The sequence below is a fragment of the Lepidothrix coronata genome, unplaced genomic scaffold (assembly GCF_001604755.1).
Source record: "Lepidothrix coronata isolate B3197 unplaced genomic scaffold, Lepidothrix_coronata-1.0 Scaffold12, whole genome shotgun sequence".
Classification (NCBI taxonomy): Eukaryota; Metazoa; Chordata; class Aves; order Passeriformes; family Pipridae; genus Lepidothrix; species Lepidothrix coronata.
In genome coordinates this window covers 516,312-587,747 of record NW_016690192.1, presented here as the reverse complement: position 1 = coordinate 587,747, position 71,436 = coordinate 516,312, and the positions used below count along the sequence as shown (strand labels likewise).

Below are 71,436 nucleotides of genomic sequence, written 5' to 3'. Positions count from 1 at the left end.
AGGGTTTTCTCTGTGCTTCAGTATCTGTATTCAGTGGTCTATAGCCACAGTTTAATAGCAGAGAGCAATTCCCTGGGTCACTGCAAGTCCAGGACTACAAGAAGATGTGCACTGATGGAGTTGCTGTAGCCAAGGCAGAGTATCTGTGTAAGGCACTGTACCCTGCACACCCCATTCAGAGGGGAGGATGGCCACAGCCTGCCCACTGCCTCCGTATCACCTGCAGGAGCAACCAGGTCATCTCCAGCCATGAGGGGCCAGAATTCCTGGATCCACACACTCCAGACCCAGCAAAGCTAACCCACCATCGTCTGATCCCTTCTCTGGAGGTAAGTGTGGTGTGGACTGGGCTTTTGTGGTATGAGAGGGGATTTCAGGACAGCTCAGATGCAATACATCCTCCTATAGTTCTGCCTGGGCACGGAGGAGCACCTCTCATTACTCATGTTCCTCCCCATCTGGTAGCTCTGAGCAGAGATCCAAGGGCACCTGACACGGACTGCACTGCAGCACCATGGCTGTCAGGGGCTGGTCAATATGGGAAGGTGTGATTTATTTCACATTTCATGCACCTCTCCGTGGCAGACCAGCACACATGGAAGGACAAGAAGTTTTTGAGAGAGTTTGGAGAGGTTTGAATCCTTCTGTGGAAGGAACACAGGGGAGACTGAGATGGGCACAGATGTAAAAGAACTTTGAAATCAGATTCCTTTTTCATTAAGTCCTTCATTTAAGAAGCTCTTTATCACTGAAAATGTTTTAAAGAATCCAACTTTACGAAGTAAAATAATGCTGCTTTTCCAGTAAGGCTTGAAATTTACTGTCTGTAAGCAGGGGGAACAGAAACCAACCAACTCTAACTTAAGCTGCAGTACCAATAGCCTGGGTATAGGAGCAAGTTATGCCATAGGGAGGTGAAGTCTTTCTCACAGTCATAAGGGAGTCAATATCCTACTGTGATTCCCATGTTACATGCACAAAATTACACTGAGTATAAAGAGCCCGCTGTTCATTTTGCACATTCAGGTTTGTTACCCCTGATACTTTCAGCCAAAGCAGCCTGAACAAATGCTGAGGATTTGTACTCCCCTCCCTTTGGTGCCAGGTTAAGGTGGAGTATTTTTTGGTGTTGCTCCATGTATGTACCACTAAGATTAATGAGGATTTTTCTATAGCATTTATGACCCATTTTAAGGCTGGATTAATAAATTTCTAGAGGTGTAATTTTTTTTAGGCCCTGAGCATTATCCATGTTGTGTGATGCCTTTTCTAGAGCCATGCTGCCATAAACACTAAATCCACTCACTGGTGTTGGTAAGGCTGAAGGCTGAGCCCTGCAGGGAGACAGCAGGCTCTTGGTGGGGATGTTGTTTTCTGGCAAATTCATGTTGTACTTAGCACTTAATAATTTCTGTGTCCCCTAAGGCAGATTTCTTTTCCCTCTCAGTTGGTCATAGTCCTGTCACACTCCCAAAGAGTCTGAGCAGCTGATCTTGAGTCATGAAGTGGGAAATACAGAGTATGTCTGAGGAGGCTTGACTAAGAAGTAGAAAGAAGAGGGGAGAAAAAAAGGTGAAGAAGCACAACTTAACTTTAATTCAGGAAGCTGGTTAAAGCATAGAGGTGCTCTTTAGGATGGGAGTCTTGAATCCCCCCACTCTTCTCCCTTTTCAGCATGGGAGCATAGGTCTAGCAGAGCTTGTCGTTCAGCATTGAGGGGTGGGTGAAAGAAACCTTTGGTCTTTTAGGTGAAGAAGCATTCTGTTATTAGTAATAAAGCCAGGACTTTATCCTGGAAAGCTTGACTGCAACTCTCAGTTCCTCTATGGATCAGATATTGCAAGATTTAGGATAAGGGGAGGAATATTTATTTCTGTGATTCATCTCTACCATCCAAACCCCCGTGACTTCTGCCTCACACTAATGTTGCTTTATATAATTTTTTTTCCATGTGAGGAAACACCCATTTCTCACATGGTGGCCTGAGACTCAAGTAGATGAAGTGAGATGAAGCAGGAGAGAAGTGGGTCACAGAGCCAACAAGGGAAGTGAATGAGACTCCATGGCTGAGCCACAGCAGCCAGCTGAGTGATGGCCATGGGTGCTTGGCTTAATCATCACAGATGCTCCCAAGGCAGTGTTGGCAGAGACTAAACAGTAATTAATAATGGCTGATAAATACCAACATTTCACACCTCTCAGCCTTGAAACACGGAAGAAGGATTTTTGCAAAATACTTCCTTTTCTGTCACTCTCACACTTCACGTTCAGTACGCCCCATTCCTGAACCTAGATGCTGTTCAGCCACACTGAGACTTCCCAAACTTTTCATCTGAGGATTTCTGCCTGACATGGCTGTAAACATCAGAGTCCCCAGGTCATCAGTTAGTTCTATGCCCATGATACAACTGGGAGATCTGTGAGATGAGAGAGGTTGTGTGGAAAGCAACACAGAGAAGAACCCTAGGAACACCCATGTGGAAACCCAGCCCTGTTCTGAGCTAGGTGCCATGCAGCCTGGGACATGCCAGGTTAAAAGAAGGGCACGTTCTGGGAAGGGGAATATATATTTTGAAATCACCAAGTCATCAGAGTAACTGGTGCTGTCCAGGGTAAATCTGCCTGAATTTTGTTCCAACCTCCTATTTCAGCATCCAGGTGTCTGCCCTTGCCTGCCCCAAAGCATTTTCTTGTGCCCTTCTGAAGATGGGAGTACTGTGTATTCCTAGAGAGGGGATTAATCAGGGGAGCTAAACACCACTAATCCCTTGTTACCACCTGCCACAAACAGAACCAAACCCAACAAGAAGAAGGAAGTGGTCCTTGGTGTAACCAACCTTGGTGTAACAGAAAGATGCTTCTGTGTTTTGGATGGTGGTCTGGTGTGTAACCCACAGGGATCATGCACCCGGGCAGGGACAGGGCTGCTCACTGTGAATCGGGAGTGTCCCATCTCATCTGGGCCAGTTAAGGCATCAGAAAATCAGTTCAGTCCCAAACCAAGGCACTGCTGCAGAACAGCAGGAAAGACTCTACCCCCATCTACTTTTAAATCATCAAGCTAATAAGTACCCTGGATGATAAGATGTAATCTTTTAAATGCAGTATGGATTTCTTCCCTGAATTATGCATGATAACATCTTTAGGCAGAAGGGGTTTTTTTTCCCCTGAAAGAGCAGTCTTGTGGTGGTGGTGGTGATAATCACTGTTAACAGCTCGACAGGCTGGCCTGGAAAAGGCTCCCTATTGCTTGGCAATCTCTGCTAACTTCCTAGGGGTGTTGGGTCCTAGGATGGTGCTAGAGCATCTCCAGGAGATGTGAGGCTGTTAACCCACTGGTTCAACAACCCGATAGTGGTCTCCAAGCAAAAGTAGGTAAATCTCACGTTGAGAAAGATCAAGAGGGAAAAAAGGGATGAAACTGGGATTTAAAAGGTGATCAGTCAAATTCAGATCACATCTGGTCATGTGCAGCCCCTGTCTGGGCCTTGCTGGTCCCTCAGGGGGGTGTGGGGACCACATGCTGCACAAGAGCCAATGGGCACAAATTAAAACAAATGCATGAAATTCCATCTGAACAGAAGAAAATACTTTTTAACTGTGAAGGTGTTCAGACACTGGAACCGTGTGCCGAGAGGGCCTGTGGAGTCTGCATTCCTGTAGATATTCAACACCCAGCCAGACATAGCCCTAAGCAATCTGCTGTAGGTGACTCAGCCTGAGCAGAAGGGATGGATGAGACGAACTCAAGACCCTTTCCAACATCATCCATTCTATGAATCTGTTTCCTGTTTCTTATACCTGATTTTGACAATTTTACTGGCCATTTTGCAGAAATTACACCATTTTGCAGTGTAGTAATATCAAAATTTAGCTCTCGTGCAGCATTTTTCCCTCCTTGATCTTCAGTGCTTTTAATGAGGGTTGTAGTTCATCATCCCTGTTTAACAGTTACGGGAACTGTGCCAGTCAGAAACCAAGGGATTTGCTCAAAGACATTCAGGATGGCAGGGGCAGAGGGACCAAATTTCCTAAGTGTCACCTCCCTTTCCTGGACCACTACTGCCACTGTACCACTTGTGCAAGTGGTATTTCAAGAGAGATGCCTGGTGCATGTAGCATCCCGTGACAGCAGAGACCAAAGGTGTTGGATGCAGCACTCTGTTCACAGATGCAGCCCTTGGACTGCAAATCACAGCAAAGGAAAGATGCTTCTGTGTTTTGCCAAGGAGACACTGGCGCAGGCAGCTCTGCTCTGCTGAGCTCAGCTGAACCAGGCAAGCTGGTGCTTTAATGGAGGCGTATTCACAGCTGGTAAAAACAGTCTTTACCCACCAGTACTTTGAGCTACAGGTCAGGTTTCTGTGTATCACATGATATTTTTTTCCCCCAGTGTTCTGGCCTCAGATTTGGCCAAGTTGCAACACATACCAACAAAAACATTCTTTCTTAATAGTACAATTATTACAAATGCTTAGAGACTGATGTTTCTAATATCATAAAAATTCCTTAGCTAAAGCTGATATTGCTGTGATTTTGCATCTCAGTTGATCTATTGACAAGCACACCTTTTTAAAAAAAACAATATTCTTATTTTTCTCATACATATTGAAAGCCAGCTAGAAGAGCAGATGTGCGTGCATGTCTACAGACACAGAAGCCCTTTAAGTACTTGCTTAAATCCCAGGTCCTAACAAATAGGAATGATCTTGTTACTCATTTGGTGAGCTGAAAAAATATGTGGACTGTGTTTGTATGGAGTAGAAGAAATGGGCAATGGCCATTTATGGACGATTAATCACAGCCATGTATTCTTTATTTCCTATTTATGGGTGATACTGTGGGCTGAATTCTAATCAGCTCTCACTATGGAGGGTTTTCATGTTTCTGCTTTCAGCAGTTAACACTTCTAGAGATATCTGAAATTAAATTAACAGAATAGCTATAGATTGGGATCACACTCTGGTCTTAGCAATGACTTTGCTTATTGCCTTTGGAGAAGGAACAAAATATTGTCTGATGAGTGTGGGCTCCTGGGAAGTTAAGTTGGAAACCAGGGCAGTTGATAACACCACATAACAGTCAGTAGAACAGTGATCAACTACAATCAGCTCTGAACCCAGATGTGCACTCTCTCTGTCTAACAGTTATTAAAACTAATGCAAAACATGGAACAAAATGCTACGACTGGCATGCAGGGAACATTCCTATCTGGAGGTGCTTTACAGCTGTTCAAGTGCAATAGAGTAAGCAAGTGAAAAGGGAAGCTCAGTCCTGTGCCCAAATGAGTCAGTGATTTCTCCCATATCAGGAATGTCTACAAATGAACATGGAGGTTTAATGTTTTCTGAACGTGTTACTTGGGAGACAAAACTGGCTTTTCTTAATGGTCAGAACTGGAAACTACCCCTGCCTGGAGAGGGAATGCTGCCTTCCCTGGCCTTTGATTCTGGTGCAGTTGTAACTTGAAAAATTGGCAGAGCAACCGCTGTAAGATTTCATGTAGAGTTCAGAAAGGCTCAGGATTATTGCAGGAATGGTTCTTCCACTCTTTCTTGATTTTTAACTTAAATATGCAGAACGTCAGAACGCTCTTCAGCAGAGGCACAGTCTTCACTCCTTTGTTCAAGGAGCGGAGAGAATAATTAACAGAGTCCTTACCTCTTCTCCTTGAATGATGCTCAGTTTGACCTTTCCAGCACTACAGTGGTATTAAGATAAGAATCATGTACTGTACCCTGACCTCAGTTACACCACGGTATGTCTGAATTTGGAGTCAGTCCACTAAAGTAATTAGAATTGACTGGAACCAAGACCAGTGCACACAGTATTTGATATTTCTGGCATTTATATTCAATATACTTATATTCAGTTGGCAGGATCCATTACATCACCCCACACCTGCCCTGCACGTGCCGGACACAATGTGTTTATTACACGTGGCACTAATCGCACAGCAGGCGATTAAATTGGAGAGTGCTTTAAAAGTCAAATAGGCCTTTTACATCACATAATTTGGGATGGGGGCCAGATTGCTCTGGGTGATTTAGATACCTAACTCAATCAATGAGCATGAGACACCGAAAATGCCTTTGGGAAAAAAAAAACCTGCAGTCCCTAATCTTTAAATTTCATCTTTAATTTTGGAGTGAAATTGGTGCTTAGAAAATATATCTCAGGGAGGGCAGGGAAAAAAGAGTCCAGTGAGCAAAACTGAAATCTCGCTGAGCCAGGGACTGTCATCAGCCAAAGAGGAGATGGGAAATTAGCACACGGCTCAGGCTGGCTCATTCACAGGAATACATTGACAAAATCCATTCAGGGAGATGACGCCATCCTGCCCCTAAAAACCTACGGTCCTTTAAAATGAGGGCCCTGGGTGACAGATACTTTTCCAGGCATTAAGTCCCTGGCCGGCCAACCAAAGTACAAGATCAAGAAAGTAAATTTGAAGGAGTTACTTTATTACAGATAGCACTGCCTTTTCCAGATAGCCACGCTTCAGTTAAACCCACTGAACCAAACACCACGTTGCAATTCAGTCGGGAAAAGCAGCTTGGCCTAAGAAATGATACAGGGCAAGCAAAATTAATAATTTTGAGATGTATCATTGTAGGAAAAATATGAGGAAATTTTTTATCTTCTTTTTATTGGGACTCTTGAGATCTCCTTTTGGGCTACTATTTAAGGCCCAATTTTGTTCGTGCTGTTTGGATCCAGTTTTCATAGCCTAGCATAAAAACAGGCCTCTGAAAAGAAAGCAGCATTACATTCTGCCATACACAGTAGACCAAGTGGAGAAGAGCCACTTCATCTGTGGTGTTACTCAACAATGGGAAGAATTTAAGTGATTTTCATGAAATGAGAATTTAGTCCACAAAGGGGCTTGGGGACATGGAGACTTGAAAGATTTGGAGGTGAAAGATTTGGAGGCAAAATAATAGAGCTTTGCTTCAAAGTCAGCTTGAGACTGCAGAAAACCACTCTGAAATTGCCCACTGGCTTCAGGTTAGCCCTGTGTTGGGAAGGGGATACTTCAGCTGTTTTTCTGGGCCTACTGACAGATCTCAGCCTTCAGAGCTGCCTGTATTCAGCACTTGAGGTAAGTTGTGTCAAATAAGATGGGATTTACAGAGGAAGAAGTGCTGTTCAAGTGCTGTGATGGAGGTAATAAATAGTTTCCTCCTGGACGCACAAATACTTTTAGGATTTCTTACTCACTTGACCAGTTTGAGAAGAGAACATTGCTCATTTGGGCACATCTGTCTGAGAGTATGTGCAAAACACACACGTGTGTGCATGGGCAGTCTGGGGTTAACATAAGATTTCTGTCCATTTCCAAGCACAACCAGTTTGTCCTCTGCTACCTAGAAAATGTGAACAGTGTGGAAATTAAGATCTACTCCTCCTGAGCAATAACTTAGCTCTTTTATGTAACATGCAGTAATGAAGATTATTAAAGCTGCCTACACAATTTCCAAGTCCAATTCTTTTTCATTTTACCAGGAATTAAACTTTCAGATCCCATGTGGCTTTAAAATCTCAGTTTGTAGGTCAAAAGCATCACAGAGATTTGTAACAACTTCCTCCTTGCCACAGGCTTTGTCCACAAACAGACACAGGTCAATGGAGCCGGACTCAAACAAGGGATGCAGGACAGTGACCAACACTTTGCCCCTTCCAAGCCCTGTGACCACAGCACAATGGATGTGGGAACCACAGCAGAGGATCCAGCTGGCAGAACATGCACAGGCCAGTCTTAATGCATGAAAGCTTCATCCAGTTCTTGTTTCCTTGTGTTACCATATTAGAGCAGTTACCTCCTCCCCTCCTCTTCCCCCTCCTCCCCTTCCCTCCCCTCCTCATGTTTATCTATATCAACATTCAAAGACATCAAAACTAGTTAAGAATAGACTAAAATTTGGGCTAGAATCCAAGCCAACAGGTCAACAAAGACACAAATCAAGATGGCAGCATTGTGGCCCGTGCCCACATCGACTGAAAATAAGTCAGAGAAGGGATTGTGCCTTCAATCTGCTGAGTATTGTGCTCCATCAGGCCTCTGCAAGTCACAGCAGTAAGTGTGGTCCCCAAACCCCAACAGTTTAGAAGAGAATGCTACTCCCAGGGTGTCTTTTTGGAAGCAGCAAAGTTGCAGCTTTAGACTGATGTTCTTTTTTTATTTTGTGATCATAGCTAATTAAAAAAAAATTAATAGAAACATAGACAGATCCAAAAGTTTATTAGAAAAGAAACATTGTAGTTTAATTATTCCACTATGTTGTGTATGACACAAAGCCCACTGAAATCTGAATACTTGATGATCTCTGGAATTTGACTAAGAGCTCTTCAGCCTTAGGGAGAAACTTGACAATTACTAATCTACATATGCTGACAATATCAGGGTCCCCATGAGGGTCTTTAATTGCTCTGTAAACTTCAAACTGGAGTGTTCTTCAGTAGGACAAAACAAGATGCTGCATTCAAGCTAAAGAGTGGTAGTTGACATGTTTATTAAATACCCCCAGGCCCCAAAGGATGGCAGGGTTGAAGGTTCTCTGGGTAGAAGAAGTTATAAATGCAGCATCAGACTTAGTCAAGACAGAACAATTATTCATGAACGCTCAGGTATAGCTATGGCATGATGGATCCAGGAAAACTTTCTGCTAAAGCATTTCTACAATTCAAAGCTGCATTTCTATTCTCTTGCTTCCACAGCCCTTTTTGCCACATATTCTTGAGCTTTGTGACTGTGCACACAAAATGTCTGCATGATGTGAATGGAAGTAGATGGTAGGTTTTATAAGGTGCTGACCTGAGCTTTTTCAAAAGCAAAATGTGTGATGTTTGCTTTACTGTTGTTTAATTGGAGGCAGTGAGTTTTGTCCATGTATCTGGCAGGAGAGGGGCTTTTGTCCTCCAAGATACCTTCAATACAGGACCTGAATATATGCCAGCAATTTTAGTAGGTCTGGCTCAAACTGCAGCTGCAGGAAAATGGATTGTTTCATAGGAGAAGTGATAGTTTCCTATTCTTTCCCTTTAATTTACAGTTTGACACAAGCCCACACTTCAGTGATGAAGGTTATGCGTATGTTATGGCCAGCACAGGTTATTCTGGCTTATTCTCCTGTTGTTGCAATGACTTGATGGTGTTGACTTTGATGTTTACCTTGTACATCATCAACATAATCACCAAGCAAATTCTGATTGCTTCATTTCTCATCTTATTTTTACATCAGGAATGTGTAGAGTTATCCTCCCACTGCTGTGAGAGTTCATTACCTTTGCTGAACTGGCCACAGCTCATGGAGAAGGAAATAACATTAACCCTTCCAGAAGCCTTCTAATACAGCAGCATTTGTCTTGGGAAGGGGTTTTACAAAGTGTTTTGTCATTTTTTGGGAGCAGAAGGAATAGACAGAGCTTGGATCACACCCCAATGGGATGTGCAGCACTCACCATCAGGACAACACCTTGCCTGGCAATGAAGTTGATCAGGAAATAATTGGATGGAATAAATCTGGAAACTCTCATTGCCAGCTTCATTCTGGGCTCCAACAACACAATCCAAACCTTTGAATTTGGGACAGGAAAGTGTTATCGGCGCAACACGTTAAACAACCTTAACTCCAGTGAGCAATGGCACCAGTATAACACTTGTTTATTAGCAAAATGCATCTGATCTCAAAGGCCTGCATGACAAGTTCATTGCATATCAATTTAATTAGCTGATTTACATTTAATTTACATTTCAATTAATGTCTTTAGCAACAAAACGTTGCCTTAATAGGGTAATTGCCTATTAGGCAATATGTAAAAGAATAAATAGTTGCATTCTGAGGAAGAATTCCTATTTTCAATTTTTTATTACCATAAATAACCGAAATAATTATTGCTCTTAAGGGGCCATGTCCCAGTTCCCTTCTGGGCCTAATTATAAAGACTTAGTACCTCATTAAGCAAAATGGTTTCAGAGTCACAGAAAAGCATTACTCTAATCGTGACTCATTAGTTTCAACAAAAGAGGGGAAAACTGCAAAAGTCGGCACATTTTGCCATATTATTCTTGTGGTTCATAAGCAGCGGCACATTTGAGAAGTGGCTGTTACAGCTGTGTAGGCGTTTCTGTCACAAAGCCCTATTTTCAGAGGGTAGTTTTTTTGTTTAGCTTTAGTCATTAAAAGAGAGTCACATCCGACTGGAAAAGCTGGCACGTGCATGGAGCAAGAAACTTGAGCAAACTTTTGGGTTTCTGTTCCCTGAGAGCTCATGTTTTCCCCTGGTTGCCACACACAGGGTGGTTTGGTTTGAGGTTGTAATGTAGGATTCATCGTCTACCATGCCAGACTTGCTTTCATCACCATAATATATCCCAGTGCATCGAAAATGGACATGACTTTTAGGGTTTTTTTTTTAATTCAGTGGTGTTTTATCACCTTGTAACTAGAGAGCAAAAATTGACTTCATGCTTGGGTGTGACCAGGCTGTGACTTTAGGACCCTTAGAGCTGGATCCAAACTACTGTGGCAATGTGATGTAAAGCACTGATCTCATATATGCTCATTCTGCTGGTTTAAATTTGATCAAAAAAACCATGGAAGGTTTGTCATGGTGCTGGCAGCTTTTATGCTATGTTAGGCATGGACTGACTCTCTGTGCTAGTCACTGGATCCAGCATCCTCTATCCTTTGGCAGCCAGTGCAAAGCCAACGTTAAGGCACTAAGCTGGCACAAACTCCATGTCAGGAGCTCTGGCTGGTTTGATGTACATGTCTGTGCTTTGTTTGGATGAAGTTTGTTCTGCTGGCGATTCAGTGGTGCAGAGATCCGGAACTGATGGCTGGAACTAAGACACTGACTGCAGTTGCTTAAAATTATGTCAGGTGAGGTGAGGAAATAAAGAGGGACTAGATAAGATTTTGTTTAGCAAATAATAAATTAATAATACTCTAGGAATACATAGAGCTTTTAAAAAGTAAATATTTAACTAGTGAGAAAACAACCTTCTCATATAGCATTAGTTTCCTCATTAAGCTTTAAGGATGATTCATATGTAAAAGAAACACAAACACAGAGGTACTCTTTCTTAGATTGCAGATAAAGCCAAAGCCAGAAATAGGATTGTTAATTATCCCATTGTACAGCCTCTAAGAACAGATAATCGGTGGAGTTTCTCTTTTTTCCTCTTTTTTTTTACCTTCTCTCTTTTTTTTTTTTTTTAGTGAATAAGTGTTACTGTCCTCATTTTACAGGTAGTTAAATTGGCAGCCTAGAAATATTAAGGGATATTTCATATCTCAGAGCTTTAAGGAGAACCCCTACTCTCACAGTCCAGCCATCCTACTCAAATGTTTATTAAATTCAGTGATGGCTTTGGTGGATTTTGGAACTCACCTTCACCCCCAACATCTTCAGACAACTCATGACTGTAATGCAAACACTGTCCCACACTGTGCCAGCTTCTTACTTGGTATGACTTATCCAACTTTGGAGGCAATTCTCCTGCACTATGTCCTTGTGCAAATTTATTGCCAGAGACTGGGCAAGTTCTAGTTCCTTAGTGCTTAATTTTCCTCTAACAAGGTTCTGTATGTATATCCCATTAGGACAGTGAAAAAGAAATCAGGTAGGAGTCCCTTTCTTATCATACTAAATGCACTCTTTCACTGGGATAAGGAAAATAGTGCTGGAGAGAGAAAGAGAGAGAGAGAAGAGATTCCACTTCCAAAAAATGTCTTATTACCTTCAGAAGTAGAAGTTAATTGCTCAGGACTCAGATGTATCTTCTGGTATTCTGCATTTTATTTCTGCTCCTACACTTGATGGATCTGGAATTCTCTTTCGAGCTGCTAATTCAAAAGCTCATTTAAAACCTTTCCTACTTTCCCATGTCTCTGATTAACACTAATCCACTCTATCCTTTCTTTTCCTACAGCTTCTTATGCTCACTCCTTGCTGCAGCCTGCAAGAATTCTAATTGGCATCTGCTCTTCATTTTGGGTTTCCATTTTTTTTCTTTCTTCCCGCTCCATTTTCTCTCTGTTGCTATCTGGGCTGCTCTATACCATCCTGTTATACTTTCTAGCCCAGATCTGCCTAGCGCTGTAAAGGATTTGATGATTTTCTATAGGAAAGACTCTATTAATAGCCACAATCCTGCCCCTTTACAAATCTTCTTACAATGAAAAAAAAAAATGTTCTGCCCTCTAAAGTGAATTTCATTGAAAACCAAAAGTTCTTGTCATTTAAAAAAAAAAAAAAAAGAATCCCTGTATGTTCCTGATGGATTGGAGAAATTTTAAAGGAGCAATGTTATAATTTATGGAGAATTTGAGTATAGATCTCAGGGCTCCCTGTTAGAAACTGTAACTTCAGTTATTAAAGAAAGCATTTCAGTTCTCTAATACAAAAAGTTAAAATTTATAACAAGAAAACAAGCCAGCCAGAAAGTCCTTGAGGTTCTCTAGTGACTTCACTGCAGTCAATCAAAATAATAGTGAAGATGCTCAAACACTGACACTTTAATGGGCAGAGGGACAAAATTCCTGACACACTGCAGAGGCTTTTGAAAAACAAGGGACTAGATGCCATCTGAGCTGGATGAGGCCAACAGAAGCCACAGTCTAGGACTCTATCTGGATGTGATGGATTTTGAGCTTTAACTGCCATTTCAGGCGGCCTATGCCAAAACTGTGATTTCTCAGTCCCTATCCAGCTGCTGCCTCATCCTGGCTGCCCAGAGGTGAAGCTTTTCCCCTGCAGACTCTGCCTGCCACTCGCTTGCTGCCGCACACAGAAGCAGCTCAGTTAAGACAACTCTGTCAAGCTCTGAGCTGCGTTGGGCCTTTGCTCTCCGGGCCTCAGAAGCCAACACTCCCTCCTGTCCTCCCAGCACCTCCTTTGGCAATGCCAGCTGCTGCAGTGCTCAAGCTCCAAGGCAAACTGTTCAGAGCCCTCTCCTCTCTTCTCTGCTCAGTAAGCAGTGCTTTACCATTATTTTTCAACATGCTTTACAGAGTCACAATGTTCACTGACAGAGCATACTGTTAGACCATCAGGTCAGCCTCCTGTACATCATGGACCATTAAATACCGTTGTCACTCTTCTTTTTGTTTGACTAAAATATGTTTTGTTTTGACAAAAACATTTCTTTAGTGAGCTCCTCATTTTCCTTTGGTATTGTCAGAAAATGGAGAACTCACTTTCCCTTTGATAGCCTGTTCCAGTGGTTACTCCCTTTCTCTGTTATAATATAATGCCAAATATCTGATTCAATTTTTTATAGCTTCAGCTTCCAGCCACTGCTTCTGGCTATGCCCTTCCCAGTTAAATTAAAGATCCATATAGTATCCTGCATTTTTGAACACAAACATTATCTTCTGTAATCAAGCCACAGATTCTGGCTTTCTGCTCAGGCCACTGTGTTCTTGCTGCTGCAGCCAGAGCCATTGTGGCTGACTTTCCAACAGCAGAGGTTCTCCAATGCAGAATATGGGTGCACTTCTGTACACTTCCAAGCCAGCTGCTCTGAACCACTGCAGGACAAGAGTTACTTTCTCTGGGATGGCAAAAGAATAGACAAAAATAGTTGGTAATTTTTGCTTCCTCCATGACCATCGTCTTGAGTTGCTTTGCCAAGCCAACAATATTCTTTTCTTTGCTTTTTAAATACAAAGCTGTACATACATAAGGAATAAAAAGCTCTAATTTATTCTGTGAAAGTGTTCATCAAATGAGAGACAGGACTCTGGGAAAAGATTAAGAGCTTACATTTTTCATTTGACTTATTTCACATAAAATTTCATAGAGGATAAAATGATGGGAGGCAAAGAAGCAATGATATTTCTGTTTTATCTCTTTCTAAGGACCATAAATCTTTCTGAAGTATCATTAATTATAGCAGCGCCATTCACAACGCTATTGTTAAGGGTCTATCAGCGGTCCCATTATAAAGCCCTATTTTCAGAGGTTTATAACTTGGTTAGAAGAATTTTGTTTCAGGCAAAAACTTTGCTAGGGCAATGTCTCCATCTAAGACAATTTATTTTAAATGTAAAGCACCAAGGAAAACGTTACCTCTTTTGAACCGAGTAAGGGAGAGCCTAGGAACTTTCTAGGGGTAGGGGTACAAAGCTAATGCTGTCTTGGCTGATTGAATCTGTGCCATTTCTGAATTCATAAGACTTTATTTAGAGAAGTTATCTCTTAGATGAATTTAGATTATTTCTTTACAACACAGGTTTCCAATTACTACAACTGAATTCAAGATCTGGAATATTCCTCTAGTGGCTGTAATCAAATCAGGTTTGATTTCTTTAGCTACAGCTAGTCAAGAAAGAATTTAGCAGACCTGGAAAACAGCTTACATGTTATGAAAACTTCCATGTCTTTAGATATCCTGCTTATTTTTTTGTTGCAGGCATGATATACATCAAGAATGAGCAAAGCTAATGGTCACATCCACCAAAGCGAGTACTGACTTAGCAGCAATATGGAGGAATTGCTCTGCAGTGGCTGAGTCATGGTGAAATATTAGAGAGGCCCTGAGTTTTTTCAGATATGTAATGAAAATGCTCTTCAACAGGCACTAGTGAGACTGGGAGGGCACAGGGAAGAAAGGTCACTGCCTTGCCTATGTAACTACATGAGTAGGTGGCCTTTTGCCTGTAGCAACCTGTAGATTCATCTAGGAAGCCAAGAGCTCTGCCCAGTTGTGTCTTTGCACTTCGAGAAAGAGCAAGATGCTCAATAAGACAGGATCGACAAAATCATTGTGGCCTTTTTCTAAAGCAATAGATATTAATGAATGCTAACTTCTGGGCAACTTTTTTTCCTGCTTTAAAGTAGAAAGATTAGATGAAAATGTATTTTGTGAAGAGTGTGCTGACACCCTCAGGTAATCTCCATCCTCTGTCTTCATCAATAATCTAACACACTACCTCCCCATTACATTACTGTCTGCAGTAATGCAATTCACTTCAGTCCCCTTAGATTCTATTAGAATCTCTCACATTACAAAATTTTTCCAGCTCTGCTCTATAGTGCTCTGGCATTGTTTAGTCTAAACTTCTGCTGGCTGTTTTCCTTGACTACAATCCTTTGCACAGGGAATGACTTTTGTGAATTGCACATTTAACCTAGCAGTGAGTCAGAAGATCAAAATAAGTAACACATGTGGGTGTCGTCCGGTGGGGTCCCGAAAGCACTGCAATTCTGCTTTGAACACTGTTGAATGTATCTTGTGGTAACGAGTTCCACTATCTAAAGCACTTTCTTCTATCAGTCTTGATTGTGTTGTCTTTTAATTTCATTGCCTGTGTCCTTTGAAAGGATAAATAGGCATAGGCAAACAGAAGTACCCATTTCTACATGTCATTCAATCCCTTATGTACCTCCTTTGTATTACATCTTATTTTTCTCCTCTCCAAAGTAAAATGTCTTAATGTTTTGTTTGTTTGCCTTTTTAACGTGGAAACCTTACCATATCTCATAATTTATTGCTGTTATTTGAGCAGATGTCTTCCTGGAATTCTCCACAGTTATTAATGACAAGTCAATCGTGCTTGGTGATGATATCTAAATAATGATCTCAATGTGCACTAAGACAGACATCTCCTCTAACTGCTCGGTCAACATCAGGGGCTTAAAGTAGGCCGAAATGGATCTCAGACAACACTCCTAAGAACTGCAGTAGAGGGTGGAAAAATGTGGAAAGCTCCTCTATTTCCTTCATTCTGATTGCCAGAATGATTGTGCAATACCACTTTGCACCCAGCGTAATGCTTCCTAAGTTTAAGGAAAAAACGTTCCTGGCTTCTTAGCTTAAAGTAAGCCTCTGACAAAACTGGTGATGTTAGACCTGCTTTCTGATCTCCAGCCTTATCTGATCCAATGCTGTCTAATCCCCAGTATTTTTTAGATTTTGAATTGTGGAATACCCACTGTTTGCAAACTTGACTCTTCCTGTTTTTCCCACTTTACTTATTTTGTAACATATTTCAGTGCACTGAAGCCTGACCATCATGAGCCCTGCAACAATATAGTATAAATCTTATGAGAATTATCTTAAACCAGTGTATCATCACTCTTCTGGCAGTTACTCCTAGTTTGTAATAGTAGAAATAAGAGCAAAATTGAACATTTTTGTGACATCACAGTTCTTCCATAGCAGCCATGTTGGAGGGCCCAGAGGACAGGAAAAGATGTTGCTTATAATTGGAGGAGATTACAAAAAAAATTAACACAATGCAGAACTGTCATTCTAGCTCTTTAATACACAGGACTAAGTATAAGCAGCGTTACAAGAAGATTTACTGCTGTAAAAGCAAAGGAATTCATGTGCTATCACAGCAGGGGAACTTTACCACAGTTAAAACCTCAGGTCTATTACACTAGCATGCACCTTTTTTGCTGCTTTGGCTATCAGTTTTCCTTACTGGGAATGGATTTTAACTGAAAGTCAGGGTTTTCCCTCATTGTCCCCCAGATTCCTGCGTTATTGTTCCTGCAGTGCAAATGTAAGCCTAAAACATGAATTTAACAAAAACAAGAAGATCCAGATGGGTCTCGCAGCACTGCAGAAAGGGCTGGACAGGAAAACACTGCAGCAGCTGCCTTTCTTCCCAAGGCCCAGAGAGGTGAAGTAGCAGAAACTCTGCAGACCAGAGGGTTTACCAGGGAAAAGCACTGAAATTCATCACTGCCTTAGCACTTCAGAGAAGCTTTTTGTCCTGCCTTGTGCTCCTTTTTCAAGGGCTATAAAGTACTTCTGTTCCAGGGCACTGCACATAGATATTAAATTCTCATCACAAATGTGATGCCATTTTTGATTTCAGCATTTATCTATCTTCTGTTCTTATATGGCCACACTTACCATAATATCTCATACTTCACAATCTTTAACACATTATTTATCCCTCCAAAAAGCATGTATATGAAAGGTAGCTGAAAATAAGCAATAAACCATTTTAATACTGCTACCATCTGAGGCTATGGATCTGTGAGAATTTTCTTCTCATTAACTCTGGAATGCTATTCATAACCTTGAGACTGATAATGCCTAGAAAATGATTTTATCCAAGTGTCAACTCCTCCTTAATATATGTACTAGAAGTCTACAGCTCAAAAATGAGGCTTTTCCAGGCCTTAAATACAAAATCCTTTGCTCAGACAAAAAAAACCCAAAACCACATAAAACCCAAAACCAATCAAAAAAAAAAAAAAAACCCTCACACCTGTTACAGAAGTCACATTACTGAAACCAAGGCCTGCATTTCCAGTAATTTATTTACTTTAAAAGGCTGATATCAAGTATTAGTAGTGATATTTAATCTATCTATAGATTTCATTTTTGTCTGCTGTGGCATATTATGTTCTTTGCAGTTTCCTTAAATAAAAAAAAAAAAAAAAAAAAAGAAATCAAAACACTTTGAGAATGCTGTTTCTTTCCAGATCACTTAGCATGATTTTTCTTTGAAATTGTAAAATTAAAATAAAGAAAGCTGAAGGACACATTTGAGCCACTGGTCTCTTTTGGAGGCAATTACAATTTCCTGCTCTACAACTGTACTTGTGAATTTGGAAAGAATATTTAAAGGCTTAAATCCCTTCACAGTCTGAGGCTGAAATGACTTGCAGTTGCCAAGACATAAAGTCAGACTATTTTGGTGTTGTACGTGATTGTAAATACTCTGAAAACAACTTAGCAGCAAAGACACCGGGGAATATCTTTGATATGATCAAAATGGTGATCAAGATCAGTGGCATAAATTTGACTTTGTGCAGTAATGAAAGCGGAAAGATGAGCATGAACAGACAGTTTCAGATATGAGCGTGCAGACAAGTCTCTGAACATGGGACCAGTCAGAATATACCATGTGCATCATGTCTCACCCACAGAGGACATTAAAACAGGATACTAGAATCAAAAGGGCCCAGATTCCTACAACAGGATGCAGGTGAATTGTGTTACAAGAAGAAAAAATAATAAAAAAAAAGAAATAAAAAAGAAATAAAGAAAACGTGACAACGTGGCAATTTAGTGCTTTTTAGCTATTCAGCCCTAGAACTGTACAAAACTTGGTTGTGACCCCTTTGTTGATGGGAAGGCTCTCTTGTCTCCTTTCTGCAGGAGGCCCAAGAAGCTGGATGGATCTGACACATCCTGAGCTTCACACTCCTCCTGGATGCCCCACGGCAGCGCCGTCCTCGTCTGTGACCCGTCTGGTGCCCTGCCCAGCGCTGGATGCTTCAGCTTTCACACCAGCTCTCCATCACCCAACACAGCACCCATCACTGTCACTGCCTGGCCCTTCAGAAGGCAGAGAAACTGGAAATTATATTTTATCTACTATTTATGCTTTCGATACACCCCAGCAGTTCCCCATCAGCACCACAGTCCCTGCGGACAGTGCCAGCACGGGCCCGCCCGCGAGGGGAAGGGATGGAGCAGGCAGGAGATTGTGGGATGAGTAGGGAAGAGGGACAGGACTAGCGACAGGACGGGAGGATATACTCTTAAACTGCACAAGGGGAGGTTTAGATTGGACATTCGGAGAAATTTCTTCACAGAAAAGGTGATTAAACATCGGAATGGGCTGCCCAGGGAGGTGGGGGAATCACTTTCCCAGGAGGTGTTTAAGGAAAGACTGGACGTGGCACTGAGTGCCATGGTCTGGTTGACATGGTGGCGCTCGGTCATAGGTTGGACTCGGCGAATTCAAAGAGGTCTTTTCCAAACAAACTGATTCCGTGATTCTGCGAGGGCAGGAGGCCCTGCCTGTGTACCGAGGGGCTACACGGCTGGGAGGGGACGGGGACAGGACGGAGCCGGGCACTGCGGGCAGGGTGTGTGCAGAGGGGCCTCCACCACCGCGCCCGGCAAGGCGGAAGCGATGGCGGCGGCGAGGGGCGGTGCGGGAAGGAGGGAGGTGCGGGAAGGAGGGAGGTGCGGGAAGGAGGCGAAGCCGCCCCCGGGGAGGGCGGAGCGGGATCCGGGCGCAGGGCGGAGCGGTGCCCGCGGGCCGGACGCGCCCCGGTTGCCGTGACAACGGCGTCGGCCGAGCCCCAGCGGCCCGGGCCCGGCGGGCCCCGCCGCCCGCCCGCCCATGCCGCGGAAAGCGCTGCGCTGTGTCCTGCAGCTGGAGCTGCGCTCGGTGAGTGCCTGGGCCGCGCCCCCGCCGCCCTCGGCCGGGCTCGGCGAGAGGACAAGCCGCGCTTTGCTCTTCCGGCGCCGCTTCCCGCCCCGCTTTCCTGTCCCGGCTGCCGCCCCGCTCTGCCGGCCCGAGGGGGCTTAAGGGAGGCTGTTCCGGGCCGTGCTGGCGAGCGGGGGCCGCCCTCCGTGTGTCACTGCAGCCCTTCTGTGTGTGCATCCCCCGACAGCCGGCCCCTGTGCCCCCCCCCGGTGTTGGCAGCGGCCGTGCCCCCTCCACAGTTCTCATTCTCTTGTGGAAAAGTTGGGTTTTTTTAAGAGACGCTCATTCGTGGGAAGCTGGGCGGTGTGGGAAAAGCACGCTTGAAAAAAAAACGGAGCAAAAGAAATCCCAGGAAGGAGCATTTGTGCTCTGAAGTGCAGCCCTGCGAGGGGCAGCATGTGGCACTGGGCAGCTCTGGGTGTTACACGGAGGGGGTCAGGTCGGTGGGTGTGAAAGTGGAAGGTTTTCACGTTAATCTTATTAGGACTGTGCCTTCTGCACTTTGCAAAGTTTTCTGCTTATATCCGGGTTGGGAGTACAAAATAAGAAGCTCTCATTCTGGTAACTTTTAAGAAGTGTGGTACGCTGTTACCCTGGAGTTGATGGCTTTGTGCGCCCTGGTCACTGTAATCCAGAGGTTTGGTTTCCTCACGGGACAAGTGCTGCCAGAATATTGCTGCTGAGAGGAAAACCCAAGGTTCCATCCACAAAATTCAAATGCAGGCCCAGGAAGTATATGGTGGGAACTTGACCGGGGGTTCCTGGTTGCTTAGCTGCCTTTTGTTACCAAACTTGAATGGCTGCTCTGGAGCTGAGCTGTGGTTTCCACTCATGGATAGTGAGGGTGTCACTCTCATGGTGTTGTTCTGCTGTCTCAACAGCTGACGTTTGTCTCCATAATGCCAAGGTCTGCTTGGCTCCTGGAAAGGACCAGATGTGCTTTCCTTTTCTGTTCCTACTGCTCTGAACTATTTTTGTGCCAAGAGAGAGTACAGGGGAGACATTTCCCCAGGGTCACGGTTCTTGAGTTGTGGGGTGTTTGTTATTCACCCTGCTCTCAAGGCTGCAAACAAGGGTGGAAAGGGACTACTCTTACACAAATGTCAACACTGGCCCTTCTCTTAGATAATTTTTAGTCTTCCATGGTTGCTCTCGGTGTATTCTTTGGGCAGCAATTCTTTTATTTCCCAATAGGTAAGTAGACCTGGTTCTTCTGGTGGTATTTTGTGGGATGGACTCACCAGTCTTCTCACCATCTTAGGGATGGGAACTACTCTTCTACTTTGAATTTGCACTGATCAGGATCAGAACTGAACTCTGCATTCCAAATGGGGTCTTGCTGTTGCCTTAGGTGAAGTAGGGAAAAAAAAGTTCAAGATTCATTGTATATGCCTTAATATTAGTCAGGGTCATTAAAAATGTTAAAAGACATGAATCCGAGTACATAGAGAGGAATTTTTAATAGTAACCTCAGCTTGATGCCTCCCAGTTTTTGCACATTATTGATGCTGTCCTTTGGCCAGTTCTGTACCACCTTTGATACTAAGTCCTATCTTTTGCATCATAAGTAATAATTTCTCATGTGGCATTAGATGATATCCTTTATTCAGAAACTAGACTTTTAAGAAAATGTAGGGTTTTGCTTGATTGATCTGTTTTTATGGAAAGTGCGCTGCTGGGCTTTCTTCTAGTTATGTCTTTATTTTTCCTCCATGTCTTTTTTTTCCTTCATGTCTTTATTTTTTACTTTTGCACATTTAAATATTCTGGTTGATGGGGTTATAATCTTTCAGATCTCTCTGCCTCATATGGGCCTTGAGTTTATTATTTTTCAGCAGATGGTACCACCCTTGTTTTTATTACATAGGTTTCAGTTATGTATAGATCCAGGAAATAAAATAACATTCTTTCACAACCTGGGCTGAATATGATTCTGCATCTCTGTGGCTTCTGGGCTAGGCCTAGTACGTAGTGGGTGACTTCCGTTTTCATCATTTAATTCTTTAAGTTTTCTTTTTGCTCCTGTGTTAAATGTCATTAAAACCAAGGCAAAATATTCCATTGTGTTTGGGACACAGATTTGTTAGTTTTCACATTTTGGTTGATTTACACTACATCCATTAATTTCCTCCATTTTCGCTTTATTTGTGACCTAAGTCTTGTCCAGATTTCTCATTCATTTTCCTGTTCTCTTACAGTGCTCTGCATATTCCTCGATGTTCTTTAAAACCTATCCACTTTTGTCAGAAGTTCTGTCCTCCTTGTTTTTCCCTTGCTTTAGGATACAGATGGATTGTGCTCCTTTTGACTTAATGAAATTCCAAGACCACCTCTGATCTGAGTCCACCAGCTCTTTGGTTTATCTCACTGCTAGTTTTCTTCTTTTCTGAGAGGCTGCTCTTCTGAAATGGAAAGCCTAACTTAAAAACTAAGGGGGATGTTTTGTTTGCTTTATCATGCCATTAATTGAAAATGAATAATTTATCATTGCTCAGAATGAGATTTCATTGTTATTTGTGGTTTTGAGACTAACTTTAGTGTCTACCTTTGCTGCTGGCATTTAGATTGTTCGTGTAGCAACAGAAAGAAATTCACATTATACTTTGTGTCATGACTACATGGAGAATTCACAAATGTGGCAGTGAAGGTAGGTAAATCTTTAAGCATAAAGATAAATTAATAGAATTGTGAATTACTTCCAGATAAGGAGACTAAAATGGAATTTCTTCACACTGAGAAGATTATTTTTGCAATTCTTGAGTCCAAAATGCTGGTGTGTCTGGAAGCTTACACTCAGCAGAAGCCAATACTGTCCATTGCCCTTCATAGAGAACTCCTCTTGTTTTGATGATAATGGGCAATTAAAGGGATTTTTCCAGGCCTACCTTATTCATTGGTCACATCTGCAGCTACAGTTTTAGGACTGCGTGTAATAAATGAAACAGAGGGTTGTGGATCAATAGAATTCTGTTCCTTTCCGTGAGATTAATTCAGTGAGTTCTTTATGGCTGTTTGTGATGTCCCAGCAATAGGGCTGGTACACATTTTCCATCATCCTGGGAACTTCCAGCAGAGAAGTCCAGGATAATGCCGTCCTAGACAGTTCTCATAGTCCTCCGGGTTGCTTGTAAGGTCAGTTAATTGCAGCATTGATATCCCTCTTCCTTAGCTGATCCATGGATAATACTATTACAGTCTTTAAAATAGTCTCTCATCCTGCCTGAACAGTTTGCAGTCAGATAAGAGCTTCAGTTTGTCTCCCAAGAGTTACGCTGCTCTGTGCATCGCATATGACAGAATAGGTGTCACCAACTGCAGATATACACGTGTCACTCTTTTTGGAACTGGTTTAAAGTTACATGGACATGCAGATTTGGTGCTGTTCCAGCCCAGGCAATGAACTGTGCAGTTTATCTCCAGGGCATTAGAATCACGGGTTTCCACAAGTGCTATATGGGCCCACATGCTCATTTGTAGGAACTTCTTTTCTTTTACAGGGTAGCAAGGAGAAAATGGCACCTGTTGTTTGCAGCTTTGCCCTCTCCAACGTCTTCAAATCTCTCACTTTTCACCTCAACAAATTGGCAAATATTGGTTGCCTTCTCTGAGGTGAAAGGCACAAAACTCCACTAAAAGTGTTTATAAGTTCTACAGAAATGTGGAGGAGAAAAGCGAGAACTAAAGCTACTATGACTTGTACTATGGAGTTTGGGGGCATCTTGCCTTGTATGAATGAAATCTGTCTCTCTCACTCCTATTCACACTTGCAACTGCTTGAGTGTCATACAAGCTGTTTAATGCTTGACAGGCTGTTTCAATTGGGTTATGTATTATTCTGGCACTTTTCTTGCAGATTTGAAGCCCTCATTTACACAGAGAAGAAACCTCTTTTTTCCTCCTTGGATATTTATTAGTAGAAACCCAATTTTTTTTAGTTAATAATTTATCACACATTATTTTCTATTATTTCTTTTACCTGAGGCTGTTTTTCTGCTGTTCATATGGTGTTCTTTTAAATCCAGTTAGAACTTCTCAAGTAAAACGTTCATTTGGGAGTAGGAGACTGTAACCAAACCACTTATTTTAATTCCTGTCACTCTCCTCCTTTGTCTTCCTACCTGACAATTGAAAATCTGAACACTTTCTCCAGCAACCTTATGTTGGAAGAGACTACCTCATATTTATAGTACTGAGACAAAAAGCGAACAGGAGACCTGAAGTGAAAGGTGTCAATTCTTTAGGCTGGGTGATAGAATGAAACCACACTGCTTGGAGAAAATAGCAAATAGTTTTGCAATGAGTTGTGTACATCCTTGCAATTAGAGCATAAGAAAAAATGTCTGATGTTCATCAGAGCTTTAGAAACATACCAACTTCTTACTTAAAGAATAAGAATTGTGCAGAGAAAGTTGAGAGATTAGTGGCAATATCTGGCATCTAATGAGAAGCCTTCCTGCCTTGATGGCCAAAGATGGCCAAACTTCCCAGAGAAATCGTATGTCTGGTAGTAATGGAACAACAATTGCTTTTTCTTGTTTACATATTAGAACACAAAGTTATTATAACATTTGCACATAAACTTACCCTTTCTGGTGGCTAAACAGAGTATGGATATCTAAGCATGTACATTTACCAGCTTCATTCCGTAGTTAGGCTAAAGTTTGGATGGGGTTTTGTGTGTTGGCACGACATAGACTTCATTCTACATGACTCTTCATATAGAAGATGACTCTCTTACATAGTCAGTGCATGCCTTTAACTGTATTAACCTGGCTATTAGGTTTCAGTTTTGGTTGAAGACAATGGAGTGTGTTTACTTAAGCAAGATGAATTTGGTCCTGGTTATTTTAAAATGGTGACTATTTTTCCTGATCATTCTGTACAAATAGAATTGCTTTAGAGAAGAATTTTTTTCACTCTAGTCTGTTATAATCTGACTCTTAGAAATCAACCATTTCAGTCCTGACTGTTTCATTTTTATCTTGAAAACAGCCATTACTTCTTTATCTGAAGTTCAGTTTGTTTAATGAGTGTGTTACTCTTACAGATAACTTGTCCTGGAGTGCTGCTGAAAGACAAAGAGGAACTTTATCTCAGCGTCTTTGTACTTGGGCAGTGTAAAAAAACTCAGTGTGTCCCTGCGGTGTTTCCACTCTTCTTTCAAGAAAAACTAGTATTTGAAAAGGTAAGATATGTCAAGAGCTAGTACAACTCAAATAAACCCCATCCCAAATTCCACAAAAACCGTCAAGCAATCACACTGAGGATGGCACAGTATTTTAACTACTGCTTCCCTTCAGCACAAAGGAGATGTGTGCCTGTATTATCCACATGCATACTAAAGATTATAATGTATGATGAGACTTTTTAGGTGTTTGTTCCTTCTTTTGTGAACTGTCCTTTCTCAGCATCTGTTTTGCTAGTTTCGAAGGAACTGCATGTTGCTGTTCTAAAAATTATGGCAAGGTGAAGAACAAAGACCATATAATATAGGAGACTCAATTTAATAGAAGGATAGAATAGCAGCTCAAGCCTTTTTGGTGACATCTTACTCCCTTTGAGATACTTTTTTCATGGTTTGTCACCAGAATTCCCAGATTGGTACTCTGGCCCTATAATTTATAGTTGTTTATCACATATTTGAGTCCCTACTAGCTTCATTATTAGTACCACAGGGATAATGAAACACAGTATCTCACAGATATGATCTGGCTTCTTGACTACCTATGAATAATAATACTTTACCCTTTCTAGTTCTTTTCCTTTAAGCATCCCCCCCCAGCACTTTGAAAACCAGGCTGAGTAAACATCAGTGGTGCTCTGGTGAAGTGGGTAAGAAACAAACAGTGATAACTCCACTGGCTACTGAAGAGTAAGAAAGACCATCATTCTTTAAAGGCAGACATACCACAAACTACTTAAGGGAAATGTACTGAATACTGTTTTCAGTGTAATTTAGGGAACCTCCAAGACACCATCTACTTAAAAAAGAAGCTGAACAAGAAAGCTGACAGTAATATCTGTCTTCTTACAAATAGCTATTGATTAGGTCTAGATACTTGTGGAGCACCAGTACTTTTTTGTTTTTTAATGTTTAGTACCTTGAGTAGCAGTGTGACTTACACCATTCTGCTGAGACTTTTATACAGAATTAGGGGGAAATCTATTACCTGCTGAATATCCAGTGCAACATCTTTCCCTATTCCTTGCCATCTGTTCATGTGAGATTCAGGTTAAAAAAAAAAAAACCTGAACGGGAGCCTGTACATGAAGAGTCGCTTCCATGAAAATTAAGCTTAAAGCGTTACCAATAAATTAAAGAATATATTATTCATCTATCAGAATTGCAGTACTTTAAGCAATTAATCTTTTTCTCTTGAAATGTTCTTAGACAATACTTACCACTACGTCTTCAACTCTTTACAATACCTCATAATTTAAATATGGAGAGGTAACTCCTAATGGCTGGAAAGCACATAACGACAATTGCTGGCTTTCAATGAATTTGATCATGTTCCAAATGATAATTGCAGTATCCTTTATTTTTCCAGTAGGGATAGGGCTCTTGAGAACCATCTTGGCAAGGAAGAATATTGATTTTGGGGTTTTTTTTCCTTCTCTTTCCCCAGAAGTCCATCTAATTATTTTGACTGTGCCATTGTTATTATTTATTAATTTCTTTTTCAGGAATTTGCTAATATAGTTGATCCTGGAGACCTTGTGAAATTACTGGAATGTAGGTTCTGCTTTTTATGTATACTATGTTATATCCATTAATGTCATGCATGTGTGGGCTCTAAAGGCTTTTTGGAGGTTTAAAGTATGTGGTAGTTTTTCTGTCAGGAGCCTGCTCTCTGAATAGCTACTGAGTAAGCACTTTGTTGTCTAACAAAATGCCTCTAGAAATGTATGCTACATGCTTTAGAACAGGAAGAGGGTAAAAAGTCATAATTGATTCGAAATTCAGCTGGTTATCCAAATAGGTAATTCGTTCCTTTTTATAGTTATTTGTTTGATTAGTTTTCAAATTATATAAGCATAAACCTCCAATTTTTGAAAAATTATTCATTTCATTATTCATTCATCAGAAAATTATGTCTTGCCACATGTGGAGTATAATGAATTGTAGTGAGAAAACACTGACCCTGAATTCAAACTCCAGGAATATGCACCTTCATACTGAGAGTTATCTGAAAAGTGGGCAAAGCTTACATAATCTTTAAAAGAGGACAAACCTGGCAGCAGATAGAACTTACCAAGTTCTAAGTCAAGTTAGAGTTGTCATTTGTATGCTGCTAATGCCATTGTGTTCATCTCTGATATTTATCCAAGCTGCTTTTAATTTTCTCTTATTGTTGGCGTGATGGAAATAGTACAGCAATGTATACAGTGCTGTGAAGCTTAAATCAGGGATCTGGGGTTTTTGGACTTTGACTATGAGAATTACTTTTCCTTTTAGGTTTGGGTTGGGTTTTTTTTAACTCATGAAAAAACTTTTTTCCCTTCTAGTTGACACAGCAGTACTTGAACTAATACAGCTCGTTCCTCCAGGTATTGTATCAGTCTCTTCATAAATTATGCAGTTTAATAGGTGAATTTCCATGAGGACATTGCCCATTACAGCACAATCACTTTTTCCAACACACAAACAACATAGAAAGCTCTTCAACAAGTAGTCCTCTGAATATAAAATGTTAATAGATCAAGAGGATCTCATTCTTGAAAGAGAATAATAACTGAATATTGAAATGTACCATAGTCAGACTTAGGAAAGTGATAATATTTTAAAACCGGAAAATAAACTGAAATCATCCAGTGCATACTTATTAACTACATCACAATTCACTTGCAAAGAGGCTTTCTGTGAAATTTCAGAGTGCATAATCTTGTTCTCAGAATGACATTTTTTTTCTTCCATTTTAATGGTGACCATTGGGAAAACTCTTATCCTCACTATAAGTATTACAGGTCTCTTGGGATATCTGAAGATAATAAATAGCGATTTGTCATACTTCTGTTATTGGTTTGTGTGATTATAAAAATCTATTTTAATGAAATTCAAGTGTTCCCATGAATAATGTAAATCTGCATTTTATTGGAAATAAAGTCAAGTTTTAAAGAGGACTCATTTGGAAACTGTGGTATTAAAAGCACTCTCAGTCACTTGTCCTTAGTACTTTCAAGGAAACAATCGCTTCTCTCAGGTGACTCACCAGACTGTTTACTTGAAGAAATGCACTGAATGGGGATTATTTTTTTTTTTATATGGGAGAGTAAAAGATCTTGCATAAGGAATTTATTTTCAGGGGTCAGAGATAGGTGTGATAAACTTCAACAAGATGGCTGCAATAGCACAAGTTAAATTTTTTTATAATATAAATTCAAGGCTTTCCCTCTAAACAAAATATATTTATTTTTTTAAAGTAGCAAACCAGGATATTGAGAAAATCTTGGGGTAGTTATTTTGATGTTGCTTGTGTTACTTTCTTGCCACTACTGTGATATGGAATGATACAGTATTTCATAAGGGATTGGTTGCCATTAAAAAATACTGGTTTCTTCCCTGGCATGGAAAGGAAAGAAAGAAGAAACTACCAAAGAGTTTCCTAGAGAAAACTTCTCGTATATCTCTTATAAAACAGTTAACACAGTCTTCTTTGGTTTTTTTTTACAATAACATCAAAACATAGTTTCCTAGTAGATTCTGCGCATTTCTGCTGCTGATTTAACTTGATGAGGTTATTTCCTGGTGTGATAGGAGTTTTGGAGCCATGCTGAAAATTTGTTAAGAGCAAAATTTATCGTGGTTTCAGCGTGGCTCTGTGTGCGGTGTCTATGCTATACGGCTTTGTCTGTTTTCCAATTAAAGTATATATTTTCTTTTTAGTAGGAAGAATTCTAGCTACGTATGAAGAAAATACAAGAGATTTCCTGTTCCCTGACCCTAAGCTTACCCGTGGGCACCGTGGTTTAGAGCGTGAGATTTTAATGAAGAGGTCCTCTTCTTTTACAGTGAGTGAATGTCTGTGGATTGTATTTATGACACAGTCCGTTTCTCTGAAGAAACCCCTTGAACTGCTTCAAATGAAAAGCGATTACTTCTGACAGGGTTTGCCATTTTAGGTGTTGAATGTACAAATCCACAGCTGAACTTTGGTGAAAGTATAATCTTTTCTCAAAATGCTTCAAGGAATTATTTAATGTGAAAAAGTAAGTTTCCACTTGGTTTGCAGTGTGGCACCATGACATGTCTCCATTCAGTTTAATCTGTGGTGCAGCTGGAGCAATGAAGGGATGCAGGAGAAGAGGGAGATGTCATGTAGACTGCATGGTTCTCAACAGATAAACCATGTAACCCTCCTCCTCAGTTTCTGTAGCATTTTTCAGACCATTTTGGAACTGTTTTGGACTATGACAGTCACTACAAATTTACAGTGCTATCCCATCTGACCTGTGGGCCTCCCTGAAGTGCAAGGTTACCAATAAAATAGTAAGTTACTGAAATTTAGCTCAATGCTGCATAATTGCTTTTATGTTCCCAAACCTGTTTGTTGAGGTCTGTTCAGGTCATTCACACTCATTTAGTAACTTGCTTTTTCTACAGTTTCAAAAAAGCTATGATAAACAACAGATAATTGGCAGAATGAGTGCAATGAATTAATGTTAATTTTCTGGAGATAAGGACTCAAGTACCTATTAAATGAAAATGAATTCATCTCACACTGCCCTTTCATAAAGTTTGGCTGTTGAATCTTAAGTGTCAGCAGAATAACTCAGGAAGGCTCATTAATGATGGTGGTGATGGTGTGTTTGGGGATTTGTTTTTGTGTGGTCTATTTTGGTTAAGTTTTACTAATGGATTGGCAGGACATTTGGATTGGGAAGATAGGGACTCGGTTGTCCTGTCTGTTATGATTAGACTAAAAGCACATGGCAGGAGGGAAATGCTGATTAAAGGTCACTGGTATCTTTTAGCTGGTGTAATCTTTCCCTTGCAAGGGCAGCCTGGAAACTGCCCAGTCACTTGCAATTAAAAGTGCTAATTTGGTGTCTAATGCTGTGTTACATTTGAATGCATTAAAACTGTGATTTTGTGCTACAAAACGTATGATTCTGCAGCCCCTGCAAAAACAGCCATTATTTTTTGGCCACAGCACCTCTTTTAGATGGCTCATCCTACACATGGTAGTGGTGGCTTGGGAGATGCAGTGGAACTGTTTTGCTTTGATGCTGCTTATAGAATAGGTACTTTCCCAGTGTTGAGAAATAAGAGGGAGGTAGTGATAAATGAGGTGGTATTAGCTAAATGCTTTTAGATTTTTTGTGAACACGATACAATTAGTCTCTGTAGAAGCAGAGCCACTAGAGAAGTTTGAGGGTTTTTTGAGGGACTAAGTTCTTTAGTACAAAAATTATGTATTTTCCAATAAAGAGAAGGTACCATGATTTGTGAGCTTTGAGAAGACGTGATCAGAGTGATTTGGATATGTAGATGAATGATGGCACTGTAGTAGCTTTAAAAGGTTGATGTAAGACACGAATGTACTTCCATGTCCTTGGGAGCAGCATAAATTGAATCCATCTCTGCACTGGAACGGGGACTGCAGAAGCACCTGTTGCTCCATTCCATCTCCATTGCAGTAAGTACAGTTTGAGGAAGGATTTTGGCATACTGACTCCCTTTTTGGGAATAATGCAGAAGCTGTGTTTGATGGCGTTGGAGGGAGGCTCCCAAAAGGAATTTGTTCCTTTCCTTACTTACATGGGATAACTGTGAGAGGAGTTTTACCTCCACTAGAAATGTAGTCTCCAATACCTCCATCTTCCAGTGTTCCCTGAGCTTTACTGGCAAGTATCCCCTGCTAACTTTGTCGGCACGAAGCACTGAATGTGAATGGTAAGCAAAAGGGAAATGTTAAACAAGGTCGTGAGAACCTTCACATTATTCTTATGCTAGTGAGGCCATGTTCTTCCCACAAGAAAAGTTATTTATAGCTAGCTGAGATGCTGAATATTTTTGACTGGCAGCTGTGCTTCAGTGGCACTTTGATTCCCCATAAATTTGTCTTTTATTAGAAAAATAAAGGTAGCAACAGCGAGGTTACGGTTGTGGAGTTCAGATAGGCAGCGACAAGCAGTGTCTGCTTAACACTGCTAATCTGCCAGTTGGAAGGAATCCCAAGTTGAGAGGATCAGAACTCCTCCAGAAATCTGGCACTTGGCTGATAATGTCTCTGGCTAAATGTCTTATGAGGCTTACAAACTCAATACGCACACAAGACGTGCCTCGAGTTATCTCTCCTGGTCCAGTGTTGCCCAGCTGAGGCTCTTGCTGGCTCTTCTGTATTTCTCTGCAACCCTTGCCTTTCAGAATATGTTTATGCCTTGACTGTGGTAGTGACTTCTTACAGATGTTCTTATCTCCATTCCCCACCCTCATGCAGTATTTGCCATGTTACTTAAAGCAGTTTCTTTTTAGTTATGCTATCTCTCATTAGCATGCCAGTATAAGACCTTCTGTTACATTCATACATATTTTTTTAAGCTACAGAGTTGTACTTACACTCCTTACAGTCAAATGCACATATTAAACGTGGGTTTGAACTTTTCTTCTTCTAAATATCTTCAGTTTTTCCATGATCAGATTAGTGTTATGCCCATATCACTTCTGTTTAATGACTGGTACAGCAGTACTGGCAAGCCTGCTCAGGCCTGCAGACATCACTAAGCCAGAGGCAGAAGAATAGATCCCAAAAACTTTCTGGCTGGATTTTCATTTCCAGGTGTCTTTGGGGCTATACAAGAGTCTTTACATAATACTTTCAATAAATATATTTAATATCCTTCAGCAATCCTGAGTTTGGGAACTGTGGAAATCAGAACTCCTCTGATAGCTTCTGACTTGTAGGTTACTTTCAGCATATCCATGCCTGTGTATGCAAGTGCCATCCTTTATTCCCTCTCCACAAACTATTTCTTCGAAGAAACCATGGATTTGTGCCTTTTTTTTCTTTTTAGCTATGAGCATTTAACAATTTTGTAATCATTTTCAGTCTCTGTAAAAGCAGTAGGTGCTCTATTGTTGCATTTTATAGTAGACTTTCTAATTCTGATGTGTCCTTTCTTACATTGTTGATAGCACTTGACAATTCATTAGTGATAAAAATGAGTTGATTAAAGATGATCAGTTTAAAACCTCTTTTATATGCCGTAACTTGACTTGATTGAATCCTGGACTCTGTTAATTGCTATGACTGAGCTTTCTTGGCATTTTTGTCATTTCATTTCCATAATGTAACCTGTGGCTGGACCATATTCCCTGGTGGGAAATCAGTGTGTGCTTAGGCAGGTGGTGGAGGATAGTTTGGTTCAGCAATAGGCTTCACTCATGAAGTTCATGCTAATTCTTAGGAATGTGGGACAGTGTGACAAAGACTGGCTCCTTTTCATGTCTCAGTGATTTTGTGTGTTCATGTGCACAAATGCCATGCACACAGATGCCTCAGGCAGCCAACTCTGTCCATGTTGAAAGAAGACAGAGTGGAAATTTCTAGAGGCACTTGATTCTCTCTTTGCTTCTGCAGAGCAGCATGCACATGTACGATTCCCACTTGTTTATAGCATACGTGTCATTTAGTTCTTTTATGCCTTTTTTAATGCCTCTGTTTTGGGAAATAATGCCTGTGTGTCGTAATCCCTGCCGTTCACACCCGGTAAATTTTGTATACGTTGCCCAATTCTATCTGAATTTAACAAGAAATAGAGCCTCTGAGGTATTATGTTCCTAGCCATGGCTGCAGTGAAACAAGGTGAGTGGAACAGAAACTGTTGGCCACGTAAAAAGGGAACTGGCCACGTAAATGCTGGCCATGAGTATGTGTGTGCTGTGATTGACCAGGAGGCCCAGTTGGACCCCACTGATTCCAAGCTGGTCAAAGTCGGGCTGCCACATGGGCAAGAGGGGATTGAGAAGAGATGGAACGTGGTTACAGACCAAGGGAGACAATCCACAGAAATCAGACTGCTCTAATGATTACAGAATGAAGGGTATTCTTAGTCCTACTGTTGCAAATGAGTAGTTATTTGCAGCGTGATTGACTAATTAAACAAAATGTTTTTACAAAAAAAAGTGGCACAACTGAGACTATTCATAAATAAGTTTACGAAGTTAGCATTATTGAAACTCCTAGAGCATGACTGAAATTTTTATTGATGCTATGTAGCATGGCATGAAAAATCTTTAAAAATGCTTTTGATAAAAAAAATGTATTGAAATAAAAGTCAGACCTTAATTGTTGTACGAAAGAAGTATAATCATCTGTAATTGAATTGTCAGAAATGCAAATGTTAGCATCTTGACATTTACCATTGCTGTTNAATTATCTTTATTAAAGGCTGAAATTAACAAAGGAAATGTCTGAAAATTAGGAATAGTTTGTTACATTAGGTGACATTTACCTCTTTGATACCATTTATCTTCAGTTGGAGCTTGATGTTCAATTATTGTCTCTCTTCTAGGGAATTGCACCAAAACTGAGATTTTCTACAATCTCCCTTATTGCAGAAAGTCTGTTAAGCTCAGGAAGGAGTCACATACAGGTTAGCATAATTTAATTGTTTGCAATTTAATTTCCAGATTTAATATTGATAGCCTTGCTTCCAATTTTTGCATGTGCTGCTCACTTCAAACTTTTCTCATTCTTCTGTTGTGGTTAAAGCAGTTATCATGGGTGCTTGACAACTTGATTAAATTTTTAATCAAGTATGAGTAAAGAGTGAGTTTGGTGCATGACAGTAAATGCTGAGAGTTCCTTGAATCTGAAACAATTATCAGCTGCTGTGTTCTGTGATCAGCTGAAGTGTCAGTCCCTGGTGTATTTGTAGGTGGGAAGATGGCTTCTCACCATTTGTTACAGGCACTTAAAATTAAGGACAATGAAAACGAGGTGAAGTCAGACAAGGTACATTATTAAAACCAAACCAATTAATTTAATTGTTTTCCATAACTATATCATTAACGGTCATGGAAATGAAGATTTTATTTTTTTGAAATGGCTATCACGTATTTTAATCTGGAAATGCTGCTTCTGCAACAAGTGAAGTTAAAGGTGAAGAAGCACTCTTCTCTGGTCTCACAGATTGGAATTTTGGTTTGGTTTCCTGGCACAAGCTGTCATGTACAGTTACTCTTACATCCTTCTTTTTTTGCCATATTATTGAAAAATGGTGCGGCATCATTAAAATTGAATGGTTGTTAGGAAGTGTTGCATGCAAAGACACTTAGGTGAGTTTGACCTGTTTGTGGCATTGTTAATGAGTCCACGGAGAAGTTTCTTCCAAATTTGGCAAATGAAATATATTGAGACAGAAAAAGAATTAAAAAAATCAGTGAATATTGTCATTGTCAGAAAACCTGATTCTGTGAAGGTGACTTGAATAAGGGAGTTTGATTTAAAATTTAGAATGTCCCTAAAAGTGTCTAATATGTTATGAATAGCATATCAGATTTGCTTGTGTTAAAGTGAAGATTTAGTTTCACAGCTGTTGTAAGCCAGAAGCAGCACAGCCTACTTCTAATGAAACCGAAATTAATCTCAAAGAATTAGGTCCAGTTTGTGTGGGCCAGTTCCATCCTCTGTCTCACTGTCAGCTGCACAAGTGGTAGTTCAGGCTGCGTGATGTCAAATTCAAACTGTGTTGATGCAAAACAAAGACACAACCTCAGCCTCACTCATGGTTGGGTGTAGAGAACTGAAGGCAAGCTGGACATTTTATTTTTTGGGTTCCTGAAGTAGTACAGGCAACATGCAGATTTAAGACTAATGCCAACTAGCTTGAGCTTGAAAAAGAAGTTCTAACAGGAACAAAAGTCTTGCTATACCATTATTTTTTATCTTTTACAACCTGTGAAATTGGGCCAGATTTCACCAAAAAGCCTGATTATCCATATTGCAGTATTCAAAGTTAAAACATGCTGCTGATTAAGTAGCCTGGTAAGAGCTGTAAAATCTAGAGGGTTAATGGCCAGCCATGGTGGTGTTTATTCTAAGATTGGACTTGATGATCTTGGATGTCTTTTCCAACTCTAATGATTCTGTTATTTAGGAAGATCTTTGGAGGATGGTCTTAAAAGTTTTGGGGTTATTTTTTGGTGGGGGGGAAGTATTTTTCTTGACTAAACTTCTTGATTATAATTCTTTAAAGAAACTAGTAAAATTCACCATGGTCCAAGAAAATATGAATTTCAGAGAATGTAATTACACTTTTTTTAGGCAACTCTAAATGGATATAATTTAAACTGTTAAATAGGCTTCTGTTTTAATTTATATGTGTTATTCTAGATGGTAAGAATTTTAAAAGGTTAAAATAAAAGTTTAGACAGATGGAAATACACTTCAAATCTGTGTATGTCCAATCCAGGTAAAGTTTGTGTAAAATACACTTGTGACAAAATTCAATTTCATTTTTTACAGTCTTTGTACACTAACTGTGTCAGAAAGCTAATTGAGTAAGTATCACTTAACCTTAACATCTAACGTGTAGTAATGTGTGCTTTAACCTTCTGGTTTCAGAGAAAATGGTAAACATGTTGTTTTTTAAATTGCTGTTTGATTATAGTTCTGTGAGGGGAACTTCAGATGGCATGGCATCTATGTCTGTTAAATTATTAGTTCCTTGTTTGCATTACGTTCAGTGATCTTTGTTCTCCAACGCTGTCGAATCAGATCATTTCCTCTTCTTCGCTTTAGGCTGGTCTGAATGGGGTGCATCGTTCAACCCCAAATGGAAAACTGCACACAAAGGTGCTGAAGAAAAACACTCTCTCACCCGAGAAAAGCAGGCACAGCTCGGCATCAAAGAACTACGAGCAGCCCACAATAGCTTCGAAATCACGCTCTCCGTCCCCGTACACCAGAAGACGGATGTGTGAGCTCTCAGAAGAAGCCAGGCAGCGCCTGGCCCATTTAAACCTGGGTCCTCACGAGTTCAGAAGAGAAACCGATAAACCTCCGTTCGTAGTTAGACGGGTTTGTATTCGCTCCAAAGTGCTCCCAGCTTAAGCTCAGATCAAATATTGTTCTTTCGCTAAATACCGCTCCAGAAATTCATTCAGCTCTGAGTTTAGATGAATAATTTTTCTCTCCTTAGCAGTCTGTCACATAGTGATTTAAACGTAAAATTAACTAAAATAAAATTTCTTTTATCCGCTTTAGTAACAGACAAAGATCAAATTCTTTCATGAATATCTTGGTTAAATTCTCTGAGGCCCCATTTCTTTTCTTCCAGCGCACTAGACAGGATAATAGGTGTATAAATTCAGCTTGGAAGTAATTGATATTAGTATTAAAAATTCCTGAATAAGACTTTAAAGAAAGAGTGTCTAGTCACATTATGAACACTTACACTTCCTCTCTTTCAACTTTTTTTTTATGTTGGCATCCTGTGATCTTTGAAGCACTTCCCTTGCTCAGAGCTACATCTCGAACACTCTGACTTAGAGTTTGTAACATAAGGACTTTTTGCCATACATGAAAAATTGTTCTGATATTAGGTACTTATTTAAAGAAATTGTGTGTAAGAGGTTTAAAATGAAGGGGCTACATTTCCCAGCCACTTGGAGGATTATATACTTCTATTTATTCTTTTCCCCTCTTAATTTTAATTCTGATTGCAACAATCCTTTGGTTTTAGTAAACCACTTTGAACGTGTAGGGGCAGAAATGGGGTTGTTCTTATCCTGTGCTATGACATTATGATTTGTCTACAGTTTTGGACATTGTCCCAGGCAGTGAGATAATCTAGTGTTTAATTTGTTTGCTTCTCACTTTATTTTTTTTTTCAGTATCTGTACAAATTAATTAATAATATCTTGTCAAATTTCAGAATTCTTTTCCAAGTTTTATTCTACTTATAGGTACCTTTTAGAAATTCAGAATAGCCTTAATAAGTCATTAGTCATTTATTAATCAACTGTTTCTTTCTCTCAGATATTTTTCTTTCAACTCCTTTTATTCAGTTCTTCTGGTTTTTGGTCTGTAGCTGAAGTTCACAGTTTAATTATGGCATCGTTAACACTGATTATTGATTTTCAATGCTTGGCTATGTTTGTATAAAAAATGAAAAAGCTTCTCTGTTAATTTAGCATATCCTGATTGTCATGGCCTTTCTAGACTGAGAATGCTCTTTTTAGGGCATCTTTACTGTTGAGGACTCTTTTGGCCTGGAGACTTTGTGTTACATGAAGATTAAAATTGGATTATGTCAAATGTAACTTTTTTAATTAGGAAGAGATTCAGATCTGTCTTGGTGAGATCTGAGCTGTTTAGAATAAATATGAGACACCAAGAATTGTTTAAAAACACTGCAGACATTACAGATGAAGGATAAACTATCTGCATTTTCTTTTTTTTTTTTGGACAATAGGATATTCAGAGTTTTCTAGACCATTCTAGAACTGTTTTGTTTTATGGACAGTAATGCTAATAATACACACTAGCAAAGTGTTATGAAAATAGTTTTAAATAGTACTTAAAGAAGAGTAAAATATTTTAGAAAGTACTAGATGTGATCTTATGAACAAAACCAGAAAAAATAGGAATTGATACATTTGATACTGAGTATTTTAACAGTATTTTTGCTTCAGGTTGAACAAAGAAGTCCTGGTGTTAAACTTCATACCTGGTGTTCCATGCGCGAAAGCGCAGCGGGATCCTGGGCCAAGGCAGACCATGGTCAGTATTTCCTACTATAGATCTCACTAGTGCTTTTGATTTCTGCAGTAGGTTATTTTGTTTGGGTGGGGTTTGTTATAATGTGGGGGTTTTATTTATTATAAAAAAGTCAGTCTGTAATGGACAAAAAGCTGTTAGTTCTTCCTAGGAATAGGAAAAATACTGAATAAACTACTGCTTCCAAGGGTGCCCTTGAATAATCCTTTACCTCCTGAAACTTGGAACATAGTTCTACATGATGTGAAAACAGGAGTAGAGAATACCAAAGCCATACAGGCGAGTGCTCTGTTTCACTCCACTTGTTTTGGTGAGTGGATAGTGGAGCAAATCAGCACCACGGTTTGTGGGTGTGTTGACCAAGCTTGGAGTGCTGATTATTTTGAAGTTCAAGGGCTCTGTTTCTTCAAAAATGAATAATGATTATTTCAGCAGTATTTGTGAGTAGTGAGATCAGTGACTTACCATTATTAATGAGCATCCAGGACGTGCTCCAATATCTGCTTCAGCATTCTTTGGTAACAGTAAGTGAGGGTTTAATAAAAAGTGTGGGACCAGAAATTTAAGGAAGTGCCCTAAAACTTGATTTTATTGCATGTGTCTGACAATTTGAGAATTTTAATGAGTCTCATCAGTATTTGTTTATGTTTGCTGTGCCTCATTTTATTGCATTTCCTCACTAATTATAAATTGTTTACATCAAATCATTATGAACAGGTTATTTTACATTTGTTGTGTGTCATAGCACTGGGTGCTGGATTGTAAAGGTTTCACATTCCCTTTGGGAACAGGCTCACCAGTCTGTGATCTCTGAGTAATGTAAGAGACCTATTATCATCTGATACCACTGCATACTTACAAACTGAGTTGGTGGTTTCTGGCTAGTAGTTAGGAGGCTGAATCTACCTCAATATCCAGAGGATTTACTGGTCACTTGCCTGTGTCTTGAGGCTTATCTGTAACTTCTGAAAAAAACCAGATTCCTGGGATTAGAAATCTTAACAGACAGTAGAGTTTAGTCCTTTTTTGTTTTTCCTGGGTCACGGTGTGAGGGTTGTTCAGTACAAACTGATATAGCAGATCAAGAAGGCAGACATAATTTAATGGCAGTCCCCCAGGGTTGAGGTGCATATTGACACAGGTGAAAAATCCCAACCCAGTATGGACCTAAGAGTTTCCCAGTGTAAGTTTCCACGGGCTTCATACTCGTGTCTGTGGGTCAGTGGCGAGGGAAGGAATGCAGAGGTGATAGGAGGAGGGAGAGTTGGTCACAAGGAAACTTGTTCAGAGAGGATTAGTAAGGTAGAGTAATGTACATGAGAATTTTGGGGAATGGTAGAGCTTGATTTGATATTGATTTAGGCAATGAGTAGCATAACAAAATGTGCCCCTTCTGTCTATGCAAAAAATGGTGCATACCCTGATTCATTATTATAAACATTGTATTCCATTAAATGTGAAGTCATGGTTTTCAGCTAAAGAAGGTGATTTCCTGAAAGATACTGAGGAGACTGTTTAGAATTTCACAGGGTATAATAATAATAATAATAAATTGCTTTAGTTCTGTTTGGGAGGAGAGGTAAGATGCCTTGTAAAAGCTTTTCATAAAATTTAGGACATTCAAATTTCTTTTTAATTTCTTCTGACATGCACCTTTTTTCTTTCTCCAGATCCTTCTCTTCTCGGCAGCTACAGACCCAAGAAAGCTGAAGTGAGTACTGTGAAGTGCTATTGGTAACACGTTTTTTTGTGAAGCTCTGAGCTTCCTAATCCTTCTTGGATTGTCTCGCATAGATATTTTTGAAACTTTATCTATTTCAGTGTCAAAAGCAAGAAAAAGGACATTTTAAACTGGTCTAACCCAGTTAAGGCCTGCTGATAGGTTATTTACAAACAGTAAAGGGAAACTTAGGACTCTGTAAAGATGCTTATGCCTGCAGGTACAGAACTTGGTTTTCCTTGGCATTAAGGCTTGCAACAAGGCCATAGAAGAGTCTTTAAATGCACTTTGCATTTGCCTTCCCAGTCATTCTGAGAGCATTCTTCCTTCTGGAATTGTATGGAAAGGTAGCACTGGTAGAACTGGCAAGCCAGTTGTGTTATTTCTTATCCTTTCTTTTTCAGATTTTAGCTTCTTTGTGTATTAAAAGGATCTGAAGATTAATGCCAAGGTTCTTTTGGGTTTTGGTGGGCTTTATTCCTTACATCCTCATTTAGTTGTTTTTTTGCCTGTGTTCCTGTAGAAATTGTGGGTTTAGGCATTTAATTATGTATGCCCTAATAGATTTCCTAATGACTGGGAAAACTGGTGATAACAGGGAGGAGGAAAGAAGGGGAATTATAAGGATAAACCTTGATATATGTTAAATGCACTTTCAGACTCTAAACTTTTATTACCAAGGATTACCAAGTTTCGTGTACCATGTGAGTCTAATATATTGTGCCACTTCTGGATTGTTCCATGGCTGTAAATGAGAAACAGTAAAGAAAATAGAGAATTTCTACTAAATATGCTAAATATCTCTTCCTTTTTTTATTTTAAGGTCACATTATCACCCCCATCCCTCTGCCCCTCCCCACCTCCTTTGCCATCCAGTGGGAAAGTAGATTGTAGGAGCAGTCATTGGAGAATGCAGAAGATAGCTGAGCTACAGGTTAATTCATCATGTTCTTGATGCCACCAATCACTTGTGATTCTCACAAAACCAGGTTTGAAGAGAATGTATCTTTCTCTTGACAGAAATATAATATAGCTTTGTTTTAGAGGAGCTGTTTCCCAAAATTGAGGAAAAAAAAGCCCTGCAGCCTGGAAAGAGCTAATGAATAACCTTATTATTGTTGATCTGGTTTTGGTTTTTTCCCTCAGCTTTGGGAAAGTGCTTCTGTAAAAGTCTCCATGCCAGGGAAAAGGGGAGTAATCCATGGCAACATTTTAGTGATGTGTTTCAGGTTAAGAGGAACTATGAAAGGTTTAACTAGTATAGTGAAGAGTGAGTATAAGATGAGTAGATGGGCCTGAGTCTTCCCTCGAGGAACAGCAAATTCTGAGAAAAAAAAAGTCTTAAGAATGAGAGATCTCAGAGTGAGGAGGAGTCTAAGATTTGAGTTGTTCAGACTCTCAGGCATTATTCTGAATCTGTGATTCCTGGAAAGGGTAAGCCTTTAAACTCTGCAGTCATAAAAGGTGATAAAAGGGCTGTTACAGCAGACTTTGCCATAAGATGGTGTGTTAGTTACCAACAGATTCCTCTGACACTTGTTGATTACTTTAGTCTAGGGCTCTTTGTATGAAATGAGGGTCCTTGTTCTTTCGCCAGCAGACAGATATTCCTGAGTGTATGTACAACCTTTAACCTTTTGAGTTGAGAAATAAAAACACAAAAACTGTACTCATAATAAATTTTAGCTTGGCGGGGTATTTTTCAGGCAAAATCTGCTCGTAGAAAAGACTTGGACGGTTGTGTTGTTTGCAATGAGGATGAGCTCTCAGGTCCACCCAACAGACAGTCCCATTCTGCTGGTTCATTAGAGCGTTCAGCACCTCCTGCATTTCAGGAGCATTCCCCGAGTTCTGTGCTGCATCGGTCTTCTCTAAGGGAAAGGTAATGACCTGGTTTTGTTTATGAAATTCTGGAATTATTAATGTGAACAGATGATAACAGTACTTGCACGTCTATAGTTTGCATGTGTGGAGGTGTGTGGGCTGAAGGGACTGAAAAATCATCTGCAATAATGATGTTGTTTGACTTTTCCTCAGGTCATGTGTTTGCCATCACCTCTCTGCCTAATGATTACAATCCTAATAACGTGGCAGTGAAAATCTCTGTAACAATGACACCCCAGATTTCATGCTGCCAATGTCCATCTGAAACAGAGAATACTCAAATCATCAGTGTTTCAGAGGCAATTAGTATCTCAGGAATGTAAATACAGATACATGTCAAGTAGGTTTTACAGGAGGTACTTGGAAACCTTTTTCCCTTCTGACTTAGGACTAGTGTTTGTAAGCACGTACTCGTTGGCTGTGCTGTACTCAGAGTGTGACTAGTGTGCATAACATGCTTGGGCAGCTTTAATCTACTCAGTGTATTATATTCCAATCTTTTTGCTTTATTGACATCCTAAGATTTTGTTTTGTTTGAATTGAAGCGTGGGCCTCTGCAGCAATTGTGTGTACATTAATTGCTATATTTAAATTAGTTTTCTTAGCAGTCTCCGCTGACCCCAGTGGGGTTGGGTTGGAGACAGTTTCTAATAGCCCTTAGTTCTGTGGATTTCCATCCCTGGATTAATATTTTGGGCACACTTCACAGCTTCAGTGTCTTATGAGAGTGGAATGGAAGAATTATCAAAAAGCAACAGATGGTTCAATGCTTAAGCCCTGCAGTCCTTCAAGGAGAGTATTCCCTACCTCCTGCTGAGTAGAAGGTGTACTTGGTGCTTCTCTTGTAAATTCAGTGAGTAAGTTACGGGTTTTGCTTTGTGGGAGCAGAAAAACTGTGTACAAAGCTGGGCCTGAGTAAGCAAATACATATAATAATTGGGAGAAACTAAGGATTAAACTGATGTCTTGTCCTAAATGCTGAAGATGTACTTTGGTGGCTGGTTCATTCTCTGTTTGATCCCTGTTGCCATTGGTACCCCAGGTAGTCAGTGCTTGCAGGGTGCATTTTACAGCCTACACACAGCCCAATGCTTGTTTTCAAAATAGAAAAACTGTCTCAGTTTTTTCTTTAAAAAGAAAAATGACAGATGGCAGGTGGGGACTGAATTTTTAATACTCACAAAGATCAAGATGGTGTTTTAACATCTTCCTCTGCTTGAAAACTTGTTTGTTAGTTGTTCTGTGTAATAGTGTGTCTTGAGAAGTGCTTTGCGGAGATTAGGATGTATCTGGGGTTTGGAGGAGGTTCCTTTGTCATCTTGTCTGCCTCCCCACTCTCTTCTGACAATGTTTGTGCATTAGTTACCCATATCTGGGGAAGAGATACTGTCATGGTGACTTTTTTATCCTTTTCTTCAGCTGGATTCCTTATGGAGGGGTTGGGGCTAAATTATATACACATTTTATTTAAAGCTGATGGGGCGCCTTCTGTTGATAGCAGGAAAGCCTTGTGTGTTATGAGCTGCTGTTACATGCATAGTAATTTAGTCATCTGCAAGTTAATCTTGAACTTGTCTGAATGTTCTTGCTTTTTCTCTTTATGAGCCCCTCTCCGGAAGAGATTTCTGATCTTGTGAAATTATGTTTTTTCTTCTTATTAGAGCAAATGTTCTCAGCTCATCTGAGCTGTAACATCTCTTTATGTAAAAGATGTAACCATTTACTTCTGTCATCAGAAAAAAATTCAAAATGAGAAATAAAGGGCATAGTCTAAAAATTTTGATCTCTGTTTCATGCTGCTGAGATAACAATGGTTTTAGCTGATTGTGTATTGAGAGTTATACTTGGAATGACAAACATGGTTCAGAGGTCAGTGTTTGGAAATGCATGCAAACACTGCTGTTCAGATCATAGAAATACAGGAAAAATCAGCAGTACTGAAAGTATATCAGTGTTAGTGTAATTGAAAGAATATGGAGCCTTATCTCACAGCATTTGGTGTTTATTTCCTCAGTTTTATTTTGAATTACAAAGACAAATTGCTTAGCACATCCAGGCTATTTTTTTTAATGCTAGTCAATCCACAGTCAATATGAAACTTGACTCCCCACCTTGACCTTTAGTTCCCTCTTTTCCCTTTCTTTTTCTAAAAAGTAGTGTGAAGTGATGTCTGCCTTAGGAGTACTTTCCAGAGCCCTGCTCTGTAGTTCTTAAGCCACTGCAATACTTTTTAGTGGTACAGAAATTGTGGTCTTCCTTATGCTCCCCTGAGCCCCTTTGTATCCTTTCTGGCAGTTTTCAGTCCTTTTTCTATGAGCCTGCCGGAGACACCACAAATCAATCCTCTTCCCTTTTCCCCACTGGGTTTGAGACAGAAGCAGAACTGATTTACTACTGAACCAGACAGAAAAGTTTTGCATATTTATTTTTCATACTTTATTTTTACATTATTTACATCACTTAAGGAAACCATTTGCTGATGCTGAAAGCTGACACTCAACAGAATGATGTGGCCATACAACCAGAGGTCCTTTCCAACCCCAAATACTCTGTGATTCTGCGATTTTTGGGTTGTAGCTCCTGTGCAGACCAGTGGCACATACACACCCTGGAGTTCCTGCCCTCGTGTGTGACCAGCAGTGTGTCAAGGCAGGTGACTTGCCCCCCCCAGTCTGGTTGGTTGTGCAGAGATCAGTGGCCTCTTGTGCAGGGGTGAGCATCCTGAATGCCTTGGGAAAGAGCATTAGTACTCTGTTGTCTCAGTGCTGCTTCAGGAAAGCAGCATTTGAGTCCAGTCCTTGCTTTCGTCGTGCACATCCCTCCTCATGCATTCCTAGAAGATGGTGTTTTTCTTGGGGACTTACAAGCTAAGCCTTCCCTGCAGCACTGAAACCTGCAGCAAAGTACCTTTCATAAAGGAAAGGAGAAATAGTGAGATGGATTCTGTAAGGTCAAGAAGTCCTTTGAGCAGAGCTGTGTGCTGGCACAAGAGAAATCCTTTTCTCAAGAGACCACAACAATCATAGGAGTATTTGACTATTTCTGTTATGTGAGAGGCAAAGCTACTTCTCATGCATTTGGGATCAAAGGATTCTTTTTCCTACTCTGGAAGGAGCACGCTTTTGCTTTTGTTTCCAGACTGAAGTACAGCTTGATATCTTTTTTCATGTTCTCCTGGTTATGCTGCTGCTATGTGATCTTACCTACTATAAAATCTAACAAAAACCTAAGTTCTCTTTGAAGTGAGAGAGAGGTTAACTGTCTGGATCAGATGCCCTTCTGTAATATTCCTCTATTGTTTAACTACCATATTTTTATATTATCTTTTTCAAAGTAGTAGGGAAAGAGCAGCATGAAGTTAGATATTGCTAATGATAGATATAATGATAGATAACAGATATTAATGAAATATTAGATCCTACATGAAGTCCTTGAAAATTCCAGTTATCAGAATCAGTGATCTTGAAATGTGTCATGCCAGGATCTTGGGGGTTAGTTTTGTTGCACAGCAAAATCCAGACACAGGTAGTTCGCCTTTAGAGGCTGGCATGCATCCTAAGACAGGGTTTGCTTCTGTGAGAGTGTATGTTTTCAGTGCTGAGAACTTTCTACTACAAGGTAGAACACTGAAAAACATTGCAGACTTTTTAGGAAAAAAGCTTGCTCTGGGGAGAGGCTGCAAACTAGGTTTCCTGTCTATTTCTAGCCATTTAAAAGTAATTATTTCTGATTTTTGGAATTCAGTTTGGTAGGAAGGTTGTCCTTGTATGGTTTGGGTTTATCAATCTCACCTCTTGGGGAAGTTGACTTATTTTGTATTCTTTAAGTTAGCTTCTGGAATCAGCACTTGAAAATCAGTTATTTCATACTATATTCTGCAAAACTGAGCAGTACCTGAGCCTTGTTTCATATTTTTGACTAACATCTGTACTATTTGTCATCTTCATTGGTTGGTTTTGCTGCAGCAGTAAGTAAATTTAAAATTGATTGCTGTCAAAGCCATTTTGTGTATAAATTAATAAATTCAGAAAAGATAGAAGGTAATGGAAAAGCTTCCAAAGAGCATAAGGAGGTGCAGCCAATTTGTGACATGCTAATGATTTAGTACCTGAATGGCTTCAACCTTTTGGGGGCAACTACTCAGCTGGAGTATTGACTTTCATTGAAATCTCGGAAGCTGTCTGCCATTTAAGTTTCACTTTTTCCATGAGGATGATGTATAAGGGCTGGGTATGAAAAGGAGAGAAAAGAAAGCATTTACTAATTTAAGAACTCAACACTGAATTTGTCACTAGGCTTCAAGGCCCAATTGTAAACAGGGCTTTTGAAAGTAAGAAAAACTACATAGAAAACATGGGAAATTTTTACCTTTTTTTTCATTTCTTACTGAAGAGGGAGAGCAAATTGGTACACAGCTAAGCTGTCAGCTTCTGCTTCCAAATATTTAGGCTTCTGTGCTTTGATTTAAGGCCTTGGCTGTGTGTAGTTGTTTCTGCTCCATAGTAATATTATGCCCTTGTGAAGCATCCTCCCTCCTCCACTGCAAATATTGTGAGAATGTCGGGGGATTGTGTTGGTATAACTTCATTACAGTTCAGGCTGGTATATACCAAGATAGTCTCTAAAACACTTCAGAGCTGCATCTGCACTAAGTTGCATAGCCATTGGTCATTTTAAGGAAAAGCAAAACAAAACTGTCCTTGACTAAACTGCCCAGAAAAACTCTTTAAATGTAGCCCAGCTTTCCTATTGTGCCTCCATACAGACTAGTATACACTGCAAACTAAGTCCATCGTACTGAATTACCACTTCATGTCCTCTTAAATGAGAATAAAGCAACTTCTTTCCTTACTGTGAATGCTGAATAAATGCCTGCATAGACACAAAATCTGGGAGAGGGTTTTTTTTATTTCAGAATCAAATATATTTGGCTTTGTTGAGACTCTCTCCTGTTCCATGTATAAGTTGTTGCAGATACTTTCAGGAGCTTTAAGAGCTCTTTCTCCCTCTTCCCCCCCATTACAGTAGCGTTGTCTCCATTTGTGAATCTGGTACTACAGGACTTCATTGATTTCCGCCCTCTGATAGTTTGTCCTTGTGTGTGGTTTTGCTCAGCATGAAGTCTGTGTCTTTGAAGCTGATGAATTCTTCGTGGAGGCCACATGCACCGAATTGTTCACGAGGCGAGGACGTGCCATGGTGGGGGAAGGGGTCACGATAGGCATTGCAAATGTTCTGCAGCAGGATTTTGCATTAATTCTGCTGATATGAAATGTATTAGTATCTCCTGCTGAAATGTGATATTAATGTTTTTGCTGTGTGCAAGTGGATGATTGGATTGTCTGACATTTAAAAGTTCCTATTTATTACAGCTCTCGAGTTTGCGAGCCGCTGTTTGAGTAGAGTGCATGGGTGGATGTATCCTGTTTGTATTTCTAATGGAGTATTTCATCCTAATGGATAAAATTATACATGAAAATAATCTTTAGCACAAAATCTACACTGTCTGCCTGGTTTCTTTTCTTTTTTTCATCATGGTAGATGTTGTCTGTATGACCTTAAAAAAAAATCCTTATCTCATAAAAGAAAATAAATGCCTTTAGTCACATTACAAGGGAAAATGGTTCTGTTTCCTTGATCAGATTCAACACAACATCTTTGAAATTAATCTTGAAAAGTTCTCTGATTGATCTGGCTTTTTCTAGGTCACTGAGCTATATTTCCAAAGTGTTTATACAATCTATTGGAATCAATAAACAATTTAAACTGATGTAACTGCAGAATGTTTGCAAGTCCCAGGGAAAATTGAAAGTATGACAAAGAATACAGCTGTAGAAGTTTATTTCGTTTATCAGGACAAACAGTCATTGAAATGAAATGACTTTCCTTTCATCACTGCAATATGGTAGTGACACCTTAATCACATAAATAAGTAGCTAGTCATTTTAAAGGGTCGTTACTGGTGATTTTGGGCAAATGGAATCCCTTTATTTATACTCCAAGAAGCTGTGCTATAAAGCCTGTTTTATAAAGTATTTCCAATAGGAGAGTTAGAATATCATAAAAAGGTTTCACTTCAGATTATAGTTGTTACATTTTAGGCATGATTTTATTTTAGTTTGCGTTTCGGTTGGTGTAAATATTAACATTATACTTTAAACGTGGATTAGACTCTATAGTTGTTACTAAAATTAGACAATAAAATACTAGAAAAGCTAATTAAAAAGAAGCTAATACCGTTTTTAATCACCCTTAAGCTTTTGATTTTATTTTTTTTTTTTTTTTGGTAAATGAAGTTTGTGTGAGTGGCCAACGTTTGTTATACCACAGCGCACACTAGTGGATTGATCAGTAAAATCACCTGGAGAAAGAAATTTAATAGTTCACGAATTAAGTACTTAAATCTTCTTCTTCTTGCAGACATGGCCGTGTATTTTCTAAGTGAATACAATAGCTAGCTGGGTTTTCTTTTACATTGCAGGTAAATACATTTACCTCCAAGGATATTTGTAAATTTAAGGTTAATAACAATGATCTGAAATCTTACATAAGAATTTCATAAAATTTATTTCCCAAAGGCAATATATTCCAACTTCTCAGAGCCAGCCACCTGAATGTTGGAAGAAGAGCAGCTGCTGTATAAATAAGAGAAAATGCCATGACTTCATGAGTCTATCTTTTATTTGTCAAATGGGAAATGTCTCACTCTTACTGCATCTAGGATGCACATTTTTAAACATAGATTTCAGAAGTCCTTTAATATCAGTAAATGTTGTAAATCCTAATGGGAAGTCATAAGATGATAATACCTCTCCTGCCCCTTTCCTTTACCTCTGTTCTTTGAAAAAAAAAAAAAAAGAAAGTTTTTTTTTTTACCAAAGCACAGGTGGTGATAGAGCACATGCATTGTAATGCAGTACATCAAACTGGGTTTGACTGCATTGGGGAAATGAATGTTCCTGCCTGCTTAAGGGACTCACACTTCTGTTTCTTTAAAGGCCATGCTTTTCTCCTCTTAACAAAATCCACAAACCATTTTACTTTCATTTAGAAAATGTTATGTGAGGTCTTTCAGTGCAACAAATCACTGGATTCTAGTGTGCAAGACAATTGTGCAGTGTGGATTTGCCATACATGCTCCTGGGCTTGAAATTAATTGTAAATGCTCAGGATGCCAATACAAGTGTTATGACCAGTCTTGTGAAGATTCTTGCCTGTAATGGTCCCAAGATAACTGTTAAAATCATTAGAAATATGGAAATACATCCCCCAATGGATTATATGTTTTGTCCTTTCAATATTGTGTCATTTCTTGGCACCCATTCTTGAAGAAAAATAGAAACATTCACGAATAGGTGATTTGATTTAAAGAAATTTATAGATAAGCTGAAAATACTGGGGCTGTTTAGAACCGAGAGAGATATTTTGGAAAGATAAGCAACAAAAAGTGCATCTAAATAAGTTGATTAGATAGAAGAAGATAGAAGAAAATAGAAGAAAATTACTCAAAAGCAGAGAACTGGTCACTGTCTACTAATATTTCAGTCTATCTCTCTCATAATAGAAGGGCTGATCCAAAGGATAGCAAAGAGTTCTGTGCCCTTCCTGTAACCTTCAAGGCAGCCTGGCACTTCCCATTTTCAGTATCCTGCTTCCATTAATTTTAACACTGCCAGGCTACTGTTTTGTACTGAAGCTTTCTGTGTGTATACTTGGTTTCTTCTTTTTGGAAGGAGCTGTACAGTTCTTTAGCTGTGTTGAAATTTCTGGAGGTTTGGTGAAGGTGAACTAAGCCAGGCACGATCAGACTGGGGATTTGAGAGTGATAGACTGGATAACACAGGGAATGTGATAAACTGGAGAGGAGAGGGCAGGAGGACTTGCAGTCCCAGTCCTACAAACCCGCTCAGAGCCCACTGTGGAATCTCAGGGTTCAGGGTCATGATGTTTCTCCACTGCATTAAATTTGTGAAGGCAGCTGTCAAAGTATTGTTGCTGTTCCTGGTGCTGCTGGTCCACTGAGGGTATGGCAGCTCTGCCCTGCTGTTGGCTGCTGTTCCATGAGTTGGGATTGCAGTGGCATGGCTCTCAGCTTGCCCAGTGACCCCTGTTCATATGATGATACCATATCATGAGTTTTTATTTTCTTGGTGCAAATTGAAGTTCTCAGAGGTTAGGAAACACTGAAATGAAGGTGCACAATCTTCATTTGGCACCCAGTTTCTATCCATTGTGATGAGATTGAGTAAGTAAACATTTAATAACTTTTCCCCAATAATTCTTTCCTTATATTGATGTCCCTTTTTTTTTAAATACATTTTTTAACGTACTAACACGTGGTTGGTGTGTAGATGATTCTGTTCTTAAAATATTATTTGCCTCCCTTAACAGACTGAGATTAACTATTGATATGAAATTTCTGGCATGTTCTGAACTTCTTGAGAAGGATGAGGGGATTTTTTTTAGTAAATGGCAAAAAAATGTGATCCAAAACATAAAAGGGTAAAATCTAAAAGTAGCTGTTAGTTTCAAGTTACTCATACCAAGGAAGCAACCTGCTTTTTAATGTAAAAAAGCAACTTAAAATGTAGTCCCTCTTATGAAATAAAGACGTTGAATTTGCTGTTCTCTAACTCCATGTGTTTTCCAATTTGCACACACCAGGGTTATCTTCCTGTTGATTTTTTCCAGTGAAAATAATTCCATGTGTGCAATACTTCCTTTAAAGAGAGGAAAATGAAACCTGATCACTGGGAATAGTGTAGCTTTTCTGTTCTGTAGGGACAATACTCAAGTTACAAAACTATCAACATTTTCCGTGTTTTGCATCTTCTGTTGGTGTTGTGGCTGCATACTGTTTATGCAATGCTTTGAAATGTTTCTTTACTTGTACCCCAGAGGAGAGAAAGAATCAAATCTAAACACTGTGCATGTTCCAAATAGGAGGAAGTAATACATGCTTCATAATTACAAAAAAAAAAAAAAAAAAGGAAATCTGAGTCGAAAGCATGTTTGAGCTTTTCAGCAAGAAAATATTTCTTCTCTTTGTTTTTCTTCTTGCAGGTTTAGCTCTGGTTGGCCTTCACCAGCAAATGGAGATGAGATCCATAAAAGAGTGAAAAATATTTTAAGGACACACAGTGCTAGGCAGCGCCTAATATTTGTAAGTAAGACTGCAAACTCAATTCTTTCTTTTCTCCAAAATGACTGAGGAAGAAAACTGTGCCTACAGTCTTGGATTTGTTATAATGTTGTCCTTTGAGACAGCCTTGATTGTAGAAATACGGATTTGGTGTGTGAGCTCAACTATTTCACACTGATTTCAGCAGCCTCCTTACGTGTAGCCTTTATGGGCAACTGGTACCTCTCATGGGTTATTGAGGACAGTTACATTTGGTTTTATTTTTTTATATCTGGTTCTCCACTTCCAATTTAAGCAAAAAAAAGGTTAAACATGTTGTGCAGCTGCACATCAGCAGCTGCTTGTATCCAGCTGTTTATAGAGCTAATATTATTCTTCAGATGTGTGGTTTTTTTCCCTAATTACCTGGCTTTCAATGAACAGAGCTCTTTATCTAATGAGATTACACATGGGATCAGAATATTTTGCCCTTGATGGAATTTTGAAGTGTGGTTTAAGACAGACAAAAACTTTTCCTGTTGTGATTTTGAGAAGCGCGGTTGTGGCACAGCGCAAGCCAACGCATTGTACCAACTGAATAACAACATTGTTCATCTGCAGGGAACTTAGGGTCTTCAGTGTGAGGTGAGGTGAAAGACAGGTAAGATAAAAAGGATGTAAGGATGAGAGCTAGGTAAGATTATGATTAGGAGCTCTGGTGAAATTATCATGTCCCCAGATTTAGCCATGTTGGGCAGCTCCTTGTCTCACCTCGTTCTCACCTCATCTGATTATTTTCTCCTTTCTGTCCAATCTTCATTTTTAGCTTAGTTGTGGGTTTTGTTTTAAAGTCAGAAAAACCTTTTCTCATGCATACTAAGACTGTTTGATCTAGTTCTTGCTGTACCTCCCTGAGTTTGTATATGAATGTTATGATTTTGTGAGCTGCTGCCTCTCAAACAGAAGATGCCCATCACATTTCAGAATAGGTACAAGTCATGTAAAATGCTTCTCTGATGTTTCAATGAACTTAAGATAACAAATTGGATTTCATGACAGTCCAGCACCTACCTTTAATGAAAGTTTGCACAGCCTGAACTATCTCCAGTGGTCCTTGACTACTTTCCTTGAACAGCAGACCATGACTTTATGATAAAAGATTTACTAGTTTGTTACGAGAGTTGGATGGTTGGTTACATGGTCTCTCCATACAGTTAAAAAGACTGTGAAATATAATGGGTAAAGGAGAATTCAATCATTTTTTCCTATTTACTTTTTTTGCTTATATCCTTTAAAAGTTCTACTCTAGAGTGACTTACACATAACGCAGCAATCCACTCGTTACTGCAGTACTGCACAAATGCACACGACTTTGCAGACAATGTGTTGGTTTCTGCCCTAAAAAATCCAGCTGTTAGGGTGTTGGGTCTTTAATTACCAATCTGCTCAGAGCAATGCTGGTAAAGGACTGTATATCTCACTCCATTTTCTTCCACTGAGCAAAAGGATGCTACAGAGAAGTCTTGTGGTGTTTGATAGTTGTGTACAGCTGACTTGTGAGCGCTGTGCTAACAGCGACTGACCCGATTAAAAAAAATAGACAAAAATATCAGTTCTCCTTGCAGTGAGTACTGTAAAATACACCAGGATTGGTTGTGCTTCCCAGATGGCCCAAAATCTAGGCTGCGTTGGTGCACAGTGGGTGGATGAGGTAAATGGGTCATTTTTAAAGTGAGTGAATAGTAAAGCAAGTGTGCTCACAAAGTGGTGAGCAGATTTTGACTCCAATCCAGAGCCTTTTCCAAACTTTGAAAGGTTAAAAAGTATCTCTTATTCTGTTTCATTCCAAAGATCCTAATTCTAAATAGTCATTCCCCAAAGTACCCAGCTGTGTCTTCCGAAATTTCATTTTCATAGTGTTCTGTAAAAATAGTGTGACTGGAGCTCTGCTGCAGATTCCTTAGGGTGTCCACTGTAGCTTTCTGCTGTGACATTCTGACAGTACCGTAATGTTTCCATCTTTTTTTGCTTTCCTGAACATAATTTGCCTCTGGCAAATGCTGCAGAGTTTTATTTACCACTGTACCCCATTTCCTCTTCAGTGCTTTGTAGTCTGTGACTGCTGAAGGAAGAGAGCTTTCCTGTTTACAAACACACTTATTACCTTGTATTTCACCACAATAAATTCTCTGAGGTTTTTCCTCATCCATACACCTGCTGTTCAGCTTGCTCTGCATCTACTGCTATATTTATTGTCTTTTCTCCCAGTTCTGTGTTACCAGCAAGTGTGATTATTTTTACTGCACAGTCTTTTTTCCAATTATTTCTCCTATAGCATGAAAGATGACTTTGTTTACTAATCCTTACAGCAGTTGGCTTCTGCTGAAAGCATCACTTAGTATCACCTCTTAAGTAGGGTCTTTGCTCTTCAGAGTAGAGTGAACGTGGTTGTGTGTGGTGGAATTTCTACCATCCCATCTGGGGTGAGCAACTGGCTCCCTCCATGTGAGGTGTTTTGTTTCTCCCTTACTTAAGAGGGCAAATCTGGGTTAATTAATGTCTAGATATCATTTGGAAGGTAAGACTGCATCAGAACAACTCCTAAGAATACCACTGAAGGGTCATTAAGGGTATCAGATATTTTTTGAAGTTGAATAGGCGTGTACTCAGTCCTGTGTATGGAATCGAAGTATTCAGATGTGTAAAATGCTTCTGTCTGGTAAAATGCATGAAATGGATAATGAGAGCTCATTATGAATCATAATAAGTTTTAGGTTCTTTTTCCCCTTTTCTGCAAGAAGCGAAAGTAAAGCAGTAGGCAGTAGGTTTCATAACATTTTATCAACATGTTTGTTGGGGGTTATTGAAGCTTGTGCTGTCTGCATAGTACTCTAGATCTACACTGTCTAGAAATTCTTTCCAGTTTATTACCTTAAAATTATTAGCTGAATTGTACTGAACTTAATTAAAAGTGTTCACAAATGGCATTTGGCTCATTACACTTTGTCCCTTTCTCCCCCAAGAAATGTAAGTTACTTTAATAGTCTTCTAAATGGAAAGAAAGTATTTTTGAAATGAGATCATTGTAATCAGAAACCAAGGTAATGAGAATTTGATTTCTGGGTTTTTTTGGTTTTGGTTTGTTTGTTTTTTTAGGATGAGAGTAACTCATCAAAAGGAGACGTGACTAAGACAAGAGAATCTTCACATAATGCACCCTTATCCATGAGTGAACTGCAGAGCAGGTATGGAGTTTTTCTCTGACCAAGACAGAACAGTCATACTCAATATTGCCCTTTAAATGTAGCTAAAAATTTCTCTTCCCATTTTAGTCTGTCATATATTGCACAAGGAAAAGGCTTCTGTAGGAGTTAGTCATACCAAGCTTTTTCACCTAAAAGCAAAATGCAGTTAAATATAATTATGCCTCTGATGTTGTTTTGGCACTGTAAGTGCCTAAGCCAATATAGTCTTCATAAAACACTGATTTTGGAACTGGACTTGGTTATAAAAGTGATTCTTGGGCAGTAGTTTTGGGCTTTTATCAACCAGAGAGCAAGTGTCACTTTTAAAATAATCAATTGGTTATTTGGTTATTTTTTTTAAACTATAGGAGTGCAAAAAGAAATTGAAGCTTATTTATTAATATGGTTTGAGGCTGTTGCTTTGGTTAGTTCCTTTTTTTTTTCTCTTTTTTTAAACTCATATGTGGAAAAAAGCATTTTCAAAAAACACATTAAATTTATATACCATAGTTTAGTGATTCAGCATGTTATTTCAGAAGCTGTCTTGGAAACTTGAGGTCTTAAAAACCTGGTTTATTTGGGTTAATTACTATATGTACTACTCACATACATGACTAGGGTTTCATTTCAATATTATAAAACGCTGAATTGATTTTGACAACTTCTGTAGCAGAAGTTATCAATATTGATGTTCTCTGTGTGTGCACACAGTATTTTGTACAATGTTTTCAGTACTTGTTTTGAGGAAAGATACTAAGTAATGTAAATCTTTTCTGGGCTCCTATGGCTTTTCTGGGTTTTTTTTATATTAAGGGAGAAATCCTAGAACTGCGGTGCTGTATTTGAGAGGTGTTGCCATTAGGAAAGAAAAGGTTTTATTTTGATAATTAAATGTGACACAGTGTTTTGTAACGAAGGCGTCCCAAACCACCACTGTAATACCACTGAAAGGAGGGTATTTCAATATGGGCATCCTAGTGAACTTCTACTTGCAGTTTGTAAGCTCCAAAAAGTTCATTTATGACTTGCTGGCTGTTTTTGCAGTTCCTGTGGTTTGTAATCACCTCTGTGCAAGGGATCTAGTCACTGAGATTTTCATATACATGTGAAGCTGCTGCTGCAGTTGTGTATCCCTGTACCTGTGCTCACTCCCGTATTCTACGTGTAGCCTTTTTGCTCCCTTTTCCTTTGTCCTGACAGCTGGTGCAATTAAATTGTGTAGGATGTGTTTGTGAGAGAGAAAGTGCAAGTTTTTGTTTTGAGGCAGCTTTGGGACTTTGAGATTGATGCTGAAACTGCAGACCATGAAAAAATGAAAAACAAACCCTAATACTACAGAATCCTGAAGTGATGGGATATGAAATGTGGCACTCAAGTTGGGAAAGGATTGCTCCTTGGGTTTAGAGGCCGGCAGCACTGGGGATGAGACATAAAAGGCCTCGAGGACAGTCTGATTGCTGAGTCTTTGCCACAGTGCTCATAAACAGGATACAAGGACAGAGACAGAGTTCATGGAAGGACATGGTACTGTCGACCAAATTTTGGCAGTAAAGTAGATGGATGATTGAAAACCACTGGGAGTAAGGAAAAGGTCTGTGTTTTGTGAAATATTTAGTATATGATTCACTCAGAAAAGAACTTCTGGGACTCTTAAAGGAGATGTATGAGGGAACAAAAGCATATGACAGGTATTTCAGAGCAGGGAGTTGCGTGCAGAAATCCTGCTGTTAATATGATTTGTGAGTGTAATTCCCAGATTGCTTAGCTCAGGTCGTCAGCTGGTTTCCAGCTGAGACAGGAAGACTCTTCCCTAGCTTGGCTGTATCTTTGTCCACACCAGTGCCAGGTATCTCATGCACAGGGACTGGCTAATGGAAACACATACAAACACATCCCTCCCAAAAGAGAAGGGAAAATTAAGTTTATGTTTTCTTGTAAGTCTTTGTCAGTACCAGAATAAGGAACTTGTGGAAGTTACTGTTGGGTTTTGAGTCTTTCCTTTACTGCAGTGGTTGGAGTTTGAGTGTCTCTAAGTACATTCAGCTTTTAGGAGAAGAAAAGGCAAACACAAGGCTGCCTGCAGGAAATGGATTCCAAGGAAAAGAGTGTCAGAGCTGTTTGTTGTCCAGTTACAAGTGCCACTCCTAGTGCTGTGCTTACTTGCTGGCCTCAGAATTCTCCATCAGAAGTGAGGTACCATGAACTGCAGAAAGGAGGAGGTGAAACTTCAGTTGTTGATGAGTCCCCAGGGTATTGACTTGTCTGCATTTCACATAGGCCTGTATAACTTCTGTATTGATTTTACTGATTGGTGTGTTGGTTTCTTTGTGTCCAAACTGTGAAGCACAGTTGACTTGGGACGATAAACAGTTTTAATTTGCTTCATGATATTGACTGACTTTAAATGTTGGAGATTTTTTAAATAAGTGTGAAAGTGGCCTTTCTCCCTTTTTAGTATTGGAACCACACACAAGTCTTGTTGTTTTCATTGGTATAGGTTGGCATCACCCTACTATTTAAATGTAAGAAATATAAAAGCAAAAGCTATTCCTTCTTTTGCTTTTCATGGGACAGTGGAAAGTCAGGGATATGAATTTAGAAAACTAATCTTATATTTTCCTCTTCTTCCCTCACTGTTTTCCATTCTTGAAGTGAAAACCTTGTGTTTTGATGCAGTGAGGTACAAATGTATTCGTGGGTCCTTTGGCATAAGGTTTCTTTCAATTTTGTCACATATGTGGGCTGATATTAACTTGAGGACAAAGTTTTAAGTACTGCTTTGAGCATAAAAGACACTATCATTAATAAATTATATGTATATAAGAAACTGTAAAGCTTCCCTGTAAAATGTAATCCATTTCCTGAGTGAAGATGGTCACTGTAAGCTTCACACTTCCAATTTCATTTCCCAAACTGAGAACATTTGCAAAAGGCTGAAGATAACTCAGTCCTAATTTTTAAGTGTCTTCAGTGCCTAAATCTCTGAGCAGACATGAAATATGTCACCTCAGTAGTCATTTTTTGCTGATGATTTTTGAGCTACTTGTTTCATGCTTTATTACAAGGAAATTGCTCATTTAATTATATGACACAATCCTTTGTTTTGAAAGTATCAAGAGGAGGCAAATAGTCATGATGCTTAGATACGAACGCTTCGGAGTTGTCAGTGTTTTGTAATGACTTTCAGAGTATAAATTTCACTTCATGGGTCTAGGAAATAATTTCTCAGAGCAACTGAAAGATGAGCCTGTATTTGTGTTTAGTATTAAAACAGTGACACAGAAGATGGGGTGTGGAAGGAACACTTGATTGCCACTATATCATAATGTATTTGGTAGAATACTTATTCCAAGACGCTTCCGATAGAGCACTTTACAGCTGCAACCATGGTAATTTAATATACCCCTGATAGATTGTCTTCATATTGAAATAGCTCCTTGTGGTTACAATTTAACCTTCAAAGGACACAAAAATCCTACTGTGTTGCTCTTGCCTAGTCACACAGCCTGCAAAAATACAGCAAAATTACTGCATGTTCTCAGAAAATTAATTCTCTTTCTGTTTGGGAGGCTTTATAAAGCATAGTCAGGTAAGTGGGGGAGAATTTGTGTGAATGAATAACTTGTGGTTCCCATTTCTTAGAGGTAGCTGCAGTGCAGTTTTTGTTTCAGTTTGTACAAGGTAATATGTGCTTAGCAGCTCTGCATTTGTATTTCTGCCGGTTTTGTGCCTCTGATTCCTCTTCCATGTCTTGTTTCTTATCTTCTTTCCTTTGACAGTTCACCAGTGCAGCAGAACGCTCCTGTTCACTTGGATAATGGTGAATACTGGTCCAGTCGTGCAGCTGTGTACAAAGACAAGCCTCACAGAGCGATCTTTGAAGAGAGCCTCGGAAAAATATACAAAAACATGTACCAAAAAGTTGCTGGCACTGTTTCAGACCAAAAAACACATTCCTGATAGCAACTCACCTGAAAATGCACAGTACGCAGTGTTCACATTTGTAACTAAACCTATTTTTATATAAGAATATTTTTACTCTATTTTTAAGGTGCCATTATGGTTGGGCATATGGTTGGAAAAATGGGGTTTTGGCCTGTGTTGACATTAACATCCACCCCCCAAAACAAAGGAACAAAAAATCAAGCCCCTCTATGGTTAAGCAAGATGGTATTGTTCCTTTGAGACTATGAAAACAGAGTCATTTGAAGATTAATAGGTCTGCTGGACATTCCTGTCTGACATCAACTCAGGTTTCAGCTGCAGCCAGTTCTTATTAAATAACTAAAACTATTTAGTAACATAAACAGAATTGATTGAAGAAACAACCAATGCTAGTGGTCAGAGAGGGGGTCTAAAGGGGAGGGTGAATGTGAGTGGTGTTTTAAAAGCGACCCATGTGGGACAAAGGGAATTGTGTTCTAGAAGATTGCCTTTGAATTGTTTATTTTGGAGAAGGGCAGAAACGCTGGTACTGTAGGACCTAAAGGCATGTTTTTGAAGTGGTTTCAAGCACCTTTAGCAACAAATATTCTAATACTGTGAAATTTTAAAAGAAACCCACCCAGCCCAGCAGTCTTTGTATCAGATGAAAGGTCATCTTCACACACCCTTTGCATTTGAAAGTTTCCAGGTTGTCCTGAATGCAGCCATGACATTTGCCAATTTACCTGTAATTTTAAAAATTATGAATAACAAAGGAGTGTGCAGGGGGAAAGACTAGAGCTAGTGAGCAAGCTACTTGTGTTCTGTACAGGCCTTCTGAAATTCCTGCATCACAATCCCACCTAATTTGGAGCCTGTCCTTCCCAGTCTGCTGGGATCCTGTTGGCAGAAATCGCTTCGTTTTTGCTAAAGGCCACCAAATGTTCATCAGCAGTTCGATGCTTTCCCTGGGGATGGAACCTTTTCAGCCTTGCATTGAGCAGATCCCACATTAGCAGACCAGGGCAAATTGCCCATCTCTTGAAAAGCAGAATGTTTTAAAAGGGCAAGAGTGTCCATCTCCCGCTTCCTTTCAGAATGGGGGAAAAAACAAATGCCTGTTCTGGCTCCTTCCCTGTCTGAGCGAACAGATTCAGTTTCTCCGATGCCATTTTACCTGTTTGATTGGATAAAGGATAAAGCTGGGAGTACAGATGGCAGAACATATGACTGTAACCTGCCAGCATGCCTAGATAAACAAAAAGTTGGTCTACTCTGCCTTCCGTCCTTTAATGCTGAGACAACATAATTGATTTGAGAAAGCAGTTGGTGAGCAATTATGCTGGTGGGAAGGCACGTTGAAAGGCTGTGTGCTTCTGTTTCAGGAAAGGGGACTCTCAGAGGAAGTGTCTCACATATAGACATTTCTATTCCTTGTAACTGTTAAAGCAGTTGAAGTGGATTAACACTGATAACTTCCTGTCCCTGATGCCATCTAGCACATTAGTGCTTTCAAAGGGCATTAGTTGCACAGTCTTATGCTGTGGAGAAGTGTGGAGTCATTCTATGAAGTGAAAAGTAAAACTTCCCCAAGCTGTGCCCCTGGTGGCCATGGAGTGTTGTTCTACCAGTACCTGGTGTTCATGGGCCTATTCCTGTGATCCCCTATTGGTCCATAAAGGAATAGTTTTCTTGCTGTTCAGGAAAGGTATATTGAAATGGATCCTAAACAGGTAGGGCAGATTCTGAGAGATACTTTCCAAGCTTTTGGTTTAAAAGTAATCTATTAAAATCTAAAGGTTGTTGCAGTTTCCTGTTTGTGTTTGAGCTGTAATATTCAGTGTTAGTCTTATGGTATCCTGCAGTTTGATTCAATATTCTCTGTGTATTCCCTTCCCAGTCTCACAGTCAAGTAGAAGTTACAGTCTTCTGAAGATTGGCTGCTCCCCTTTGACCTAATCTAGTTCTGTGACATAGAAAACCTGTTCGATTTTTCCTTCCCCAGTAATCCATCAGATTTTAGTCCCTGTTTGTTTGATGTGCAAGAAAACCTGAATGCTGAAGCTTTGTTTTGGGGGTTTTTTTTGTATGGATGAGTAAGGACACAGGTTGCCATGAATTCGAGACATAAGGAGGAGATGAGGAAGGTTGGAGGCCACTGCGAAAAAGCAGAGTAGTGTTCTCAAGGGGTCCATAGGAGAATCTGGGGTGTATCTGTTTAATTCCCCTAACTAAAGAAAGGAAGCATATAGTAATATGTCAACTTTCGGTTTTCATCAAAGATGAAAACATTTTCAGCAAAGGTAAAAAATAGATGGGAGAAAATAGTGTCATCTATTGAATTTTGACCAGTAGGAATATTCTCAGGGTAGCCTTCTTATGCAACATAACAACAAATGAAGCAGACAGACTCTATGTTTGGCCCTGGTCCAGCTGTGAGGGGAGATGGTGTGTATAATGTCTCTCTGAATCAGCTGCTGCAGGATATGTTTCTCTCTTGGGTCAGTCATTCCACAGCTTATACGCCGTGATACAGCAAAGAGTGTTCTCTTCCAAGTGCTGTGCTGGAAATCCAGTTTGGTTGATGGAAAACTTTTCCCTGAAATGTGACTTAAGACCCAAATTACTCCAATCTGTCCATAAAATCTGCAAGCCACTTTGTTTTCAGAAGCACTTGGCCCCTTCCCTGTTTGCTGAGCTAACCCTGCCATTAATACACACACACGAGCACGGCTGTTCCTGTGCTACTGCAGCATGTGATAAGTGAAGGTTCAGGCAGTGAACCAACACAGTAATAAACTGTAATTGTTTAGTGCACCTTGCCTTCTAATACAATTTAAATCCCTCCTATCAAATGCAAATTTCTAGGTTCCTAAGTGGAGCTTTAAATAGCGTTTTCTATGCTCATTCCTTATCTTTTGCCATCCACAAAGTTGTTAGTGACAGTGGGATGGCAGAATTCCACCCCTGTCATTTTGCCTCCTAAAGGAAAGCTGCCTACTCAAATCTAGAAATAATGGGCTAGATTAAGAGCGAATTAGTGTTTTTCTGTAGAGTCTGTGTCTTTCTCTTGCCCTCCCCAACTTATAACAACCCATGAGCATTCTCACCAAATGCTGTTCAGCATACAGTGATGCTTGCAGGATGCAACCAGTGCAAAATTTTATCACTGTCATTTTAATAAGTCAGACCCTGCTTTCTACTTGTTCCCTTCCATCTCTCCTGTGACTGACTTGGTATAGTTTAGGATCTTGGGGTGGCTTTAGGCAAACGACTTGCCTGCCTTCAGTAGAAATGCAAATCCTTTGCTGAGTAGTAGTTGCTTTGGAAATCACTCGGTCATTGACCTGTTGTGGATTAAAGGCAGAAATGTCAAACACTTTAATGATTTGCCTTATCTAAGTTTTCAACTGAAGAGAAGCTTAAATTGGTCCACTGGGGACAAGAGGCATAGGGATTGCTGGAGTAGTGGGAACAGCTTTGTAAGATAGATGGGAAACAGTGTGTATACTCCAATGCTGAGCGGCTTGGGAAGTGACAAGGGCTGTTCTTTAGGTTGTGCATCACGTTTGAATTTTACTGTTACTTCAGATGCTGACAAAATTGTGGGAGGAGAAAGAAATCTACCTGTAGGTGTTGGGAATCTATTTTTGGGGTAAAATAACAGAACATTTAGCTCTGCTCAGTATTAAATAGTCTTTTCCAAACTCCCTCTCATTGTTACCTCAGCTGTAAAATAGGGAGTTTGTGCTCTGTTGAAGCTTAATTAAATGACTGTGAAGTGCTTTGGGATCCTGAGGTGAATGTTAAAGAAATTATTTTATGGAAGCCTGGCTGAGAAGTCCCATCTCATCTCCAGGTTACTAAAAAGGCTTTATTTTAATTTTCCCAGGTTTATTATGTTTTAATCAGACAATTATTAAACAAGTCTTAATCAGATTTAATAGATTTCTATCCTGATCAGAGGGCCGAAAAAGATAATGAACTGCTTTACTAATGTGCTTTTAGGAGCTAATCTTTACAGTTGGTATCTTGCTCAACTTCTGTCTCCTGCATGATCTGGGTTCATATACTCATACTGATTGCTCTTATGATATGGAGGGGGGGTTAACTATAAATTATTTATTTCATCCTGATATCTTAGTGCTGTTTGCTACGTGTACTACTCAGCACTATTAACATCTCTCTGTTAACATGAGGGTTTGTTCTCATCCTCTACCCGGGAACAAGGGATGCAATGGTGTGAGCAACGTGTCAGTGGAAAATTTTGTGTGTTGTGCTATAGGTTTGTCAGAGAAAGTAAGTTGGAAGGAATCTCTGCTTTTTCAGTCTGTATGCAACGAATAAATTAGTATATAATTCTTCTCTTCCTAATTTTTAAGCTTGAAATCTTTTCTGAAACAACTGAGCTATGCAACGAAATTCTCAGCCATTTAGCAATGGTCACTTACTGTATAAATCTGGTAATGCAGAATCTCTGGGTCATAGGAAAGGTCATGGTGTTATTACTTCAGTAGTTGTGGGGTGTTCATTATCAGGATGCTGAAAATATCTCAAGAGATTTGTTTAGTAATCAAGGAATTTGAGGAAACTTTTGAATCAATGAAATTTAGCCTCTTGGTTCCAGTGAAAGCACTTGAAGCTAAGAGAGAACAGCACTTCTGTGGCTGATCTTGATGAGCTACCTCACTGACAGGAGGGATGTCTGGCTTAAATGATGGTCTCTGGTAGCAGCAGAGAACTGGTCTTTGCCCAGTTCCTTTCAGTTTCAGCAAATAAACCAGCATTGTGAGAAGTGATTGAGAACACCTGATAGTCCTGTTTCTATTACACAGTGAACTATTAGGCACAAGCCTCCTTGATTGCATTGGTTTCTGCTGCTTTCCCCATGGAATTCAAAATAACATCAACCAAAGCCCGTAAAAGATGTGGCTGTAGCTCCTTTTATCAGTGTTGGCTTGCCAAAGACATGCAGTTTGTTCCCAGTTTGTCTTCAGTGAGAAATTCTCTGAAGTGTGGTGATAATTTGTCTGGATGGCAACATAAAGGAACTGTAATCTTTCCCTTTGCTTGATCTATGTGGAGATTGTGCTTTTTCTTCATGTGTATTTCCCTTCAATTCTGGGTGATTGCTTCTGACCTAGCAGAGAGAACTCTGCAGCCTGAGAAGTGGTGATCTGAGCCACCTTCTCACCTCTCCAAGGAAAGAAGTTTGCTGTTGCAAAACATCCCCCCTCTTGGTTGATAAGAAGGTGTTTGGGTAACCCTGTAGAGCTGATGCCATGGAGTGAACAGAGCTTCACATAGAGTGGGGTGGGAGGCTGAGAGCAAGGGAGATGCTGAGAGTGTTTGATGCTTGGTATGCCATGAATTATGCATTTCTATACCATGAATTATCGGTGTAGAAAATAACCTGTGAAACTCATGAGTAACAAAAGCACCATTTACGTCACTGAACGGTGGTGAATTCTACTGCTTGTGTTTGTATTGTTACACTGACTTGAATTTTTGAATGTTTAGCTAATTGTGTTGTACTAAGACTATAGTTGTAGGAACTGTTTCATTCAGTACTCCAGTAGTAAACACTTGCTAATAGGTTGCTTTCCCTGCCTGCCTTGTTTTCACCACAGTCATCTAGTGTTTACATACATTTTAGCCTCTGTGCCATTTCTGAAGGCTTTATTTGTCTCATTTATGTTTTTGGTTTGGATAATACTTAAATATGAAATCCATCTGGGAAACATATTGTATATTCACGTTGAGGGGTAAAACCAGTTTTTAATTAAAATTTTATACAGCACTTGTATTTCACTTTGTCCTGTTTTATTATGAAACACTTCAATCTTCTTCCTAAAACACATATGTCTTGTGCGCTTCAAGATGTTCCTTGTTGCTCATGCAGAACCAGTTTCGGAGCTCTGTCAGCAGAGTGCCATATGTTCTGGGGTTCATTTAGCTTCTCTGGCATTTGTGTAGGCAGCATATTGGATGTAATGCAGCTCAGCTCAGCTCCATTCTTCTCTTTGTAAACTTGTCAAGAGATAAAAAAAAGCAGGGAGAAGGAAAACACTGAATAATACTCGAGTGATTTGAATTATCAATAAGTTACGGGAACGTGGCCAATCAAAATTGAGGTTTCTCGTGTGCTTGAGGATTTTCCTTAATTGCGGCTTATGCAGAGCCTTTAAAGTGATGCATCCCTTGGTGCTACCCAGTATTACACCCAAAACAAGTGCTCAAGATTAAGATATAACCCGAACCACTTGGAAATGACAAGCATTAAGTGCTCAATTTTGCATTGATCTGCTAGTTTAAATTAAAAAAAAAGAAAAAAGAGTACTAGAAGATGGGTGTGTGAAGGGATCATACTCCTCTTTGGTGTCCCCTGGCTTTGGGGAAAATAACTCTGCACTCTTTAAATGCCTGGTACTGAAAAGAGAAATCTCAAGGCTGATGGTGCCTTCCTGTAAAAAAAACCCAAAACAACAAAAAGTCATTTTTCTATCAATCCCTTCCTGTTTCTTCCCTGCCCCCATAATCTTGACCATGAACCAATAGGTGCCATCAGTCTTTAATAAATGCCTGGTGTGTAGGCACAGCCCCGACTGGTCACTGGTGGTATCCAGGTACCTGCTCTGCTCTGCCAAGAGATCTCAGAACCATCTTGGTGTCTGTGACAGAGGCCCAAAGTATTCACAGGGCCAAAGTATTTCTGGGATTCTGTAACTAGAGTTTAAAAACAAAAACCAAAAAAACCACAAACAAACCCGAAAGAATAAGGAACTAGCAAAAAAAAGAATCCATATTAATCTGTTTCCCCTTTGCTGAGGTGTGGGACTGGAAGGAAAGGGCATGAGCGGCTGCTGGAGATGACTGTGTGGAGGAGTGGGGAGGGAAACTTCTGCAGTCGTGACCTAAGGGCGGTCAGAAATAACCAGCTGGAGTGACATGAGTGTAAACCTGGTTGAAGTGACAGGCAGCTCAGCTTCTGGGACTCTATTTACATATGTTTAAAACAAACCAAAAAAAAAAAAAAGGTGCCTTTGTTCCCAAGGAAAATCTATTTACTTGGCATTCAGCTCATGTATAAGCTGGAACTTCTTTCACAGGAGATGTAGAAACAAAGCGACTGACATTTCTGCTTTGATGTGAGGCTGAAGCTAAGATTTGATTTTGAAATATGAAAGTAAACTGAAACTACCTCCAATTTAAAGGTGGATTTTTTTTAATGACCTTAAAAGTTTTGAGAAGTTTTTTGTCCCCCCCCCCCTTAGGGACCAGAAGAATTTATAACAGTAATCTTACTTATAGCTGTAAGTCTACAGAGACAGTGGCTGTAGGTTAATGAAAAATTGACACTGCTACTTGCCTGTGCTTCCAGCAGAATTTTTTTTTTCTTCAAACTGAAGTGAACTATTGCACTGTGTGAGCTGGTTATGAGTCTCACATATTAAACTGAATGCTGCATTTGTGGAACTACAGGAGCGAGTCACAGCTGAACGTTCTGAACATGTTCCTGTTTTGAACAAATGCAGCAATAATTAAAGGTTTCTTAAAATGGTTACGCTGGTCCTTCCCACACACACTCAGAAATAAAGCCTGCTGGGTTCGTCTAAACCAGGGAGTGGCAGGGGAATCGTCCCTGGTGATCCCCATCCCAGTACAAAATCCCAAGTGCTGTCAGCCCAGCTCCTGTGGCACTGGGGCTCCTCGGGGGACACCCTGTGGCCCACAGAGAGTTGTTCAAGTGTCCTCTCCAGGAGCCTTTCTGCAGTGTCCTTTGAGACAGCTTATTCCTGGGAATTGTGCACAGAAATGGCACGAACTCAGCAGCTCAGGCTGACTTTGGTTCAGAGTCTGACAACTTAATAACTGTTTGTTGTCCTTGACATGGTGTTGCCATCTGGTCCTGCTTGGCCAGCTGATCTGTAATACTGCACTGCATGGTATTCCAGCTTTTGCTGATGGAATCTTGGGCTGTGCTGGAATGGCACACGGATACCTCGATGCCTGCCTGTGGCCAGGTGGCACGTGCTTAAATCACATCCCCCCTGTGCTGTGATGGAGAGGGACACACAGGGGTGCTGGAAATTGCTTTTGAGACAAAGGGAGGGAAGGCATGAAGGTGGCTTCAAGTATGATATGGGATCCCAGATCAGGAATCAAAGAGCCACTGGAAGTCCACAGTCTTCCCTTCTCCCCTTGAAGGACTTTAGATCTGACCAGACTCTGAAGAGTGCCAAGTGCCACCACAGCAACACAGTGTCGGGGCAGGAGCTCAGCAACTGGCTTCTTCACTCATGTTCAGCTGCTTCAGAGGAGGTTGTACAGAAATCTCAAATTGCTGTGACACCAACATTATATCTGTTCTGAAAAAAAATCACTTTCATCTCTTGCTCCTTGTGTTGCCCTCACAGCACGCTGTATATCGCTCTTACTCTTCAAGGAAAATAAAAGAAAGAATGTTCATCCCTGACTTTGGGGAATCCTGGAGGTTGGATGGGACCTCCTACATTATGCTGGCATTAGTCTGAAATGAGGAAAATAAATGTATACCTCATTAAATGTATGTAGAGGACTGTGAGAGGAGAGGCTTGAATTTAGTTTTTGCATTCACTCCATTTTGTCCTTTGGCACTTCCTTTTGGCTTTATCCCCTTTTTTGCCTTTCCATGATTATAAAGCCCTTTTTCTCTGCATGCACTGTCTGTGATTTTTATTTATGTGGTGTTAAGTTCATAACAGACAAGTGCTTCATGAACAGAAGGGGCTTGATGAAATCCAGCAGCTGAAAGCTGGAGCAGAATGCAGTCACACCAGAAGTAAGGTGCAGACCCTTTTTTCTTTCATGTAATGAGTATTTAGCTTTTAGGACACCTTAGCCAGAAACTCGTTTCTTCTTAGCTTGCAGTCTTTGTGCCAGGATTTACAATGATGCTAAAAAGAAGGTGGCTGAACTGGTAACATAATAAAGGAATAAACAGAGATGTTCTGCCACGGGCACTGTGGTTATTGTTCAGTCAAACATCACAAATTCTACCAGTAAATGCCAGGTAAAAGTAGCAGATTAGACCTTTTAGAAGTTCAGAATCTGGTCCTGCTTTGGTATGTATGGCCTCGACATGTGCAGCCTGAGCTCTCAAATCAAACTACAGAGTGTCCCCAATGTCACTGGAGATACAGCTCCAGTTTTAACAGAGGGGCATCCTTCTTCTCTTATTAACTCATTTCCTTTTAATCTGCAGAGGAGCCAAACCCTGCTTTGGGGTATATTCAGGTTTGTCTTATTTGTCATTAATTTTTCAAGACCTGTGCTACACTGATGACTTTTTAATTACAAAAGAAATCCAGGATACTTTGTTATGTAGCAATGAAATATGTGGTTAAACCAGCCAGTTTAGTACATGTGCTTTTGCTGCTCCGCAGAAATACACAAATGCACACTTGGAAATCCTCTTGCTGATATGTCAGCATTTTGAAACTTCTCCAGTGTGAAGTTAGCAGGGTTATTTTCCTTTGTCTGGGGTTTAAAAACACTGCTCCCAACCTGGTATCTGGGTAAGATAAAATGAGTCCAATGAAGGTAGGAAGTTGACTTTTTTACCTCTAGCAGAAACACTTCTTGACTGCGTAATTCAAAATTGTTTTAAGCAACCTTCTCCTTCTCCCACGGCAGGGAAGAGCAGTAATTTCCCATTGCCAGAGGTGACACAGCCCAGAGCCAGGCATATGGGAAAAGGCCTGTGGAGAGACAATGGTGAGTATCTGCACAAAAACAGGGCTCAGAATATAGGTTCACGGGTATAAATAAAGTAATGCAAAAGCAAAGCTGATATGAAGTTTTTGCATTATTATTTGCAGTAAAAGTAGCAAAGGGATTCTGATAGGTACTTTGGTATTATTATTATTATTATTATTATTATTACTATTTTGCTGAAATGAAGGTAAGGGACAGTAAGAAGAGGGTGCAGAAGAAAGGTAACTAAAACATGTAAATTTAATGAGTTTGTTTCTTTTCTTCCTAAGGGACCAAAAATGCAGAAGGGTGCTGGTACTCAGCCCACATGTGCCCTCCTCTCCCCACCAGCTTCACCCTGGTGAAGTTCCCCTTTTTAGGGATGCAGGGAGGGCAGCACTCCCTGCCGGGATGAGAGCTTGTGATCCTGGGTAGGAGCCACTTTAACCAAGAAACAGTGACTTCCAGCTGCAATTCACCTGGGCAGGTGCCCATCTGTGCATGGCAGGAAGCCTGTGGGTGATGCTCCTTCCTTGGCCCAGGAACCAGAGAAAACATAGTGCCCTGTTTGTTTACTCTCCACCCTGCTAAAATGCATGTGGTTTCACTTCTTTCCTTTGTAATAAACTGTGCCCACCACAGCGTACATTGTTTTAAATAACATTTTAAAATATTTTCCGGTAAATTAAAGTGATGACATGTTTGTAGGGTTCATTGTTAATTTCATTTCCTTTGGCTCAGCCAGCCAGATAAAATGCAATGTTATTAATCTTTGTTTAAAAGAAGATCCTTTGCCGAACAGTAATAAATGATCTTGATAGATTTGTCAGGAAAATGAATGATAATCATTTGCAGATAGACACGAGCCTAGTATGGAAGATTAATAAGAAAATATGTATTGGCGTCATTAATAACATCTGCTGCCAATGGACTCGTATATTGGTTGCAGCCCTGAGAGCGATGTGTTCTTGTTAGGCTGCTGCAATCCATCCCGTGCTGTGAGGAGCTGCTCGGTGCTCCCGGGGCGATGACAGCCTGCTCCCCAGGAAAGCCTCCCAGGATCCCGACGCCGACACCGCATCCGCCGTCGGATGAGCCCGTCATCGCCAAAGCCCCGGCTCTGAAAGAGCAGAGGGGCTGAAATGAAGAATAACACGAGAAGGAAACTCACCCCACCCTCAATATTCAACCAGGAGGAAAAATTTTTTTTTCTTTTATAGATCTTTTTTATTTGGTTTTAAATATTATTTTTTTTTTGGCTAATTACGTTGCTTTCCTTGAAAACACAAGGAAAGGTCAGGACGTTTTTGAGACAGCTTTGGTTTATTTCAGTGAAACATTTCAGACTCCCCCTCCCCAATAATTCTTTTTCCTTTTGTTTCACTTCAGTGGTTCAAAGCAGAGCAGTAAGTCAAATAAATTTACCAATGAAATGTGTTCCTCCTGTGGGGTGCACAGCTGGCTGCATCTGGCAGTGCGGATGTCTCCATTCCTTCTCAGGGCCAAGCTCAGAGATGCAGTCACAGCTCTCAGGCAACATTACTTTAACTGACATAGACATCAGCATTTTAAAGGAAACTTCATCTTCCAGGGCCCAGGAGGTGAGATGGGGAGGGGAAGAAATCAACATCATATAACCAAAGATCAAAAATGTTTGTGCCATTAAAAAAAAAAAAAACAACAAAAAACAACCAAACCCAAAAACTTAGTCAAATTCAGTTCTATTCTCTGCAAAACTGAATTTTTCTTGGGGGAAAAAAATAATCTCAAGTGTTTAAAAAAAAATGCCCCAGTTTTGCTCATCCTGTCCTGCATTGCTTTCCCCATGGCTTTAGCAGATGTGTGGCCAAAAAAAGCCAATAAGGCCATGGAGCCACTGAGGGTGTCTGTGGCTCAGGAGCACTCAGCACCTCATGGCTCTAGGCAAGGAGGTGAGAGCCCCGATATTTCTAAATGCACTAAAAACATACCTGTTATTATTAGACATTTACCAGCTCTTAATCACAGCTGGTAACTTGATATCCTCTAAATGTTTTGAGGCACCCTCTGATCTGGGCACTACCTGATGGAAACCGAAGAGTGGAAAGGCAGAACAAATTCTGTGTTGTATTCCTCTTCCCCAGGAATGGGTGGGCAACCGATGGGGCTGAGATCTCCCTTGTTCAAGGGATATCTACTTTTTCCTCTTAGAATAAGCAAATGCTTATACTGACCTGCATAAAGCCAGCACAGACCTCATCCTGCATGGCCAATTCAGTCTCCTCCATCCACACTGAGGACAGGCAGTGGAACCATGACCTGGGCTTCCTGAGCCAGGTGGAAACAGAGCCTTGTTTCTTCTCTCCTTGATGAATCATGACTCATTTTCTCTTCCCTGCACAGCCCATGCCTGGTGACCTGGACATGTCCCTTGGATGGTGGAGTGCAGGATCACATGCCTGTGGGCATTTTTAGCCTTCTCCAGGTGAGCATCCTAACCACCAGGCACAGATATTAACAGGGATTACTGCTGTCTCTCTATGGTTTAAAAAATTATGGCTGTGCCACATGCCACATGTGGCATCAGGATGGGTCAGAGAAGCCCGAACTTGCTCAAGAAAGCGAGGCCCTGGATCAGGCCCCAAGGAAGGATATTTCTTTTCCCTGAGACAGCCGGGTCACCGTGGTCCCAGGGAGCCCTTCGTGTGTCAGTGCAGGACAGATCACCACAATAACCCAGTCAGGACTAGCTGGGTTACTAAGGCACCTTTATTGCTGGTAATGCTGTCAAGGGGCAGCATCAGCCTGGTGAGCAAACAGGCTGGGGCTGTTGTGAGACCCACTGTCACACAGCAGAGTGGGCAGGATGGGGGGCTCGGGAAGCAGGAAGAAGCTCCCTGTTCCCACTGCTGATGCCAGCAAGGCAGGAGGGGTGGGGTGGAAGGGGTCCAACACACATCCTGAGGTTGCTGGGGAGCCAAGGTTGTCACTGCTGAGCTAATTCAGTGGTCCCCCACTGACCCTATTTGAATTTTAGCCATATAAAAAAGCTGCAGAGTGTGTTTAAGTCTCATTCTGCACACCAGTGTAAACCAGAAGTCCTTCCCCCAAATGCATCGGTGCAAAGTCAGCCCTGAGAGAGAACCCAGCCGTAGCTGGGCTTTCCAAAGCCTTTGCTCCTTGCTGGGCTCGGCTTTGCAACTTTAAACTGGACCCCAGACCTCCAGACTTGGCCCACATCCCAGACATGACCAGTGTTGAGTCTTAGTCTCACCCTATGGGGAAACTGAGCCCTGCAGTCATTCCCAGCAAGCAGTGCCTCCAGGGAAGGGCTGTGCCACACAGTGCCAGTGGGTCCCTCCAGGGACCATCACCAGGGGCTCTGTCACCTGATGCTTCCAGCTTAGACAGGAAGGTGAGAGAAACCAAAGCCACACATTTCCTGACCCCACCTCAGCCGAAATATGCCCACAGGAAGACATTAATGGCCAGCAGGAGAACAGCATTGGCATTGCAAACAGTCTTCCACAGGGGCTTTTCCTCAATGCTGGTGAGTCTCTGCTCCAGGGCAGCTCTCTCCTCCTGGGACAGGGTGGGCGTGGGGCTGGTGGAAAGACCACAGAACCACAAATACATCATTTTCCAGCAGGGAGGCTTGGCTGCTGCGAGAGACAGACCAAAAAATGGGTGTTAGAACCTACTGGGACTTTCCCTCCTTCTTCCCACTAGTTTGGAGGTCCATTAGCCAATCTGCAGTGGGGTTTGAGAGGCACCTGGGGTAGGAGATGCAATATCAGGATGGGAAAGGGAAAGAGAAAGGGAAAGGGAAACTTATCCCTCAACCATGTACAGCACAGCCTGATTACAGTCAGTTGATTGCAACACCAATCGCTCATTAGTTAATTAACAGACCTTTTCCCCCTCCTCCCCAACCCAGCTTCCATCCACTTTCAAACATTCCTGACAGCATGATGGTCCATTTAGAGATATCCTGGCTTGTTTATTACACATGACATGCCAGGTGAAGTGTGTGTTTTAATTGTCAGCCTGGTGCTGTGCGTATTTCAGTGGCTGTTCTTTCCAAATATAACCTTTTTTTGAAATGCAGGATGTCATAGGGCCTTGAAAAAAGGTGTTACTCTGAAAAAAAACTCATTAAACTGTCAACTGCTGTGTTTCGCATTTCCTTCCCCATCATTACTAATTACCAAAGTACCAAGACACTTGTTTATAAAAATCTGAGCTAGTTAAGTGAAAAAGGAATTGATAAGAACTAATAAATAATGCTGAATGACTGCAGTCAACCCAAAACTTATTCTACTGGTCAAAAAAAAAATATTAAGAGTTTTCTTTAGTTGTACACTTCTGTTTGGCTTGACTGTAACTGGTACCAGTGTCCTTTGGACTGACCAGCGAAAGGAAGGAGTGAAGAAATCTTGTGCATGTGCCTTTATTCTGAGGTTTCTGCTCTGTAACCTTTGAAGGTTAAGCTGAAAACCAGAAAGCTGCAGTTTTAAATAGATTTGCAGAATAAAGCTCTGTCCACTCTGAAAAGAACTTGCCTATGTAGCATCTCCTGCTACTGTTCTATCTCCTGACGACTCCTTAAGTTCATTTGACCCTTTGCTTTCTTTTTTATTAGATACCCTTGGCAGGACACACAGCTATCTAAGCTCTGAGTTTTAACCATGCCTCATATCCTAAAGGAAGATGAAAGATACTGCTGGCATTATGTAAAAGAGAGAACTGAGGCTTGTAAACATCCACGAAGTGCACAGGTCTGCTCCCTGGGTCTCACGGTCCCTTCAGATCGCGGTGTTATTTTGACACAGCTTGTGGCAGCATCACTGGGTGAGTTTGGTCCTAGCAATGACGAGGACAGGAAGGGATGCCGCTTTCACAT

At 40.3% G+C, this 71,436-nt stretch overlaps 2 protein-coding genes across 9 annotated transcripts in view; one reads left to right on the top strand and one right to left on the bottom strand.

Annotated features, from left to right (window-relative positions):
- Positions 1-19,082: 19,082 nt before the first annotated feature.
- Positions 19,083-59,122, top strand: SPATA6 (spermatogenesis associated 6). Of its 5 annotated transcripts, XR_001873253.1 has the most exons (15): positions 19,083-19,157; positions 24,244-24,381; positions 25,884-25,932; positions 26,706-26,747; positions 28,084-28,208; positions 32,715-32,795; positions 34,946-35,224; positions 36,841-36,928; positions 38,596-38,636; positions 39,469-39,579; positions 40,352-40,527; positions 49,593-49,692; positions 50,272-50,311; positions 52,807-52,895; positions 56,675-56,702. XR_001873253.1 is itself a non-coding variant. In XM_017805588.1 (14 exons), the coding sequence occupies exons 1-14, from the start codon at positions 19,110-19,112 to the stop codon at positions 56,853-56,855; spliced, it is 1,545 nt and encodes a 514-aa protein (XP_017661077.1). In that variant the 5' UTR covers positions 19,083-19,109; the 3' UTR covers positions 56,856-59,122. The 5 variants fall into 5 exon arrangements, 4 of the variants coding, with proteins under 4 accessions (XP_017661077.1, XP_017661076.1, XP_017661078.1 ...); XM_017805588.1 differs by lacking the exon at positions 50,272-50,311 and having other exon boundaries at positions 28,087-28,208; positions 56,675-59,122; XM_017805587.1 differs by lacking the exon at positions 50,272-50,311 and having other exon boundaries at positions 56,675-59,122.
- An 8,411-nt stretch (positions 59,123-67,533) lies between these two features.
- SLC5A9 (solute carrier family 5 member 9) overlaps positions 67,534-71,436 on the bottom strand; it is a 23,638-nt gene continuing 19,735 nt past the window's right edge. Inside the window, exons 14-16 of one of the 4 annotated variants that reach the window (XR_001873252.1) lie at positions 68,768-70,195; positions 67,980-68,138; positions 67,534-67,674 (exon numbers count right to left, since the gene is read on the bottom strand). Coding sequence is in view for 1 of the 4 variants with exons in the window: in XM_017805586.1 (XP_017661075.1) it covers positions 69,987-70,195 (209 nt within the window). In the remaining 3 variants the exon portion in view is untranslated. Of the gene's footprint in view, positions 67,675-67,732; positions 68,139-68,543; positions 70,196-71,436 lie in introns of those variants that run through there. The other 3 variants (XR_001873251.1, XR_001873250.1, XM_017805586.1) reach the window with 3 other exon arrangements.

Coding starts and splice junctions, on each gene's coding strand:
- SPATA6 (XM_017805587.1), top strand. CDS start 19,110: ATGCCGCGGAAAGCGCTGCGCTGTGTCCTGCAGCTGGAGCTGCGCTCG. Junction 38,637..39,468: donor ACAGACCCAAGAAAGCTGAA/GTGAGTACTGTG, acceptor TTTTATTTTAAG/GTCACATTATCACCCCCATC. Junction 52,896..56,674: donor ATGAGTGAACTGCAGAGCAG/GTATGGAGTTTT, acceptor TTCCTTTGACAG/TTCACCAGTGCAGCAGAACG.